We start from the raw sequence: 72,089 nt of genomic DNA, 5'->3' as shown, positions 1-72,089 counted from the left end.
GCAAATATTCATTTGCTTTTCTAACACATCTGGGTGGACTGCGAGCGCAATGCTCTGCGCTCCAAGTCCACCTTTATTGAAGCCTATTAGAGGCTATGATTTTAATCACGTGCTTCAAAAAACACGCCTCGCCACTGGAATTCAGGTGCATCCGAAAAGGGGCCAGATGCCTGTATAGGGGTGGGGGCTGGAGCCACGTTACCTGGTTGGCGGAGAGGCGGTTCAGTGTTAGAAAAGCAAATATTCATTTGCTTTTCTAACACATCTGGGTGGACTGCGAGCGCAATGCTCTGCGCTCCAAGTCCACCTTTCTTGAAGCCTATTAGAGGCTATGATTTTAATCACATGCTTCAAAAAACACGCCTCGCCACTGGAATTCAGGTGCGTCCGAAAAGGGGCCAGATGCCTGTATAGGGGTGGCAGGGCGGCCATTGATAGATTCATGCTATGCATGAATCTATCCATTAGTTATGGGGGGGGGGGGGGGGGCTGGAGAGCAGTGTAAATTGTGACAGCAAATTTCGATTTAGTTTTAGTCTTATGCCGCGTACACATGATCGGACTTTCGGCCAACAAAACCGTGGATTTTTGTTTGAAGGTTGTTGGCTCAAACTTGTCTTGCATACACACGGTCACGCAAATGTTGGCCAACAATTGCGAACGTGGGAACGTGGTGACGTACAACACGTACGACGAGCCGATAAAAAGGAAGTTCAATAGCCAGTGCGTCACCCTTTGGGCTCCTTCTGCTAATCTTGTGTTTATCTCGTGTTAGTAGAAGTTTGGTGAGAGACGATTCACGCTTTTCAGTTCGTTTCTGCTTTTCAGTTTGTGCTTGTCAGTTTATATCTGTTCTTCAGTGCATGTTGTCAGTTCGTTCCTGTTTTTCAGTGTGTACTATTTATAGTTTGCTTCTGTTTTTCAGTGCGATCTTGTCCACTCATTTCTGATTTTCAGCTCATTCTTGTCAGGCCCTTTCTGATTTTCAGTGTGTTCTGTCAGTTCGTTCCAAGCAGCCGACGGCTTTCTAGCCTTATTGCGGTTACATACTCGACGTAGAGTTCGTGCTGTTGTTGGGCTGGGTGTGGGGAGTTCCAGTCCATGGGGGAGGAGGAGTTCTTGGACCAAGAATTGGTTACTTAATTGTGAACAATTCTCTCACATGCCTTTTGTTGTGGAAGCTCCAGGATAATAATCCTGATGATTTCAGGAACTATCTCCGGATGACGAACCCCGTCTATCACTGTCTGTTGGCTTTGCTGTCCCCCTATATTACCAAAAAGGACACCTGCATGCGGCAAGCCATCACTCCCGAACAAAGGCTCGTCGCCACCTTGCGGTACTTGGTGACGGGGAGAAGTCTCCAGGATATCAAGTTCACGACTGGGATCTCCTCCCAGGCTTTGGGAATCATTATTCCGAGACCTGTTCTGCTATCATTCAGGTCCTGCAGAAGGACTATATTAAGGTAAGTTTTATCCTTTAACATAACATTCTATGTATTTAATGTTTGCTAATGTATTGTATTTATTTCATCATTCTATAATTACCATGATTGTAATATGCTGTGAATGTCCTCTTTGTCCTCATGCATGCTGTAAGCTTTTAATGCTCCTTTTTTGTCCTTCATACATATTTGCCTTCACTAACCTCCCTAGCATGCTATCCTGGGCCCATACACACCTAGCCTAGTCACTTGACAATGTATTTTGTCAGCTCCATTGTAGTGCTTACCCTAAACACCCCCAAAAATGTGTACAAATGTTATTGGTGTCCTTAAGTTCAGGAATAGTGCAACAGGCTTTTTTTGGGGGCCAAAACTCATTTGCAACTCTCCCTCCCCCCAACCGCTAAGTCAACCGATACCAATACTCTATCTGCTGACTTTTCCAAATCCATACACACTATATCTACCTCTTTTGTGGTCATATTTATGGATACATTCACCAAAGCATGTAGTGCAAGTGCCTGCCTGAATACTTTCAAATGGTACTGTTTAAAGTTTGTTCTCCTATTATCTTTATAGGTAATTGCAGAATGTAAAAATGTGCTTCAATTTGGACAGTGTGTATTCATATTTTTGGATTATGACACTTCTTACCTGTGCAGTGGGCTGCCAATAGTGTAACTAGGGGGCTTTGTTGCAGATGAGGCCTTTGCACTGGGGGAGCATTTGATGAGGCCATTCCCCATGAGGACCCTGACCCTGGAGCAGAGGGTTTTTAACTACCGGCTGGCCAGAGCCAGAAGAGTGATCGAGAATGCCTTTGGCATAATGGCCAGCCGGTTCCGGCTTTTCCAAATGGCCATAGACATGGCCGAATACAAACTGAACCACATAATTTTAAGCTGCTGCATTCTACATAATTTTCTGTGCAAGAATGCAGCCAACTATCTGGCCTCAGTTGGGACTGAGGCCAACTTTTCACCCGCAGAAACAATGACGGTGCTTGAAACTGGCCGCCCTGGCTTGCCCCCAAAGCGCCCACGAAGTACGGCAAAGCTATGTGGAGTACTTCGTGGATAGGGGGGCAATTGATATACCAGAGAATCTGGAATCTCTTTAAAATACATTATTTTTAAACTAAACTCATATTTCATTCGATTTATTGCTTGTGTTTCTTATCTGCCTCCTAGGTTCTCCAATGGCCTTTTATTTTTGGCCATTTTCTTCAATAGTGTAAACGTAACTTATTTGATACATGAGATGACAATCTCTTCTTCAGCTAACTATTATGCTGTGCTGTGGGTCTGCTACACACACACACACAATGTTTTTGTAGTTAATGTATGTAATGCATTAATGATAAGAATATTCATCCTTTTCAACTCCATGAATTAATTGCTTGGAGTCCCTAAAATGGCCTGATTTTGGCAAATTTTACAGCACAGTGGGGGTTATTTACTAAAGGCAAATCCACAAATCCACTTTGAAAGTACACTTGTAGTGCAAAGTGGATTTGCCGTTAGTAAATAACCCACATTGTCACTGTAACTACACCAACTTACTAAAAAACTGGTATTGAGCATCAGAAGAAGAAGCCACACATTGTTGGGTATAAAACATTTTACTCCAAGCACATTCATGTTATAAAAGGGTTTTTTAACAAACCAACATCTTTGGTGTATAACATGTATGTTTGATAGTATATAGCCTTTTTTGTGGCTAAACAGGCATGTTTAAAACCATAACATACACATCCCCAACTCAGGAACTTACAAAGTTCAACTTTGATAAAGTGAAGGCCATATGAGACATTAGTATGTCAAAACTGTGTTGATTTTGCCTTCATCAGATGGGGTGATCTCACTCCTGTAAAAGCCAAATTTTGAAGATGTGCACAAATTGGGACAAAATGTGGATTTCCCTCATGATCCCATGCCTAAAATGTGTGTCTTTTCCCTACATTTATTTTTCTAAAGCCACAAAACACACAGTGTGTCAACATGTGCTATCTGCCATCATGGGATATCAATGTGAGCTAGCACAAGTTGACACACTGGACCTTTTTTTAGAAAGGACAATCCACTTTGCCCTACAAGTGCACTTTCAAGTGCACTTGCATTGCACTTGTAGTGCAAAGTGGTTTTGCTTTTTTGAAATAAGCCACAGTGTGTCAACATGTGCTAGCTCCCATCATGGGGGATCAATGGACGTGTTTCGGGAGTGCAACTTCTTCCTCTCACCTACTTTATTTTCGAGGAAGGGGTGGCACCCTTAAAACGCGTACATTAATATCCCATGATGGCAGATAGCACATGTTGACACACTGTGTGCATCTTCAAAATTTGGCTTTGCAATTACTTTAAAACTTTTAAAAAGGGTACAACAATAACAACAAAATTTTCATTTTTTCTGGTTAGAGTTTGCATAAAACATCAATGATGTTGCTCAGTCTTTTTTGAACATCATTGATATTTTGCTTCAGCTTTTCTAAATCCCGATTGCACACCATGATCTCACTGATGAGGACTTGTGCACTTGCACTGCTGAAGTGAGTTTCTTCTTCCACAACATCCACATCACCTAAAAATAAAAAAAACACACCATGTATTATAAATATGTAGGCATCCATCTTTTACCTGAAGCTGTGGTTTCAGACACTGACCTGTTGTGGACACCATTTCAACCACTTCCTGAACCTCTGCATCCACATCCTCAGGTTCTGCATCCACATCCTTAGGTTGTGTGCTGAGTTCCCCTTCTTCAGGAGTGCGGGGTACCTTGTGTCCTCAGATGTCCCGATTCTTTTCTCCCCTATGTGAATACAAAAAAGGTATACTTAGCAGACAGATATTTGAGGCGAGAAATAGTAATATCAAACATTGCTTGGAAGTGTCGTCCAATTGTCTGTTTTGGCAGAGTTCCAAGCTGAAGACATTATTTTTTCCCTTTCCAAAGCTGGAATACTTACCTGTTTTGTCCAGGTTTCACACATGGAGAGACCCCTAGTATCCACTGGAACACCTGCGTTGAACACCTTAAAAAGGTTGTTATGGTGTCCCACACTAGTGCTTCTGCATCCAGATGTGTAAACAGCTGCTGAGTGTCCTCTCCTTACACTGAATCAAGTTGGCATTTCAGTATAGTTTCAAACACATCTAGACAACAATGTAATAAACTTCTTTTAATCCAAATAGGCATGAACAAATGTAGTTAACCTGCATCTGCCAAAAACGTTGTATTAGTGGTTGAACGAACAATGTTTAATACGAACGATTACTGTGCCCACGAACCTCAAACTTGGCATTTTAAACTGTACAACATTAAAGATAAGCACATGTACCAGCATGAAAGTAATAAAAGGAACATACGACAAATACTTTTTTGCAGCACTTTCCTGATTCTTCTATACTAATCCTGCTCCCTCAATTTCAGGTCTGACCAGTGTTTCCTCAATTGCTCCTTGGATCATCATACCCCAAAAGTCCTGTGCAGACTTCTCACAACTTTAGTCATGATCTTGGCCTTTCTCACATTTGGGTTTCTGTACGGTCCATACTTCCCATCATAGTCTGCCCTCTTCAGGATGTCCACCATCTCCACCATCTCTTCAAAGGACATATTTGAGGCCTTATATCTCCTGCTGGATCTGGAACTGCCTTGCTCCGGGCTTTCCTCATCGTTGCTGATAACAGCACACACCTGCTGTGTCTCTGCCATGTGCTCTCCCACTGCCCCAAAAGAGAAGAGGCGGGGAATACACTAGAAAGAAGAACAGGGGTGGAGTTTGATGCATGCACAGTGTATATAAAGCATAACAAACGGGCGTCATACGTACAATCTGTGAGCGGAGGACGGAGGATCATAAGCGCTGATTGTGCAAACGAAGGTACAATTGTAACTTGGGGCATCAGTGGTTAGTGGCCTATACTGCTTATAGATTGAGGCCTATATTGGGACAAGATTAGGAGAGTTTAGCCTGACATTAGGGTTTGTCTTGTGTTGTGTCTTGCAGCTAAAATAGTGGATAAATTCCCATCCCAGACTTCCTGCCCAAATTCCTAGACATGTACAGGGAGCTGCCACGTTTCTGGCAAGTCTAAGGTAGGGACTACTCGAACAAGCAAAAGAGGAAGGCAGCGCTGGATAAACTGTTGGGATTGGTGAAGCCGGTGTATCCCACAGCAGACATCAACTATTTGAATGCAGCCTAAGGAGCACATATAATATGGAGCGCAAGAAGGTCCAGGATTCCATGAGATTCGGAGCAGCACCAGATGACGTATATGTACCCAGGCTGTGGTACTACAACAGACTGTGTTTTTTGTCAGACCAGATGGAACCCAGGCCATCACTATCTACACTTCCTTCAACACTTCCTTCCACATCAGCTGACGCTCCTAAAGTCCAACCTGGGCCTTCCACCCAGGAAGATGTGGAGGAGCCTAGCTTGACCCAGGTATAGCATTGTTGAGCATATTTCTTGTCGAAAATTGAATGATGTTAACTAGATGTTAGTGATCACTAATTTCTGATTTAACAATGTGGTTTACATATCAATAGACAGTAGTAGCAGTAGGTATGTACCATTTTCATACACAGGAAAGTCTCAGCCAGGAGGTGGCCGTGGCAAGCAGCCTGACGGAATCCCAGGTTCCTCCCCTCCGCCCTCCAGCCAAAAGGACCAGGAAGGCGAGGAACCTGGAGGAGTCCACAACTGTTTTCCTTCGCCAGGCTACTGCAGCACTTAACACGACCCCTGGTGGTCACGAGGCATTTGGCTGTGTCACAGTAAGCAAGCTTAAACACATGGAGGAGGGCTAATGCACGATCTGTGAGGAAATCATTCTGAGGGCCCTAAACAAGGGGACGAGGGGCGAACTAACAACTCAAACCCACCTGCGTGAATTGGACCATACTCCTCCACCACCTCCAGCAACATCACCAACACCACATCCACCCAACCCACCACAGCATTATGGAAGGAAGCATGGAAGAAAGTGTTGAGAGTGATGGCCTGGGTTTGGTGTGGTCTGGCAAAAAACACAGGCTTTTGTAAGACCACAGCCTCGGGACATATATGTCATCTGCTGCTCCCGATCCCTCTGAGTTCTGGACCGTATTGTGCTCCCTATTAAATGGACTCCTCAGCTTACCAGTTTTGACAGTTAAATAATTGATGTCTGCCCTGGAGTACAAAGGCTTCACCAATTCCAACTGTTTCTCCAGCATTGCCTTCCTCTTTATTTTGTTATGACCCCTATTAAATTTCTAATTTTTTTTTTTGACAAATACTTGGCTACCTGTTTCCCCGAAAATAAGACCTAGCATGATTGTCAGTGATGGCTGCAATATAAGCCCGACCCCCCAAATAAGCCCTACCCTGTTTCCCTGAAAATAAGCCCTACAAGGACTTTAACTAGGGCTTATTTGGGGGGTAGGGCTTTTATTGCAGCCATCACCGACAATCACGCTAGGTCTTATTTTCGGGGAAACAGGGTATGTGTTTTACTTCAAAAAGGACAGTTTGTTTGTGAGTAGGCAGGTACATTTTAAAAATACAATGTCAAATTAACAAGGGACACCAACATAGTTGTATCTTTTACCGGAGCGTTGGCGGTAAAACAACGCTATTTTTAGTGGCGCTTTACCATTGTTTTTGCGGCACTAGTCGGCCACTAGCGGGGTGCTTTTAACCCCCGCTAGCGGCCGAAAAAGAGTTAAAACCGCCTGCAAAGCGCTGCTACAGCGGCGCTTTGCGGGCGGTTCAGCGGCGCTGCCCATTGATTTCAATGGGCAGGGGCACTTTAGGAGTGGTGAGTTCACCGCTCCTAATGCGCTCCAAAGAAGCTGCTGGCAGGACTTTTTCTGACACCCTGCCAGCGCACCGCTCCTGTGTGAAAGCCCTCGGGCTTTCACACTGGAGTGAATGGAGCCGCTGTTTCAGGGTGCTTTGCAGGTGCTATTTTTAACACTATAGCGCCTGCAAAGCGCCTCAGTGTGAAAGGGGTCATATTGCTGGACTGAAAAATCAAATGTTATTTATGGTATTGAGGTATGAACATGTACTACAGACCAGTGTTAATTTTGACGTCAAATTTAGTTTTAGTCTTTTGACTAAAATGGCATTTTAGTTTTAGTCCCATTTTAGTCTTTTGACTAAAAAGCCATTTTAGTTTTAGTCGTATTTTAGTCATCTCAAGTGTTTTAGTTTTAGTCGTACTTTAGTCGACTAAAATGGTATTAAGTTAGTCGACTAAAATGTTTTCGTCGACAAAATTAACACTGCTGGAGAGAGGGGGCGGCGCCGTGTGCCCTTAATAGACGGGCTGCCCCTGCCGAATAGGTAATTATCAATTACAATGTTGGCCTTATTTTATGTAGCTCTGTGGTGATAGGGTCACTTTAATGTATATCTACATTTTTTTTGGGTAGGGTAGGGTTAGCAAACCTATCAAGTTTTTAATGTCTCTGCCCCCACTGCGGAGATTCTAGCTCTCTGTTTCCCCTAGTAACCTTTGTCGCCGGAACTGATATTTAGCTGAAAACCAAAATGTTGAATTCTGACCAAATAAGGTATTTATTTATTACTTTATGGACCTTGTTTGTGCACTAGTGTGCAGTCATGTTAGAACTGGAAGGGACCATCCCCAAACTGTTCCCATAAATTTGGGAGCATGAAAACGTCCAAAATGTCATGGTATGCTGGAGCCTTAAGAGTTCCCTTCACTAGAACTAAGGGGCCAAACCCAATGCCTGAAGACATAAAGACATGGGGGAGCGAGTTTTGGGTGGAGGAACTTGACTGGCCTGACCACACAGTCTTGACCTTAAACCGATGGAACACCCTCACAAATGCTCTTCTGGAAGAATGAAAAAACCTTCCCATAGACATACTCCTAAACCTTGTGGACAGCCTTCCCAGAAGAGTTGAAGCTGTTATAGCTGCAATATATTATAATATTGAACCCTACAGACTAAGAGTGAAATGTTAATAAAGTTGTGCGTGTAAAGGCAGCTGTCCCAAAAATTTTGGTAATTACATTTGGTAATTTGGTAGTATATTTTTGAAAGCAGCTACCAGTTGCAGGTTGTGTGTAATATGTATAACATTTCAGCAAATTTTCATTATGTAGATTCAGGGGAAACTCCAAGGAAAGATATTCTGGTCTGTCCACATGCAATAGTTGGATATTGTATAATGGGTGCTGCAGCAACTGGATGGACAGTGCCATCCAACAACATCAGAAACTAACATAAGTGGTCAGGACATGCCAAGCTCATTTTATTGGTTACAGACTAGTTACCATTTCCACAGCAGTCACAATAATGAATAAGTAATCTTTGTAATAAAAATCACTCGAAGGTGAAAGATAAAAGTCTTCCCGCAACATACATCAACATATTAATTCAATGAGACGTCCAGATTAAGTTATATTTTGACCTATTTATGTCTTTTGGGCTAAGGTCCACCTTAAGGCTAATTCACACCAGTGGACAATTATTATAATGTGCTTTGGGAAGCATGATTACAGCACGTCGCAATGTTTACCCTTTAGAAGTTAAAAACGTCTTTCAAGCACAATAGCACAATGCAACTCACTGCCATGCATTGTAACACATTTTTGTACATTGCATGGCAGAAAAATGCAGCAGACGTGCTTCATTTTTATGAAATGCAAACCAAGGCAATTGGTCGTACAAGACTTTTGTTTTCTCAGTGTCCTTATATTGGGTTTTTATTAATCAACATGTGTGAATGACACCTAAAAGTCCCAAAGTTCTTGCATTGAGTACTTACTCCTATGAATCCTGCTGCATCTTTTCTCATTGTATCAAGGCTCATACATAAAGACTTAACAGCTTTCTAATGTCCCTCCAGTGCCCCCAGGTGACAGGTTGGAAGATTTACTCAGCTCAGCTTAAATATAGCTGTGTTTAGTGTGTGCAGCGTCTCATTGCACCAAACCAAATTGCTGTAGACTATATAAACAAAAAATGCACCTTTTATTAAGACTCATGTGGTGGGACCTGATAGTGTTCAGACCATTGTTCTCTTGTATACCTAGGCCCATAAAATGGACCCTTACTCATTAAAAGAACATTTTCTCTCCTGTTCTCCCCCTCCCTCTTACACAACAACAAAACGTTTCATTATTTTCAGAAACATTCTGTAGCTTTTTTTGTTCTGCAGCACAACACATCCTGCTTCTTTTAGGTAATAACTACTTAGGGACCCCTGCTGCCTCCTGGAATGTGTGAAGTGGACATCCCAGAAGGCAGCAGAGGTCCTTACGTCAACTAGGCAAGGAGACACTGTTTTAGCGAGGGGTGCATGTGTGTCACAATATCTGCTCAATGTGCAGACATAATGCTAGCCTCTGGTATTTGGGAACTTGCAGCATGTCCACATGGTCACATTATAGTTCTAGATGGAAGAGGAGTGACAGGAGAGGATTTGTGTACAGGTGAAATTCCTCTTTAATCACTTACAGACGGGAAGATTTGCCCCCTTAATGACAGGCCATTTTTTGCGATACGGCACTGCACCACTTTAACTGACAATTGCGCGGTCGTTCGATGCTGTATCCAAACAAAATTGATATCCTTTTTTCCCCATAAATAGAGCTTTCTTTTGGTGGTATTTATACACTTCTGCAGTTTTTATTTTTTGCGCATTAAACAAAAACAAAACGCCAATTAGGAGAAAAAAATTATATTTTTAACTTCTTGCTATAGAAAATATCCCCAAAAAAACTGTAAAAAAACAAATTTCTTCATCAGTTTAGGCCAATATGTATTCTTCTACATATGTTTGGTAAAAAAAAATCGCAATAAGCATATATTGATTGGTTTGCGCAAAAGTTATAGCATCTACAAAATAGGGGACATATTTATGGCATTTTTATTATTTATTTATTTTTTTACTAGTAATGGCGGTGATCTGCAATTTTTAGCGGGACTGCGACATTGCGGCGGACAGATTGGACACTTTTGACTTTTTTTGGGACCATTGACATTTATACAGCGATCAAATACCCACTGATTACTGTATAAATGTCACTGGCAGGGAAAGGGTTAACACTAGGGGGCGATCAAGGAGTTAAGTGTCTTCCCTGTAAGTGTTTCTAAGTGTATGGGGGCTGGGCTGACCAGAGGAGGAGAAAGATCGCTGTTCCTAATCACTAGGAACAGCAGACCTGTTTCTAACTCCGCTGTCAGAACGGGGATCTGTCCGTTTACATGGACAGATCCCTGTTCTGGCTCTCCTGCCTGCAATCGCAGATGGCCAGCCGACATTGGGTCCCCTGCCATACAGCGGGCGCGCGCCTGCTACGGCTCCTTAAAGGAGCCGACGTACACCTACGGCGATTTGCGGGAAGGGGCCGATACAGCTTACCCTTCGGTCACACCGATACGACTTCAGGTAGGACAAGTGATTTACAAATCATACCTGAAGTAGCATCTAATGTGTTTCTAGGGCAGTGTCTTAATAAGTATGATTTCAAGTAATACAATTTAAGAAGTAGTTCATGTATTACTTTTTCAGGACTTCAGCACGATTTCACTGCCATAGACTATAATGTAAATCGTGCTGCAATTCGTACCTGTGTCTATATCAGCATTACTTGAGCCCTGAAAGAAGTTAAATATTAACCCTTTGCTAGTTAAACTTTTGTTAATAACATCACTGTTACTCGTGACATGGACAGCCACTCTCACTGAAGTAACACTGAAGTCGTATCAAATTGTTACAAATCTCACAGAAGTAGTGTTGAAGCCAGGCTTTAAATCGCATTACTTTAAATTGTACCCGGTGTGACCGCTAGCTTAGTCTCATCACTTACCAATAATGAAGTATGCCCTACCTTGTGCAAGCACCTGGATCTTAGAGAAATCTTCAGATACAGGAAGAGGATTGGCATCCCATCCACAGCGCTGCAGTGGTTAACAGCTTAGGTTTTTAGACAACGGCAGTACAGAATGTCCAACAGGGACACGCCCCCTCCCTCCTCGTTCAATTAGAAAAATTATTTAATTGACTACCATGCCTGTAATACTACCTGTGAATGAGGGAGCGAATCTTTGTACTGGTCATCTGCTATTTACAGATATGTTACAGTTACAAGCAGTGTAATCAATGATATAACTTTTATCAGTGGAGAAGATGGAAGGAAGGGACCATTTGTACTGCCAGTGGCAACTCTAGAACAATACATAGGGGGAGCACATAAGATACCACAGTCAAAACTGGGGGGGGGGGGGGGGGGGGGGGCAATAATAATTTTCATCACTAAACCATACCACTGAAATGATGAAATAAGTATATATAAATTTAGCGCTACCCCCGGAGGAGCCGCTTACGTATATTTGGTTCCAGTGTTGGCTGGTGCTCAAAATTTTTCAGGAGACGGCACAAACCAACATCCAAGCAGGAGACGGATGGTGGATGCCTTACCTTATGGAGGCAGGGGGAAGGAAGGGCCGGGGCCGCTCTAACCGATTCTGCCAGGGATCACACAGAGAGATATTCTCCTCCCGGTTGCACAAGAACAGGAAGTGTGTCCTGAGACACAATTGGCCAGGACTCCCTGGCCAATAGGGGCTTCCTTATTGGCCGGGAGGAGAATGAGGAAGACTCTTAGAACCTCTGGCTCTAATCACGTTCTTCAAAAAAATAAATAAACCCCATTTGAATCCATGCGTCTGGTGCTCCACATGTAGATTAGGGGGCCAGACGCATGGATGGGGGAAAGCGTCCCTGTGCCCCTAATGGATTTCCTTCAGGAACTATCCGTACAGGTAGAAGTGTTAGTGCAACGAGGAGCTCTGAGTGCAGGTAGAGGTGTCAATGTAATCCGGCACTGTCAGTGCAGATACATGGTGTGATGCTGGAGACAACAAGACTAACAAGTGGACAGTGATCAGGGTTTGGGCTCTCACCTGCAGGGCCCGCTGCTGCTGCCCTGCCCAGCAGCCTAATTTAGCATATGGAGGGCAAGAAATAACCTAGGGGGGACACCATTGTGTACTGCTGTTCTGGCTGAAGACCCAAAGCTGTTAAGCAGCAGCGCAGGAAGTTCAGAGACAGGAAGAGAACAAGGTATCCCTGCAGTGAAGATTTCTCCAGGATCCAGCTGCCTACATGCCTCTATGCAAACTTTATGTGGAACTAAGTATGGTTTGTACTTCTTCCACCAATGACAGATTTATAATTATGTTCTCCTTGTTGCATTCTTAAAAATTGCAAATAATATACTCATTTCTGCCATTAGATCGTTTACAGCTTTAAATAATAATATTTTTTTATTCATTAAGACAGTTCATAGATTTGTATTATGTTTGTTAGATTAGATTTAATTAGCCTATTAGTCAATATATTCTATTCTCCGAGTCTGTAATTTCTCAGAATCTTTCTTGTTAGCGTCTGCCAAATGTGTTTCCTCATCTTTTATCTCCTCTTTTATAATGTCTCCATCTTTATCTTTTTCCTCTGGGTTGTAAACATCCAGAAGTGGACTTAATTCATTCTCCAAGCTAACCTTTGGTGTTTCCTCTGTGGCTTTTTTTCTGATAATAGTTTCTGGTGTTCTGTCTTCTGATAATGTGAGGTTACGTTTTTCCTCTCCATCACTTTGTGTTACGTTGATTTGCTCTCCGCTTATTGCCAGTTTACTTGAATTAGCCAGCTGTAAACGTAGATTTTTCAGTGAGTTTCTTTTAATTTCACTGACACGTTTATAATAACTGACATCTCTAAACGGATTTCGGAGACCTGTTTCTGAATCTGAAAGTACTTTTTCTTTGGTCCTTTGTCGCCTGGTGGAGTTTTCATTCACATCATTTTTTAAGAGTGTCTCATTAAGATTTCCTTTTGGAAAGTTGTCATTTTGTTGGGTAAGCAGCATCTTCTCAGTTTTATTGGTCTTTTTCTCCTGTGTTGTTACATTTAGATAGCGTCCTTGTAGTGTGTTTTTAGGGGCCAATGCATTATATTGGTCTTTCTTCGAGCTTGTGGTATTTTCTGGTTCAGAACTTACATTATTCACTCCAGGACCAACAGTCAAATGCCTTTGCTTGCCATCTAAAATGATATAACATAATTCAAGGTTAGAACAAGGTAATGTTTTCTGAAATACCGAGTAATTGCAGTAATATAGTTACAGTAATATGAGTCATTGGGCCTACGTAACTGTGTTGGTGCTAATACCTGATATTTCCCATATTCCTGGGATGAGATTGAGAAATTCTGAGATTTACTGTCAGTTTCTAGGGCATGTATGAACCTGAACAATGACAATTATCAGCAATAACACTCTTGGGGGGGGGGGGGGGGTGTCATTTACTAAAACTAGAGATTGCAAAATCTGATGCAGCTCTGCATAGAAACCAGTCAGCTTCCAGTTTTTTTTTTTTTTTTTCCAGAGCTTAAATGGCCAAGCTGGAGTTAGGATCTGATTGGTTACCATGCACTGCTGCACCAGTTTTAGCAATCCTCAGCCTTTGATCCAAGAGGGTCAATATTACTATTAAAGTGATACTAAAGTCTGTTTTTTTTTTCTTAAAAGTAACAAACATGTTATACTTAGCTGCTTTGTGCAGTGGTTCTGCACAGAGCAGCCCAGATCCTCCTCTTCTCGGGTCCCTTGCCGGCGCCGCTCCTGGCCCGTCCCTCCTCCCAAGTGCCCCCATACCAAGCAGCTTGCTATGGGAGCACCTGAGCTGCTGCTCTGTGAGTCCATTCAGACACGGAGCTGCGGTTCAGCCCCGCCCCTTCTCTCTCCTCATTGGCCAACTGAATTTGATTGACAGCAAGAGCCAATGGTGCCGCGCTGCTGTCTCAGCCATGAGGAGGGGAGTCCCAGGCATCCGAGACATCCCCAGATCGAGATGGGTTCAGGTAAGTATTAGAGGGGCTGTTGCACACTGAAGGTTTTTAATCTTAATCTTCTATGCGTTAGGATAAAAAGCCTTCTGACTTTCAACCACTTTAAGAAGGAAAAAAAATGAAATAAAACATGCATTGTGGATACCTATCACGCATTACAACATTTTAAAATAATGAAGGAGAGGAAGGTTTATTTAGACCATCTGTCACCAACCGATGGTCCATGGACCACTGATGGTCCTTGAGAAAATGTTGGTGGTCCCCAGGGGTTCTGCTGCAAATCAACATTGTGGCAGATGTATACCACCCATGTTGTTTCCAGCGTTGTTCTCAATGTGCGTTGACAGTCAATGCTGTCAGAGCGCATTGATACCTGATGCCTCCTCTGTAGTTTCAGGCCCTGTGAACTCAGAGGGAGGATCCAGGAGTAGTGCAGAGAGCGGGAGGTGAAGGAGGAGAATGCCAATGGCAGCGATGATAGCAGACTATGGGATGGGGGACAGTGCTTGAGCACATGGCTGGATAAGGATTTGAGAACCAATGATGAATCTGTGTGTAAGGCAGCAGTGTGGTTCAGAGTGTGTGTGTGTGTGTGTGGGGGGGGGGGGGGGCAGAATGCTGGTGCATTGTGTGTATAAGGCATGTGAAATTTATGTTAGTGGTCTGCAGGATTCAAAATTGAGAGTTTGGTGGGCTGTGAGAACTGAAAGGTTGGCGCCCACTGATTTAGACAACCCAATCACAATCTTTGAAGGTGAATTCTAGGTATGGACGATGTAGCATAGTTATATACAGTGCTGTGAAAAGTATTTGCCCCGTCCTGATTTTTATTTTTGCTTATTTCTCACATTATTCAGATCACCAAACAAATTTTAATATTACACACAGATAACCCGAGTAAATCCAAGATGCAGTTTTTAAATTATTATCTCATTTATTAAGGGAAAAAGCTGTTCAAACCTGCCTGGCCCTATGTGAAAAAGTAAATGCCCCCTCCCATGCTGAATCATGAATTGTGATTAACCACAATATTTTGGAAAGCTGAGTTAAATTTCACTTGCCATGCCCAGGCCTGATCACTGCCAGACCTGTTGCATCAAGAAATTACATAAATAGAAGCTGTCTGACAAAGTGAAGCATGCTAACAGATCACAAAAAAAGCCACACATCATGCCACAATCTGAAGAAAAAAAATCAAGAACAGATTAGAAACAAACATGTATCGGTCTGGGAAGGGTCTCAAAGCCATTTCTAAGGCTTTGGAACACCAGTGAACCACGGGGAGAGCCATTATCCACAAATGGAGATAACTTGCAACAGCGGTGAACCTTCCCAGGAGTGGCCAGCCTACAAAAATTACTCCAAGAGCATGATGACGACTCAACCAGGAGGTCATAAAAGAACCCATCTAAAGAAAAAAAACATCTAAAGAACTGCAGGCCTCACTTGCCTCAGGTAAGATCATTGTTCATGATTCAACAATAAGAAAGAGACTGGGCAAAAATGGCATCCATGGGAGAGTTCTAAGGCCAAAGCCACTGCTGACCAAAAAGAAAACAAAGGCTCATCTCACATTTACCAAAAAACATCTTGATTATCCCCAAGACTTTTTGGCAAATATTCTGTGGACTGACGATACAAAAATGTAACTTTTTGGAAGGTGTGCATCCCGTTACAACTGGCATAAAACTAATACATCATTTCATAACAAGAAGATCATACCAACAGCCAGACATAGTAGTGGTAGCGTGATGGTCTGGGGCTGCTTTTGAATTCTGAGCTCTGCCAGAAAATCCTAAAGGAGAATGTCCAGCCATTAGTTTGTGACCTCAAGCTCAAGTGCACTTGGGTTATGCAGCAGGACAAGGATCCAAAACAAAACAGCAGGTCCATCTCCAAATGGTTCAAACAAAGCAAAATTTTGGTTTTGGAGTGGCCTAGTCAAAACCCACACTTAAATCCAATTGAGATGCTGTATCATGACCTTACACAGGCCGTTCATGCTGGAAAATCCTCCAATGTGACTGAATTAAAACAATTCTGCAAAAAAGAGTGGGCCAAAATGGCTCCACAGCAATGTGAAAAAACTCATTGCCAGTTATCGCAAACGCTTGATTGCAGTTGTTGCAGCCAAGGGTGGCAAAATCAGTTATTAGGTTTAGGGGGCAATTACTTTTTCACATAAAACCAAGCAGGTTTGGACAGCTAATTAACCCATAAGTTAAAAACAGCATTTTGTATTTACTTGGGTTATCTTTGTGTAATGATAAAATTTGTTTGATGAGTCATTTAAGTGACAAATATGCAAAAAATAAAAAATCTGAAAGGGGGCAAATACTTTTTCACAGTATTGTATGTGCCATACCTAGACTATCCCCGTGGAATCTGGAATCCTTGTAGTAGGCATTGCTACTAATGTGATTACCACTGGCTTCTGTGTCCCGGCTGTTCTGCTACTTAGGGAACACAGGAGGTCACGCGTGTGGCACATGCACATTCAGAGAACACTTTGCATCCCCCCCTCCCTTGCATTGCTATATATATATATATATATATATATATATATATATATATATATATATATATATATATATATATATATATATATATATATATATATATATATATATATATATATATGTATATGTATCGCACTACCCCCATAGGAGCGTAGGAGCTGCTATTTTTGTGTAATATCTGTAAATCACATTCACCACCAAGCACATGGGAGCCCATAGAAATAGAACAGTCCATATTGTACTTTTTCTCTTGCTTTTATTTACATAACTTGAACTGGGACAGGGAAAGGGTTTTCTGAGATGCTCTTTTTACTTCTTCATAATCTTTCCTTTGCCTTCCCATGCAAATACTTAGAACAAATGTGGATAATGAACAGTCCTTCTGAATAATTTCTCATAGGAAAACTTTTTAGAACAATCTGTATCTCTATGCTCGGAGCTCTACCTCCGCGCTTTGACCACTACTTCCTGTCTGTACAGTACTTCCAAGTTTGGCTAAAGAAGACATTACTCTGAATAATTCCTCCCGCCTGACCGATTGGATTCCCAGGGCATTGTTGAACCAAAAGTCACAGGCCATTGTCACCTGTCTCACTGACTTGTGTACCAACATCCCTCAGCCTCTGGTAGTACTGCTCCCCTGGGCTTTCACTCACTTGATCAACAGTCCATGTGCCACTCACAAACGGTCGATCGCCCAGTCTTCTTCCGCTTAGTTGCTACTTCTTCCTGATGGTTCCTCCATCCCTCCTCTCCGGTCTGGCATGCTCCCCTCCCCGCAGGGGGCGCCCAGCGACACCAGCAACAACATGCTGTGCGGTGTCTCTAACTCCTCTCCTCCGCGTGGCCTGGTCCCCCCCCTTCCCCATATAGGGGGCTCCGCTTCGCACCCTCCCCGCAGGGGGGCTCTTTCTCTGATCTCTCTCTCTGGAACTCCCTAACCAGCATGTGACCCCAGCTTATATGGGAGTCCCGCCTTCTGCCAAACAAATTAATGATTGGCCGAACAAATTAATGATTGGCCAGTGTTTAGCTGAAGCCATTTATTATCAATCAACTGTGTTTACTCTTTTTAAATCATAATGACAACAGAAACTACCCAAATGATCCTGATCAAAAGTTTACATACCCCAGTTCTTAATACCATGTATTTGCCCCCTTTAACATCAATGAGAGCTTGAAGTCTTTTGTGGTATTTGTGGATGAGGCTCTTTGTCTTCTCAGATGGTAAAGCTACCCATTCCTCTTGGCAAAAAGCCTCCAGTACCTGTAAATTCTTGGGCTGTCTTGCATGAACTGCACGTTTGAGATCTCCCCAGAATGGCAGATGATGCCCAAGAAAGCCTGCAGTTTACTCAAGACAAGCAGACTAAGGACATGGATTACTGGAACCATGTCCTGTGATCTGAGACCAAGATAAACTTATTTGGTTCAGATGGTGTCAAGCATGTGTGGCAGCAACCAGCTGAGGGGTACAAAGACAAGTGTGTCTTGCCTACAGTCAAGCATGGTGGTGGGATTGTCATAGTCTGGGGCTGCATGAGTGCTGCCAGCACTGGGGAGCTACAGTTCATTGAGGGAACCATGAATGCCAACATGTACTGTGACATACTGAAGCAGAGCATGATCCCCTCCCACCGGAGACTGGGCCGCAGGGCAGTATTCTAACATGATAACGACCCCAAACACAACTCCAAGACAACCACTGGCTTGCTAAAGAAGCTGAGGGTATAGGTGATGGACTGGCCAAGCATGTCTCCAGACCTAAACCCTATTGAGCATCTGTGGGGCATCCTCAAACCAAAGGTGGAGGGGCGCAAGGTCTCGAACATCCACCAGCTCCGTGATGTCGTCATGGAGGAGTAGAAGAGGACTCCAGTGGCAACCTGTGAAACTCTGGTATACTCCACGCCCAAGAAGGTTAAGGCAGTGCTGGAAAATAATGGTGGCCACACAAAATATTGACACTTTGGGCCCAAATTGGACATTTTCACTTAGGGGTGTACTCACTTTTGTTGCCAGCAGTTTAGACATTGATGGCTGTGTGTTGAGTTATTTTGAGGGGACAGTAAATTTACACTGTTATACAAGCTGTACACTCACTACTTTACATTGTAACAAAGTGTCATTTCTTCAGTGTTGTCACATGAAAAGATATAATAAAATATTTACAAAAATGTGAGGGGTGTACTGACTTTTGTGAGATACTGTGTGTGTATATATACTGTATATTGTAGGGTGCATTCATATTTGTATGTTATACCTATGTACACACAATAGACACTTTTGGCGATAATATTAAACCAGACATATAGAGGGTTAATCTCTCTAATGGGGGAACAGACAGCAATAAAAAGTGACAGGTGTTCTAATATCTCTACACTGTATCCAAAACTGAAAAAAAAAGACCTGACTACAAAAACATAGCTCTCACCTGATGATGATAAGGAGATGTCTGTTATAGCTTGCTTCAGAGGCGTCTGAGCTTTTGTGAAGCCAACTTCTGGACTTGGTGCCTCTGAAATGTTTTTAAGTTTGTTTGTTACAGCGGGTGATTGGCTGGTGATTACAGTCATGAAAGTATTTTTTTCTTTGATAAATGGTAGTATTTTTTGTATATTGTTTTTACCCATACTACATAATTTACCCATCATACCAATGACATTCATGCACTGAGTCCTGCAAAGGAAAAAAAAACAACATTAACATTCTGGTAAATTGCTGAAGCGCACATCAAAATGTCTACACCACACACAAAAGTAATATGCTACCTGTATAGCATCACAAATGCTCACAAAGCTAATGTGCAGCTAAATAAGCATTAATTGACCTATTCATTTTGTCCACACATTCCATTTTATGATGTGTAGTGACCTAAGCTGAGGCTATAGACTGGCCTGGATGAGGTCTCGCTAAGAGGGTGTAGGGTTTCATCTGGTTGGACTTCAAAAGCTAAGAAGATGAGTTGTATTTTCTTTTATTTGTATAAAGTTGATGGGACATCCTTGTATAAATATGGGACCACCAGATCAAGGAGGGGTTCCCTTTACTCTGATAATCTGTCCAGCTAAGTGACATGTGACATCTAGGTGCCTGCTATAAAACTCCAGCATTTCTTTGTATTCTACAAACTTACTCCAGGTTTATGTTAAAATTCCCTATCAGAGATAGTTATGGCTTTTATATTAAAAACAAAATGGATATTCTTCAACAATGTAATCATAACTGAAAACAAATGAAAACAAAAGAAACCCAAATCAGTGCTTACAAAAGGAGACCTAGAATTAAAAAAAAACAACAACAAGAGTTGTGTGTAGCCGGGTGCTGCTGCTGGCTGTGTGTGAAGAGTGGGCTGTGTGAGACTTGGCTTCCTTCTTCTGTTTCTCTCTTCCTCCCCGGCTGGGCTGTCATATAAACGGATTGGCGGGCTTTCCTCTCACCCCTCACTTCCCTGCTGTGTGAAATCCCCCACCGTCCTGGCAACAGCAGCTTTGAGTCAATCAGGAGGAAGGAGAATTTGCTATGCAATCACTGGGATGTCTAGTCCTTGAAGGAGCACTGCACACAATGAGTAAATGGATGCCATTGGGCTGAGGACTTCACTACCCAGTATTCACTATGCAACAGAGGAGGAAAGACAGAACTTTTCCTGGGCAATTCTGGTGAGAGCTGAGCCTTTTGCTGGAGAAAGCCAAGCCATACAGACCTGTGGCCTTGGATGGGACTGTATAGAGTGCCCACTTGTTACCTTACTTGAGCCTGATCAGCGATCCGATGCCCTTGCTGTGTCCGTAAGAGGACTGATCTGCAGAGGGATTGATTGCTGAGCTGGAAACAGAGCTGGAAGGAATGTCTGCGGGAGGGAGAGGAGGGTTAAGCCAGTGTTTCTCAACTCCAGTCCTCAAGGCGCCCCAACAGGTCATGTTTTCAGGCTCTCTTTTATTTTGCACAGGTGGTTTGATCAGTTTCAATGCCTTAGTAATTACCACAGCCGTTTCATCTGAGGGAAATCCTGAAACCATGACCTGTTGGGGCGCCTTGAGGACTGGAGTTGAGAAACACTGGGTTAAGCAGCTGCATGGAGGGATCGGTTCCTATCCAGGTGTACAGGGGGGCCACACGGGACACCAGAAGCAGGGGGGCAGGTCACAATGGTGACCCCCATTTAATTTTGGAGTGAATATACTTTCCTGAACAAAAACAGCATTCACTGTTAGAAAATTCATTTGTTTGAGAAAAAAATTCTATACTGCTCCTTCAAATTTTCTCATCACTATAGTTCAAAACTAATGCCAATTTGACCCCACTAACTAATACAAAATCAAAGGAATGTTCTTAAAATATTTTCTAACAAATTTCTACTAGTGTATGGCCAGCTTAAAGCTTTTTTCCACTGCAAAGTAAAAGCATAATGGGCTAGTATGCATCGCATACTAGCCCATTATGTGACATTTACCTGCAAACGAAGCCTGCGATGTCCCCGCATCCATCTTCTCCCGGTCTTCCTTCCGGGTCCGCGGCTCTGGCTCTGTGACTGGCTGGAGCTGCGTGACGTCACTCCCGCTGCTGCGTGCAGGAGCCGTCAGTCACGGCACTTGTGAGTGAAGAAACGGCACAGATGTCCGTTTCTTCACAGCGCATGCACCGATGACATCATTGGCGCACTGCAAGGTAAATATCCCCTAAACGGCGCACGTTTAGGAGATATTTCCACTACATATAGGTAAACCTTATCCTAGGCTTACCTGTATGTAAAATTGGCAATCAAAGGTTTACAATCACTTTAAGAGACACAGTGACATTTCAAACAGTTCATGCCGGCTTGTTTGTAAACAATGGTACCCCAATATTGTGCACTACAGTACATTGTGGTGACGTGTCAGAAAAAATACTGCAGGTCCTTTATTCGGCAGTTTTGCAAACCTGAAGCATTGTTTTGAGGAGTGTTTTAAAGTGAAGGTAAACAAAGACTTGGGGGGGCACACCCTAAAAATACATTACATTAAAGATGGTGCTGCTATAAGACCATACAAACAGAACAAAAGATTACAGCGCACACATACAAAAATGACACTTAAATCCTGCAAGGCTATTTAAAACAACTGAACATATTCAAAAATCTGGGGATTTGGTCACACCATACTCACCTTATAGGAGGAGTCCTTTATTTCTTCCATAAAGAGGAGTGTATTTCTCCCATGGTTGAGAAGTGGGATCTTTCATTCTATGAAATATTGTAGGACCCACTGATAATGAGGTACTTAAGCACTAAATAGCCATATGGTGCGACCAAATCCCTATATTTTTGAATATGTTCAGGTGTTTTAAATAGCCTTGCAGGATTTAAATGTCATTTTTGTATGTGTGCGCTATAATATTTTGTTCCGTTTTTAAAGTGAAGGTAAACTCCACTTTTGAACTTATACCTGCAGGTAAGACTATAATAAGGCTTACACATAGGCACAGTGAATATCTCCTAAACTTTCACTGTTTAGGAGATATTCACAAGGGATGCTGCCAGTGTTGTCATCCCCGATGGCATCCCCCTGCCGTACCTTCAGAGCTCTGTGCCGGAGCCGTGGGCTCCTACATGCATGCGTAGGAGTGAAGTCACCGCGACCCCGGCCATTCATACAGCCAGAGCCTGCGAACTTGGAAGAAAGACTGGGTGAAGATGGCAGCACCGGAGATCCATGACAGCGCTGTGTGAGAGGGATCTGCTTCATGAGTAAGTCTGTCATAATGGGCTAGTATGTCGTGCATACTAGTACATTATGACTTAAAGTGTTACTAAACCCAGGACCCTGCATTCACTATATCTACCACAATACACAGAACATGGAAGTGCAATTAGTTTAGTAAATATAAACTGCTGAATACCTTTTCTCATCAGCAGTATATAGCAGTCTTGTGACTTCTATCAGTGTCTGGTTAAAGCTTGTAGGAGGAGTTTTCATTCTCCTCCAACTGTCCTATGAGGCAGCAGGATCCCTGATCCTCTGTCTGGACAGTGCTGATTGGCCCTGTGCTAATCACATGCACCCCCCCCAAATAAAAAAAAAAAAAAAACTCTAGCAATACACACCAAACTGAGCATGTGCAGAGTGCTCCCAAGGCTCTGTTCTATCAGCAAATGGATTGGGGACAGTAAAAGAAGGGGAGGATCAGAGAAGACAGCATCAAACAGCCTTTTTACACAATGCAGAGGATTAATCCCTTATGCCGCGTACACACGACCGGACTTTACGGCATTCTTTGCCCGGCGGACTTTGACGGACTTTACGACGGACTTTCCAAATGAACGGACTTGCCTACACACGATCAACCAAAGTCCGACGGATTCGTACGTGATGACGTACGACCAGACTAAAACAAGGAAGTTCATAGCCAGTAGCCAATAGCTGCCCTAGCGTCGGTTTTTGTCCGTCGGACTAGCATAAAGACGAGCGGACTTTTCGACCGGACTCGAGTCCGTCGGATAGATTTGAAACATGTTTCAAATCTAAGTCCGTCAAACTTTTGAGAAAACAAAGTCCGCTGGAGCCCACACAAGATCGAATTGTCCGACGAAATCCGGTACGCCGGACCAAGTATGCCGTAAAGTCCGATTGTGTGTACGCGGCATTAGATTCCACAGTGAGTATAACAAGTATGCTTTATTGCATATACTACAGACTGATCTTACTGTTGTGGGTTTAGTAACACTTTAACCCCGAGGGGGGGGGGGCACTTTATTTTTATTTTAGTGGTGGTTTACTAATGCTTAACCACTTCAGGACCAGCCGCCGCAGTTGTACTGTGGCAGGTTGGCTCCCCTGGGCGAACCACCGTAACTCTACATCGACCCTTTAAGACACTGTAGGAGGCGCACGCGTGCCCGCAGCGTGAGCCCCGAGCTGATGCGAGTGCCTGGCAGGCGCAATGACCGCCGGGCACCCGCGATCGCTCGTGACAGAGTGAGAACCGGGATCTGTGTGTGTAAACACACAAATCCCGGTTCTCTCAGGGGAGAGGAGAGAGATTGTGTGTTCATACTAAGTATGAACACCGATCTCTCTCCTCCCCTAGTCAGTCCCATCCCCCCTACAGTTATAACACATCTAGGGAACACAGTTAACCCCTTGATCGCCCCTAGTGTTAACCCCTTCCCTGCCAGTGACATTTATACAGTAATCAGTGCATTTTTACAGCACTGATTGTTGTATAATTGTCAATGGTCTCAAAAATGTGTCAAAATTGTCCAATTTTTCTGCCGCAATATCGCAGTCCCGATAAAAAACGCAGATCACCGACATTACAAGTAGAAAAAAATTATAATAATAAAAATGCCATAAATCTATGTGCTATTTTGTAGACACTATAACTTTTGCGCAAACCAATCAATATACGCTTTTTGCAATTTTTTTTACCAAAAATATGTAGAAGAATACTGAGGAAAAAAATTGTTTTTGTTTTTTTTTAATTTGGGATATTTATTATAGCAAAAAGAAAAAAATATTGTGTTTTTTTCTAAATTGATGCTGTCCTTTTGTTTATAGCGCAAAAAATAAAAACTGCAGAGATGATCAAATACCACCAAAAGAAAGCTCTGTTTGTGGGAAAAAAAGGATGTCAATTTTGTTTGGGTACAGCGTCGCACGACCGCGCAATTGTCAGCGACGCAGTGCTGTATCGCAAAAAATGGCCTGGTAATTGAGCAGCCAAATCTTCCGGGGCTGAAGTGGTTAAATAAAGATGGTGGGTGGGAAGGAATTAAAGGACAGTTTAAGTTCAGTTGTCCTGTAAGGGAAAAAAATTGAACTTTCAAAGATAACTGATGACTATAATTTTAAACTGTGAAAATCATTTGTATCAAATGCAGTTCTATTGTTCGATTGTAACTTCACCATCTCCAGGAGCTATTTTAGGAGGTCAGTTTAAACTTACGACTGGGTGGCAAATTTTTCCAGAAGTCTTGACTGATTTTTTTCAACTTGTTCCATTACTGAGTGAAGATTGTCAAAACGTAATTTCAGGCTTTCATATTTATCTGTAGTAATAAAAAGGAGAACATGATTTTTATTTTAGAAACCAAAGAATGAAATGCAATTTACAGAGCTTATAACACAAGGATAAGGATCTATATTTTAGCCTTGTGACTGAGTTTCAAATCTCATTTGTGTTTCAGCTTCCTGAATTAAGCCTATAGTATTACATTTCTACTGAGAACTTTTCTACTGTTTATTGGCCTTAAAATCTTCTACACACTAAAGCAGCCTTTTTCAACCAGGGTGCCTTGAAGTTTCTTCAGGGGTGCCTTGGCAAAATGCCTAAAAATTGCCCAAAAATTGTATACACGCCGGCGTGTGGCTGAAGCCTTCCTTTTAGTTGCACTTAAGCCTCAGGTTTTCTGACGGGAATTGTGTGATGACAGGCTGTTGGCGGAAAATCTGACCGTTTGTACGCTCCATTGGACAATTGTTGTCGGATTTTGCGTGGACAAATGTTGGATAGCAGGCTTTAAAATTTTCCGCGGACAAATGTCTGTTGTCGGATTTTCCAAGCATGTGTACACAAGTGCGTCGGACAAAAGTCCAAAGTACAAACACGCATGCTCGGAAGCAAGGACGAGCCAGAAACGCTCGGTTCATGACGTGGCAAATTATGAAATCTCCAAATGCAGCACACAATTCTCTTCTTCTTTAATGGGATAATAATGAAGCTGCTTTGCTGGTGATACTGATGGAGTTATTGCAAACAAATTTTTAAAGGCTTTTATTTCTAGTGATATTAAGAATAATATTATTATGCTTTTTTTTTTTTTGGTACACCATTATCTCATAGTTTTTAAGATCAAAGATACAACTACGTTGGTGTCCCTTGTCCATTTTACATTGTATTTTTTTTATTGTGCATTAAAAAAAGAAAATAAATAAAATTAGACATGCTATCTGCCAATAGAACTCAACCAAAAAGTGCATTCTATGCATCCAAAAAAATATAGAAAATATAACAAATCAAATCATTATTATTCAACCAAAAAATAAAATAAAAGCCTCACGCATGTGTCCTCCTTCTTAATATAGGGGGTCAACAATGCCAGGAGTTGGTGAAAGCAGGGGTCCATCATCCTGAGATAATTCCGAACGCATCTGGATTATTCTCCGGGAGCTCCCGCAGCAAAGGCATATGACATATTTGGTCACGATTAATAAAGCAACCAATTTTTGGTCCAAGAACTCCTCCTGTTCCTGAATTGGACTTGGGTCAAAGCAATAACTCCAAGGCCAATAATAAATAACATATTATCCCCTCTGATTCCGCAACATGTCTGGTTGACAAACGGCCATTCAGAAATGAACTGAAAAGCACGTAATGAAAAGCGCAAACTGAAAAGCGCTAAATGAAAAGGGCGAAATGAAAAGTGTGAATCAACACTCACCAAACTTCTACTAACACGAAATTAGCAGAAGGAGCCCAAAGGGTGGCGCTAAAGAACTGAAAAACCACGTAGTACATCACTGCATTCGTGTTTGTTAGCCGACAATTCCTTGCCGTTTGTATGCAAGACAAAATCCAGGCACATGCCTTCAGACAAAAGTTAGAGGTTTTGTCTGCGGAAAATCCGATCGTGTGTACAAGGCTTTAGACTGGGAAAACACAGCACAATGCTTTAGTCACAGGTTTTTATTGTGCACCATTACATCTTCTAGCTGCTGCCGTCCTAACAATCAATGACATGATCAGCTGATAAGGAGGATGTCCGTCGTCTGCATATCCTTATTTGACCCTCTTTTCCTTCTCTCCATCAGCCATGGGGTAGCAGAATGATGGAGAAACATTGGAACACTAGTCACTACCCATTTACAAAAGTGTGTTTGCTTTGGAAGAATAAATCACCTCTAATGCTGGGTGTCCTACTTGGACTTGTGGATGTTACTGCATTATGTAACACTATTAAAATAGTTATTACATTTTAGAATGGGGTGCCTCAAGACTGTCCATAATTTTCAAGGGGTGCCTTGAGATTGTCCATAATTTTTAAAAGGAGGCTTGACTGAAAAAAGGTTAAACACTGGACTAAAGGTCACACACAGTGGATAATTTGACCACATAAATTTGTTCCCAATGTCTGTTGCATTGTTTGTACTGAGCGGCACTCATAAGTATAATTTGCAACATAAAAGTTTCATTTTACACATCTGTTCACTATGTTGACTGCTCACAAAACAAATGTGATATAATATAAATGTTGAGACTGCAAACAGTATAAAACAGTTTACAACAGTTTTATTGTGAGCACATCAGACCAATTTTTGGAAAACATAGATACACTAAGAATTGATTCGCAAGGGTGACAGGATCTAGGTTAGAGCTATTTTACATGCATTCAGGAGGTGGTACTGCAATCTCCTGCACTTCTGTTTATCAATCACCAGGGGGATTCTCTTTTTGTATCCCAACGGGGATACATTGAACTAACTCTCTACAACTTCCATAGCGTGTTTGGCACGCAGTTGTAGCATGATCTGATTGAATTATTTGCCCCAATGTAAATAGACTAGACATGTGTAGCACGAAAAAATTTGTTTCGTTTCGATTCGTTATTTACATAAATTCATTTAGTTAAATAAGTTTCATTCGTTAATTAGTTTTCGGGATTCATTTCGTTTATTTGTTTTCAAATTGATTCGAAAAGTTTTCAAATCAATTTCGAATAGTTTTCAAATTCAAATAGTTTTCCAATTTCCAAAAAGATCAAAATAGAATAGAAAAAAAAATATTTTTTCTATTCTATTCCTTTATTTTATTCTCTTTGGAAATTGGAAAACTATTCGAATTTCATAAGGTTTTTGAATTTGAAAACTATTTGAAAATCATTTGAAAACTATTCGAAAACTATTTGAATTTCGTTCGAATTAGAATTTTGTTACTTCAGATTCATTTAAATTCGGTACTATTTTAATTCGGAAATTCGGATACATCCAAATTTCCAAATAACGAAAATTCGTCCGAATTTTCATTTGGAACGAAACGAACTGCACATGTCTAACACCGACCCAAGCAGTCACCGTGTCACATTGCACGTGGGTGGTAAGTTAGCATTAAAAATCTGTACATTTCCAATGTTAGAGCCATCCACCTGAGCAGCATTGGAATGGTTTTAAAGGGATATTGGTGATTTTATTCACTTTTTACTCACTATTCACATGTTTTTTTCTTTATTTTCCTAAAAACAAGTACCTCAGTGAGCACTATGTCAGTTTTTGTATCATTTTGAGCAGTAATCCATACTTTATTATCTGAGCTGAGAGGATTGCTGGATTTACTGAGTGAGAGTTCTGGGGAGGATTGCTTGAGCCTTGGGAGAGTCCAGCTGGGCTTATGGAGTCCTATTGATTTGATTAAAGGTGCTATAAGACCTTTGTATTGAGGGTCAATCTATAGGGGAATGTGTGCCCAAAAGGGGCTTAGTGGAGGTGTCTGCTATTATACAATCTGATCTCACTGAATTGAACTGTCTCTATGGACTTGATCACGATTGGTGGATTGTATCACAGTTTTAGTCACTGATGAATATATGAAGGACTGGTATGCGGTGATGTTGGGTTCAATTTACACATATATCTATAGTTAGCACAATTATGATTTATGTTCATTTTGTATTTTATGTTAATAGTTTTTTGGTCAGAGCAGTGTAATTTTATTACTCAATTCAGCATACTTCATTATAAGTCATAAGACCATTGCAGCATCAGGACTCATCAGCAGATGCAAAGCAATGAAAGGGTAAAGTCGAATTTATGAAGGGGGGGTTGATTTGTTCTAGAGGTTGTATTTTCATAGGGGTGTGGGGGGATTGTTTTTGGAGGAGGAGTTAATTATGCTTAATCCTGAACCCTGCACTCTCTACATTACTTACTTGTGACCCCTGCACTCTGTGCTTTACTTACTCCTGACCCCTTTACTCGATGCATTACTTACTCCTGACCCCTGCACTCTGTGTGTTATGCACTCATAAACTCTGCTCTTTATGAGTTACACATTGCTGACCTCTGCACACTTTTGCACTCTTTTCTTGATCCAGAGCAGGCCCAGGTTTTATTTAACAATACTTCTTGAAGCCTCTTCCACTGTGCAATTTCTCCACACCAGCTATTCACAGTGGCTCACTATGCGCTGCTTCATTTCTCTTCTCATAATGTCCAAGGATGCTCCAGGTCTTTGGCAACCATATGAATCCTCCACCATCTTGCACTGGTGGGTAGCCATGTTAGTGATGAAACTAGTAAGAATCACAGGCACCTCCCCCAACATGGTGCTGCTGAAGACAGCTGTGCATGCTTGGCAATCATCTCCTAGGCTGGCTTTCCTTCACACTGCACAGCCAGATTTTTGGTGATTTTTTTTTGGGTGTGGTTACAAATGGGAGTATAGTTTGTGGTTAAAAGTGGGAGTGTCCCAAGATTATATTTTGAAAATCTAGTAACCTTAGTGTAGTTGTCTGAGTGCTGTTACAGCGTTCTACCCATGTATTGTTTATAGGGTTCGCCGAACCCTACAAACAGTGGTCCCACAGTGTAAATGTTCATTTGGCTGTTCCTCTGATAACAGTGCAAAGCATCTTGAAAAGAACGTGTCCTTTTGAGGAACCATATGCTGCCCTTGGAAAAAAGTAACTGTTTTTGCACATTGTGGTGCTGCTTGCTATGGGATTCATCATTCTATATAAGCAGTATGCGGAGTATGGTCTGAGCACTGACAGGCTGACCCCTCACCCCTTCAACCTCGCAGCAATGCTGGCAGCACTCATACGTCTATTTCCCAAAGGCAACCTCTGGATATGATGCTGATTCAATCTATTTATGGGCTAAAAAGCACAACTAAAGCAGCTGTGTAAATATAGAGATGGGTCGGTCAGACGTAGTAATTTAATAGACATAATTTGCGCTCAAGCATAAATATAGTTACTAGAATAGAAACAAGCGGCCATCATGAAAACAACCTTTGCTGCTTAGCTGATTTACTTCTCACAATGGAACTATAGCTATGATGTATTTGACTTGTACGACCATTATAGACTGCTAATGGCATTTTTAATGTTTTTAATAATTTGATACATGAGCACTTTGCTATCCTCTGTAATTACTGACAATGTCCATATGCCACAAAAGTGACAATGCAGGCAAGATGAACTAAAATGAATAGTTGGCGGCTTTGGATTAATGGGAAATATATGGCTGACTGTACAATTGACTAAATACATGTCATATGGTATTATTATATGATTATATGTTTAAACCTGGTTTTCTTAGTCTTTTTACCTCAAAGGGAACATTTAAATTATTTTAAGGTCTCAACCCTTACAAAAAAAACAATTATTTGGGATCAACTTAGAAAAATATCCCTTATCTTGGGTCACCATGAAGAATGGAACCCTTACAATAGTGGTCAGAATGCCACCCTCACAAACAGCTAAAAAGATCATTGGTGTTATGCCACTAGCTCTGCCAAGTGGCATTGGACCTGGAACTATGAAGGCACCATCAAGTGGGGGTCAATCAGCCTTGGCTCAATGAACCCCTAGCAACCACTGGAGGAATCCTACAGTTCCCTGGAACTCTAGTTGAGAATGGCTTGTTTAGACCAACAGAGTGGCTAAAGGCCTGCTGTACTTTTGGAGGTTTTCAAAAACTGGTTCTGCTATAGGCACTGATCTTTAGAAGGCTCATCATGAACAGAAATACTGTATGTGACAACACTCATAGGGGTTGGTTTAATAAAACTGGAGAGTACAAAATCTGGTGAAACTGCATAGAAACCAATCAGCTTCCAGTTTTTGTTTTTTAGCTTAATTGAACAATCTGAAATTAGAAGCTGATTGACTACCATGCACAGCTGCACCAGATTTTGCACTTTCCAGTTTTAAATCAACCCCAAAGTCGATTATGCATAATCCAGGGTCAGTTTAAGAAAAAGATTAAAAAATAAGAACGTTTAAATGCCTTGTGATGGCTCAAGCTTAAAGTGGTTGTAAACCCACAAAAAAAAAAAAAACCTGCAAGACAAAGGCATAATGAGCTAGTATGCACAGCATACTAGCTCATTATGAAATACTCATCTTAGATGGAAGCCCCCGTAGCTGTCCCCGTACACTGCTCCAGCCGGCAACATCACTCCCGGAGTTATTTCTAGGTACCATGGGCTCCGGCGCTGTGATACGCCGGAGCCGTGATGACGTCACTCCTGCGCATGCATGCGGGAGCCGCCGGTAACAGCAAACTAGCTGAAGCAATGGCACGAACGTGCCATTGCTTCAGTGCACGTGTGCCAATGACATCAGCACATGCGGATATCCGGGGTAGCTACAGGTAAGCCTTGTTATAGGCTTACCTGTAGTAAAAAGTGGTCTGTAAGGGTTTACAATCATTTTAAATGTGTTTGAGAAAATGAGAAATGCGTAGAAAATATATTACAGGTGGAAATGGTATGAAGGGTAACTACACATTAAATGGCCCTTTCACTATAGGATCGAAAGTGGAAAAAGTACATCCAAAATAAGAAGAAGCTATATAGTCACCTTTCCAGTGGCCTGTGTGTTTAAATGCCACAGCCTTGCTGCTCCTTGGCAGGTATTTCTCACTTTCAGGTGCAAGATTATTCGCTCCCCTGCCACACACTTTGGTTCATCCCACCACCTCATATGTGACTATAGGAAATGCTAGCCATCAGGTAGAACCACTGTATGCAGTGGAGAGAACTTGTATTTACACACCCGAAAATGTTAATTGGACTCAAACGATTTAGCTGGCTCTGGGTTAAATATGAACATGAGCAGATTAACTCACTCATCTGTTTTTGGTGTCTTCCTCTACAATGTCCTTATATTTTGTAATATGCGTATTATTTTCTTACCTAATTCAATAAAATTATGGTCCTATCTCACAAAATCACCACTTGTTGAACAAGCTGGAAGAATTTAACTTTGATTTTCCACACTGTAAATATTTTTTCTAATTTTTTTATCAACATCTTTTTTTAACCTACAGATGTTGATATAAGCCTGCTTTTTGTTCCAGAGGAGGTCAAGAAAATACTGACCCCACCAGTTTCTTGTCTGCTCCTTCTACAGCCCACAGCTCACAGTCATAACATTCATGTGAATAGACTGTAGTAATAGGGTCCCAGGGGTAAAGAGCTTCAGGAGCCACACTGTCATGTCACAGTAGTGGTGATAGATAGATAGATAGATAGATAGATAGATAGATAGATAGATAGATAGATAGATAGACTGACTTAAAACGATATTAACCACTTGCCGATCGCTGCACGCTGAGATACGTCGGCACAATGGCAGCGGTGAGCAAATGGGCATACCTATACATCACCTTTAAGAGGCAGGGATAGCAGGCGCAGGCGCACCCGCCGCATACAGTGTGACCGTGCCGGCGGCAAGTCTGCTGGTTATCGTGTCATGGAGCCACAGCCGGCGATAGCTAGGCAACAGGGACGCTGCCAGGGCTGGGGCCACTGATGTCATGGAAACGTATGACGTCAGGAGGCCCCCCCACCTAGGCAGATTACATACATTCAAAAAACTAAGGGGAGTGAAGGAGGAGTTTAAGTACACAGAGAAAAGTGAAGCTATCAGATCAGAAGTGCATACAAGAAAAGGAGACACGGAAGGAAAACAGGTAAACAAGAAAAGGCAGACCAAGGAGTAATGGAGGACACAGGAAAGTATAAATAGATAAAGATGAATGGCGGCAAAAAGGAGATAAGGGAGGGGGAAGGAGGGAAGAAGAACGTATAGAAAAAAAGGGGGATATATAAATAGAAAAGACGAGAAAGAGAGAAAAAAGAAACAAGAAAAAGAGAGACAAAGGAGAGGAAATTAAACATTTACTTACTGGGCACTTAAACCCCCTTCCTGCCCAGACCAATTTTCATCTTTCAGCGCTGTCACTCTTTGAATGACAATTGCGCGGTCATGCTACAGTTTGCCCAAATGAAATTTTTATACATTTTTTCACACAGATAGAGCTTTCTTTTGGTGGTATTTAATTGCTGCTGGGTTTTTTATTTTTTGCTAAATAAAACAAAAAGAGACCGAAATTTTGAAAAAAACAAAACAAAACTCATAGTTTGGTATAAAATTTTGAAAACAGGTAATTTTTCTCCTTCACCGATGTGCGCTGATGAGGCTGCGCTGATGGGCACTGATAGGTGGCACTGACGGGCACTGATGGGCAGCACTGATGGGCACTGATAAGGCAGCACTAATGGGCACTGATAGGTAGCACTGGTAAGCACTGATGAGGCGGCACTGATGGGTGGCACTGATGGTTGGCACTGATGGGTGGCACTGAAGGGCCCTGATAGGTGGCACTGAAGGACACTGATAGGTGGCACTGATAGGTGGCACTGATGGGCACTGGTAGGTGACATTGGTAGGCAGCATTGATCTGTGGCACTGATTATTAGACAATGATGGCCATTGATTGGCAGCACTGGTGGGCACTGATGGGTGGCACTGTGGGCACTGGTAGGTGGTACTGTGGGCACTGGGGGGGTAGCACTGTGGGTACTGGTAGGTGGCACTGGTAGGTGGCACAGTGGGCACTGATAAGTGAAATTGGTGGGCACAGCCGCGGCTTTCTGAGTGAGGGACTGATGTCCCTCTGACAGAAGCCGGTGATCGTTTTTTTCCCCATCACGCTGACAGCGTGAGGAAAAAAATAATGATTACCGAGCTTCTGTTTACATCACATGATCAGACGTCATTGGCTGACAGCTGATCACGTGGTAAGGGGCCAGGATCGACCCCTTACTCAGATCTGTGATCGGCCGAGTCTCGTAGGAGGACGTCCAGGGACACCCTCCCGGCAATTAAGGCCCGCACCGCAGCCATCTTTAGGTTAAGAGAAAAATACAAGTGAAAAATAAAAAAAGGATAAAGACTACTCTGCTGTTAGGATGACATTGTTGGAAGGGTGGTAGAGCCAGTAGAGGACACACCGGCTGAATCCTGCCTCTGCCCTGCCAAAGGTGGGACTGTACCACCTTTGCAGAGAGTAAAAGGGGCCACTGTGATTACAGAGAGAAAGGAGGGGGGCATGACTGCAAGGGGCACTGTAATGGGAGGCTCTGATTGGTAGGGGCACTGTGATGAAAAGGGAACTGCACTGTAAAGGGGGACTGTAATCATTACAGTTTCCTTTACAGTGCAGTCCCCTTTATATCACAGTGCCCCATTACATTACAATGCGGAGGACCAACTCCATGATTATCCCATCACCAACCGCCCTCACGAACGGGCGGTTGCTGGAAAATTGTCTAATTTGCCTCTGCCTATTTTTGACCCAGTCCGGGCCCGATTACTGGAACCATGTCCTGTGGTCTGAGGAGACCAAGATAAACCTATTTGGTTCAGATGGTGTCAAGCATGTGTGGTGAAAACCAGGTGAGGAGTACAAAGACAAGTGTGTCTTACCTACAGTCAAGCATAGTGGTGGGAGTATCATGGTCTGGGGCTGCATGAGCGCTGCTGGCACTGGGGAGCTACAGTTCATTGAGGTAACCATGAATACCAACATGTACTGTGACATACTGAAGCAGAGCAACATGATAACGACCCCAAACACACTTTCAAGACGACCACTGCCTTGTTAAAGAAGCTAAGGGTAAAGGTGATGGACTGGCCAAGCATGTCTCCAGACCTAAACTCTATTGAGCATCTGTGGGGCATCCTGAAACGGAAGGTGGAGGAGTGCAAGGTCTCTAACATCCACCAGCTCTGTGATGTCGTTATGGAGGAGTGGAAGAGGACTCCAGTGGCAACCTGTGAAGCTCTGGTGAACTCCATGCCCAAGAGGGTTAAAGTAGTCCTGGAAAATAATGGTGGCCACACAAAATATTGACACTATGGGCCCAATTTGGACATTTTCACTTAGGGGTGTACTCACTTTTGTTGCCAGCGGTTTAGACATTAATGGCTGTGTGTTGAGTTATTTTGAGGGGACAGCAGATTTACACTGAAGGAGCTCTTTCACATGTGCGCACCGTTCAGATCTGCCTGTCAGTTTTTTCAGCAGATCTGAACGGCCGCTCCATACATCTCTGTGGAGCGACGGATGTCAGCGGTGACATGTCCGCTGACATCCGATCAGCCCCGATCCGATAAATCCAGATGGATGGAAACCCTATTTTCCATCGGACTGGATGAAAACGGACAGCCGGTCTGTAATCATCCAATCCCCCCATAGAGGAGAACGGAGATCTGACAGGTCCATCCCTGCACGGTGTGCAGAGACGGACTTGTCATCCGCTGGCTCAGCGGGGATCAATGGAGCGATACCTGCTGAGCAAGCGGATGGCTAAATACGGATCCGCACATGTGAAAGGGGCCTCATACAAGCTGTACACTCACTACTTTACATTGTAGCAAAGTGTCATTTCTTCAGTGTTGTCACATGAAAAGATATAATAAAATATTTATAAAAATGTGAGGGGTGTACTCACTTTTGTGAGATACTGTATATTGGTATACCAATTTAGAACAGTTTATTGATATTATTTATTTATGTTTACTCTATATTCCTAAGGCTGTTTTTTTGTTTGTTTTTTTTATATCTGACCAGCAGCAGAGGACTAGAAGCTCATCCTGCTTATGTTTTCCTACAGACAGGCTGGGAAAGATTTTGGGTCATGTGACAACTGTACATGGAAAACGATACTTAGATGTTTTGAGAAATGAAAGCTTACATAGATATTAGACAATAATCAGTTTTTACTTTGTGTACCCTTCGGTTTTAAAGGGTAACTCCACTTTTGTGGGGAAAAGAAATAGCAACGACACAAGTCATATTGTAATTGAATGTTATAAAAAAATTACATTTCCTTTTCAATCTGCAGCCGCTGTAATTTTCTGAAAATGCAGTGCAATATGGCTACTTGGAGGTGTTCTGTACACAGAATATGTACAGAACGCCCCCCAGAAATATCATTTCCTGCTTGTGTAATTGGCTCACTGATTTTCCCAGAAGTCTACACTAAGATACAAGTCAGATTTCAGGCATCCCCTGCAACAAAATTTTTTATTTTTGGCGATATACTCCCAATAGGAACACGTCTAAGGGGATGCAGGCCTAGCAGATTTCCTCATTAGAGCTTTGCAGGTGCACAGCTGATTGATAATTATGAAACCACTCTCATTAGACTCACTTTCCCACATGGGCACAGACAAGCACACAGGAATTTCTTCAGAATAACAAAAGCTAGGAATCTGCAACAAAGTTTGTTATAATCCTTGCAATGTACATAGATCACCCAGAGGGGAATGTTTTTTTCTCAACAAAAGTGGAGTTATGCTTTAAACTTTACAGTATATAACCACTTCTGGACCAGCTCATGACAATATACATCGACACTTTAAAGAGGGTTATCGTTGTTATGGCAGCAGCTAGCTGCCATAAACCCGGTATCTTCTTCTTCAGTGAGTGGTCCGGTTTCAGATAAAAGTAGTCTTAGCGGCAGGTTGGCTGCAAGATCACTTTTATTGGTGGCGGGAGAGGGCCCCCCACTGCCGCTCTCCGGTGCCTTCCGCCGCTTACCGGAGCTGCTGGCAGCGGCAGAGGCGATCGGATCCTTCTCGCTGTTAGGTATGGAGATGAGTGAGGGGAAAGATGGCCCCCACCCGTCTCCATATCATTGCAGGGAGGAAGCGATGTCAAAACGTCACTTCCGCCCATAGCTCTTAAAGGGATATTTTTTTTTTCAAACGACAACTTTTTTTTATTTTTATTTTTTATTGCATTTTAGTGTAAATATGAGATCTGAGGACTTTTTGACCCCAGATCTCATATTTAGGAGGTCCTGTCATCAGTGTTAATTTCGTCGACTAAAATGACTAAAACATTTTAGTCGACTAAATGAATACTATTTTAGTCAACTAAAATACGACTAAAACAATTGAGATGACTAAAGTACGACTAAAACTAAAATGGCATTTTAGTCAAAAGACTAAGACTAAAACTAAATTGAAATTTGACTTCAAAATTAACACTGGCCTTTAGTACATGGTCATACCTCAATACCTTAAATAATAACATATGAGAATTTTCACTCCAGCAGTATATAATGAGTTTGGAATTTTTTTGAGAAATGTTAACTAATGCATTACAATTTAATTACACCCATTCGATTTTAGACGACTAAAATGAGTTTTAGTCGACTAAAATGTACTGGAGATTTTAGTTGACTAAAAGGTAGGACATTTTAGTCGACTAAAATGTACTGGAGATATAGTCGACTAAATACGACTAAAACTAAAAAAATTGCAGAAGACTAAAATGGAACTAAAACTAAAATGCCATTTTAGTCCTAAGACTGAAACTAAATCGAAATTTGCTGCCAAAATTAACACTGCCTCTCATGCTTTTTTTCTATTACATTACATCTATTTTTTTTTTTAAAGAACAGTGCAAAAGTAAAAAATAAAAAGTAAAATAAAATGAGGAAAAAAAAATACATTTTTAACGCGCCTCGTCCCGCCGAGCTCGCGTGCAGAATCGAATGCATACGTAAGTAGCGCCTACATATGAAAACGGTGTTCAAACCACACATGTGAGGTATCACTACGATCAGTAGGGCGAGAGCAATAATTCTAGCCCTAGACCTCCTCTGTAACTCAATACATGCAACCTGTAGAATTTTTTAAACGTCGCCTATGGAGATTTTTAAGGGTAAAAGTTTGTCGTCATTTCACGAGCGGGCGCAATTTTGAAGTGTGACATCTTAGGTATCAATTTACTCGGCGTAACATTTTCTTTCACAATATAAAAAAAATTGGGCTAACTTTACTGTTGTCTTTTTTTAATGCAAAAAAGTGTATTTTTTCCCAAAAAAGTGCGATTGTAAGACCGCTGCGCAATACGGTGTGACAGAAAATATTGCAATGACCGCCATTTTATTCTCTAGGGTGTTAGAAAAACAAAATATAATGTTTGGGGGGTTCTAAGTAATTTTCTAGCAAAAAAAAAAAATGATTTTAACTTGTAATCACCAAATCTCAGAAAGAGGCTCGGTCCTTATGTGGATAAACATGACTGAAGCAAAAATAAAATAAAATGTAAGACAGGTTACTCAGTAATATCTGATGTCAAGGCCCACTGCCCCATGTGTGTAAAATGGTCACGTCCTCCCCAATACATTCAACAGAATTCAGCGCATCAAGATTGTAAGAAATTCTTCATATCACATCTTTATTAAGGGTTCATAAATATAAAATCATTGTGGCTATTATTTTATTTCCTTATATCTTTAATACAGATGATTGATTGTTTAGTCATTTTGTACTCTCCCAATGCACGCAATTATTTTGGATATAAATATGCAAATTACTCATATAGCAGGAATGTAGTTATTCTGGCTTCCAATCTATTTATGGTACTTGGATGGATAAGAATGCTAATATGTATGTTGCGCATTCAGAGCAAAACAATAGATCTGTTGTATTCCTCTCATTCTCAGCAGCTTGTACTTACCTTTCCTTTTAATACCATATACTCTGTTTAGCACTGGCAGCCAAAGGAAATGTCCAGTAATCTCAGGTATGGAGAACTCCATATAACTGCATTATCAGTCAATCAGAACTGTCACCTGAGTCTAAGGCTGGGTTCACCCTTCTGCAATCACAGACATTGCATGTCATTCGCATTGCATTGCTGTGCAGATCACATGTGATGTCTGTGCGATGCAAATTCAGCCTGAATTGCTGAAATCGCATCGCATTCGCACCGAAATGGTGCAGGACCCTTTTTTTGGACCGCACTGGAATTGGATTGCATGGGTGTTCACACCTATGCGATCCGATTCCTGCACCATTTTACAGTTTGCACTGCGATCTGCGAACTGATCTGGGGGTGTCACTAACTTTACATTGACACCCACAGCTGATGTCAGTGTGAACCGCCGGCAATTCAGGTGCGATGCAATTGCCTTGGCCAATTGTTAGGAGGTCAATTGATTTCACCCCAATTCTGGAATTGCTACACTTCTCTCTTCTGTCACTAGATGGCCGGGTATCTGGTGACATTAGATAAGACAAGGGCATTGCAAGGACAGATTAGGAATGAATGGGGTGTCTCAGCCAATGTGCAAGGATTTTCTTTGGTCCCTTGGCCTGCTGGATGAACCTATTTATTTGGGTGGAGTCAGGTGATCAGAGTTCTGTGCCACCTGGACAGCTGTCTGGGTGGACTTGTGTCGTATTGCCCCGGGCTACTAGTTCAGAAACCTAAAGCCTATACCGGGGACATCTGGCTGCTTGGCTATCTGAGAGCCTATCCAGAAGAAGTGCAGGGTTGGGACTGCGGGCTTGTAGTCCAACCAGAAGTAACGGTTCCGCCAGCTGGGGAACCAGTCGTGGTCAGAGGTGGACCACCAAGGGACCACAAAGGGACCATCATGTTACCAGAGACCACAGTGAGTGAGCTGATGCCAGTACCAGAGCAGACCTCTCGCCAGCCGGGGATGGTGAAGAAGTGGGAAAGCCTCAGCAAGTTCCAAGTCAGGGACCCAGTGGGACATCAGAGGTGACGCTTGTGGAGTGTCAGGGACCTAACGTGTCAGCAGGAGTGAAGCTTGAGGAGTATTTGTGGGTGGACCCAGCAGGGAAGCGGGGGTGACGCTTGAGGAAGATACTGAGTGCTACAGTGAAAGAGCTTAGGGGATCCAGTGGCTAGTAGATCTGAAATCTAGTGAGAGAGACTGAGAGCTCATTGAGTGAAGACCCACAGTGAGTGTGGGGTAAAGAGAACTGTTCGTGCTGCAGATAGTTGAAAACCTTTACCGTTAGTAACAGCTACAAGATTGTTGTCATAGGATGCAGTGGTCCTACCTATACAGAAGTGGTGTCCGGCTGGAGGCCTTGACCTGTATAGCTGTCTACCTATAGAAGTCTCGGAGTCTGACAATTAACATTGCATCTACCTCCTAAGGGTGTCCTGGCCCTAATCCTCTCCCCCACAGTTCTTTTTAAGAAACAGAGAACAGGGTTCCCCCTTATGGGATTTTAAAGGCCCTAGTGGTGATATAACACCTACAAGCAAAAATGTGCATTATATATTAAAATAGAAATTTATTATACTGTAAAGGATTTTAGAAAAATACATGACATGTTACAATACAATACATGTTTTACCATCAACATGTAAGTCTGTCCTTGGACTTGGTTTCCATAAATAGACAAATGCTATTATGTTTATGCCTTGATACGCTGTATTTGTTTAAACTTTATCTATTTGCATTTATAGTATGAATGCCTGCATCTTTTGATACATCCCTGAAGAAGGAAGTAATTTCTGAAACGCGTTGGGTGTGAAGCCTGCATTCTATATTGCGCTGTCTCCCGGGACCCTTACAACAACTAGTCATTATGTCATGTTGTCATGTTATTGTATTAGCCACGCTTTTCGCAGCAAGTATTTGTATGTTATGTATTTTTTTAAATCCTTTATAGTATAATAAATTTATATTTTTATATATAATACACATTTTTGCTTGTAGGTGTTATATCACCACTAGGGCCTTTAAAATCCCATAAGGGGGAACCCTGTTCTCTGTTTCATGTACACAGCAATATTGGCCCATCTTTAGTCCTCTCTATCTCAGCTCTCTCTGTACAGTTCTGTTTAAGAGACAATAAATCTCTTTGCATTCAAAAAAGTGTCTGGCGCCCACCATTTCATCTTGCATTACACCCACCGTGCCTTGTAACCCACTCTACACTGAAGGATGTCAGCTGTCCTCAACTCTGGAGGTCACTATTGGGCTTCAGGGGCCCCGGGACTTTGCTATATATTTATAATTAAAAAAAATACAGTACACAGGTGAATATCATATTCATACTCAATGCAGATTTCAGTTACTTCTTATTCATGTATTTATTTATTTTCCTAAGGATTTTTAAGTAATAGGTTATGTTGCTATGGGTTTCTGTGTGTAGCTTAGAAAAGAATCCCCAAAGCAAAATAAAAGGTAGGTATTTATGACCTTTGGAAACGTTTTTTTTCAGTATAATACACTGGGGTAGATTTACTAAAACTGCAGAGTGCAAAATCTGGTGCAGCTCTGCAGAGAAACCAATCAGCTTCCAGCTTTTGTGGTCAAATCTTAATTGAACAAGCTGAAGTTTGAAGTTGATTGGCTACCATGCACAGCTGTACCAGATTTTGCACTCTCCAGTTTTAGGAAATCAACCCCACTAACTTATTTATTAACAATTTATTTATAAACAGCAAATTCAGAAACTAAAAGCAATAGTTAGAGTTAATTTTTAACTGATTTGGCTTAAGCAAATTGACACTTAATTTGGTTTCTTTCGACTGTTGACATTGCCACATTAAAATATGTACCTTTTTAATTAAATAAACCTCTTAAGTACACGTGAAATAAAAAAAAATGTATATTATAATATATATATATATATATATATATATATATATATATATATATATATATATATATATATATATATATATATTTTTTTTTTTTTTTTTAATCTTACCTTTTAGTTCTGCTATTTTCTCCTCTTTTAAGGATATAGTCTCTAGAAGGTCCTTCTACATGAAAAATAAATGTACATGTATTAAACTAAATATTCCTTTATATCATGATTTTTACTATTAAAAATACAAACTGATACCTGCTTTTAATTCATAAGGCTATAACAATGAATTGAACATGCATAATAAAAAATAAAATGTTACAAATATTTTAGAGTGCACAGTTTTCTTACAACCAGCAGGTGTCAATGTTTTAATTGTTATATGGATAGTTGCTAGTGCCCTGCATATCAAGTAATATTTTGTTTTGACAATTTCATTTATATTTAAAGTGTAAAGTGTGTATGTAAGTTCTAAAAATAAAATTCTCCAATTTCCTCCCTTTTGGTCTGTTAAATATATTATTGAAAGGCTTTTATTATATCTGTTCGATAAGTGCAAACAAAAAACATAGCTGTTAATCCTGCTAGAAATTTTGCTCTCTGCCTCAGAACTGCAATCAGTTAACACTGTACCCTGCTATCTCTGTGGACTGCAAAACATCTCCCTTTATTATAGAGAAGAGAGGGAGGTGTTATGTGGTTGTAGCATTGTAGTAGGAACACATTCCCTGTCCTAGGGTGACCACACTCCTCAGTATGATTGTCATTAGGGTTACACTGATACCAGATTTTTATTGGTGAAGACGAGTACCGATACTTTCACTCAAGTACTCGCTGATACCAAATACCGATACTTTGCGATTTGCTTCAATACAAAAAAATTTGGCGCAAATCGCACTGCAAAGAGTCGCATGCAATTTGAACAGGAATGCAGTGCAATTCTTTTCCAAATCGCATGCGATTTTCCTCACTGCTCGTGTGTGTATAAAAAGGGAAAAGCCCCATTTAGTGGGCAGTTTAAAAAATGTTAGAACTCACAATACATCTGGCCACATGTAATCTACATACTGTAGGTGTCCCAGGCCACCAATGGTAGCAGATCAGGGCTGCTGGAGGTGCTCACATGACTGGAGGAAAACTTCCGGAATCCAGTGGATATAGGGCAGAAGTGATGTCAGTTTGGGGGGTGGACCACCTCTCCTCCAGCCATGTGAACACCTACAGTGGCCTGTGCATGCAGGCTCTATGTACTGTGAGTTCTAACATTTTTGGAACTGCCCACTAGATGGTGCTTTAATCCCTTTCTATACACAGACACACACACAGGAGCGGTGGGAGAAATTGCATGCAATTCGGTCAGGAATCGCACCACCTTCCTGTTCAAATAGCATGCGATTTTTTGCAGTGCGATTTGCTCCCATACATTTTGTATTGAACAGTAATACAAAAATATATATAAACAACTTTGCTTGAATTCAGTGCCTTTGGTCTTACAGCACAAAAAAAGATCTCCTCCCACACACCGCTAATAGGATATAGAAAGCGAAGAATGAAAACTGACTAATCAAAAGAAACGATGCCAGCAAATTGTAAATTTATCATAACTCATTTTTAACACGTATTGCTCATTCAAGCCATAATATGTGAGTGTTATTGTGTTTGTGTTGACGTGCATTGCGCTAAGACATTCCATTAGGATTTGGTGACCTTCAGTGCACCAAAAATGGCATTTGCTATATTTGTGCCAATACAGGGTACTGCAATAAACTCGGCGATCACGTCTATATATTTATTTTTATTGCATATGTGCACTAGAGTACAAATAAGAATAAAATGACAAAGCACCACAATATATATATATACAGTACACACTATATGTGGGGCTGTTATTGCTGACCCACAAGCGCCAAAACGTTCTGGTCAACTGACTGACAACAAGTATGCTGTTCAGAAGTTACAGAACAGCCCATATCTGCATACCCGAAGATGTCATTGACTGGAACTATTAAAGCAAAACAATCACCATGAAAACCAGACAGCTAGCATTTTCACGAGCAATAGCCATGGAATCCTTTATGTCCCATTATTACAGATTTATTTAAAGCTGATCTCAATCACATAGCTAACAAGACCCCAAATATTTACCTTTACCCTTTCAAAATTTGTATCTTGCTGCTGCGATTGAAATTCATGCATATCTTCTAACCTCTTCCTTTCTTGGATGGCACCTTCTAGTTTCAACTCTAATTGGGCTGCCTTATGTTGAATAATTGATTTCTCTGATATAGAATGTTGTGTTTGTCTTTCCACAATGGCCAAGTCTGTCTGAAAAAGAGAAAATAAAGTAATGATAAAAGAAAAAAAAAGTGTTCCAAAACACAGAAACACTGTGTAGTACTTTTACTGAGATAATAAAACTGTTAAAATGCACTCACAAGTCCTGGCTGCCATGGACGGCTTATACTTGCATTTCACAGTACCTAGACCCAATACCTGGAATCACCAACACTGGGTGAATTACCTAAACCAACTGGCTGGGATCTAATGCTTGCTATTACTATATAAAAAAATTCATATCTGATGATCCCCCCTTATTTTTGTACTTCCATCCCAGTTGCCTTTTTTTTTTTTTCTTTCTTCCTGCCCTGCCTCTACATGCCATGTTTTATGGTTTTGTAGCTAAAACATTTTTCACTTAATATTGGGACCCATGTCCCCTGAATTTTCTCCTGTTCCCCTCTTCATTCCACATACACTAGGGAATGAGACCTATTATATGATTAAAAAACGCAAGCATTGTGCGGAACATGATACTTACCTTCTTCAAGCTCCAAGTCAGACAGCATTATCCCAATTCCAGTAACTTCATGGAGGATTTGCTATACCTTCTTAGAACTATGTGGTATACTGCAGACTGATGTTCTTTTTTTACATTGTACATTTATTTTTATTGACAGTACGATGTATTTTAGATGTACTGATGTAGCCTGTATTTACAGACAGAGAAAATCCTCGCACAATGCTTAAAGCACATATGTCAAACACAAGGCCCAAAGGGTCCTGTCATGTGGCCCTCGAACCATTGCACCCGGAATGATCTTCAGAGAGAGAGAGAATGATCTCCCTGCAAGGTGAGGCAGAGCTGCCTACACAGGGAGGAATTAGAGACGAGCCACGTAGGAGAGAGTAGGGCTGTGAAGAAGCGCTGGGGGTGGGGGGTTGAAGCTGGGGTTGCGCACTGTGCATAGCACATCCCTAAACTTTGTACTCTGTAAACAGTGCACCCCTGAACTCTGCACTCTGTACATAGTGTACTCCTGCACTCTTCACCCTGTACATAAGGCACCCCTGCACTCTGTAGCGTACTCCTAACCTCTGCAGGTATCTCACTCCTGACCCCTGCCCTCTGTATGTAGTGTACTCCTGAAGTCTGCACGCATCTCACTCTTGAAAAGTACCTTTAAGTGGTTGTAAAGGCTCAAGATTTTTTACACATGAAGGTAAAAATCCTTCTGTGTGCAGCAGCCCCCCCCCCCCCCCCCAGCCACTACTAATACTTACCTGAGCCCCATCGCAATTCAATGATGTGCACGGTAACCTCGAGGTCCCCTCCTCATTGGTTCCCGCTGCTGTCTCAGCCATTGGCTCCCGCTGCTGTCAATCACAGCTAGTGAGCCAATGAGGAAAGAGGGGGCAGGGCCAAGCCATGGCTCTGTGTGTCAATGGACACACAGAGCAGCAGTTCAGAAAGGATGACTGCTTGGGTGCCCCCATAGCAAGGTGTTTGCTCTGGGGGCACTTGGCAGGAGGGAGGGGTCGAGTGCTGGCGGGGGACCCGAGAAGAGGAGGATCATATGCTCCTTGTTGTGAAGGCCAGTTATAGGTTGGGGCAGTGGCCAGTTGTTTGTTACTCATGCAATATTGGTGAGGGGACACACTGGACACCTTTGCTGCCATTGTGCTATGTGCTGGGTGTCCAGTGCACCCCTGTGCTTTTAAGGGGGGCTGGGCTACCTCCAGGCCCACCTGCCCTCTATCTATCCATTAGAATGCATGTGCTTCCATTGTAGAGGATCTCATACATTTACAAGAGTTAGGACTGCGGAAACATTGGGGTTCCTTGGAGCGGCTCTGCAGCTGACGCATGTACTTGCAAATGTGTGCTAACTAAACCCCTATCTTTAATGCAAACTGTTAGACAGGATAATATGTTTAGTAGCAGATTGGCTGGCAAGTTGAGCTGGAAATTCTCTGGTTTTGTTTTGCAAAGAAATTTACACCTAGCAGTTCAATTTCCTGCTTTACCCCTCGAACAGTACCTTAAAATGGTTGTAAAAGCTCAAGGTTTTTTACACATGAAGGTAAAAAGCCTTCTGCGTACAGCAGCCCCCCCCCCCCCTCAGCCACTCCTAATACTTACCTAAGCCCCATCACGATCCAATGATGTGCATGGTAACCTCAGCTCCCACTCCTCATTGACTGAGACAGCAGCAGGAACAATTGTCTCCTGCTGCTGTCAATCACAGCCAGTGAGCCAATGAGGAAAGAGAGGGGGCAGGACCGAGCCACGGCTCTGTGTGTAAATGGCCACACAGAGCAGCAGCTCGGAAAGGGCTACTGCTTGGGTGCCCCCATAGCAAGCTATTTGCTCTGGGGGCACTTGGCAGGAGGGAAGGACCAGGAGTGCTGGCAGGGGACTGAGAAGAGAAGGGTCTGGGCTGCTCTGTGCAAACCACTACACAGAGCATGTTAGTAAAATATGTAAACATATGTAAAAACAAAACAAAAATAATATGCCTTTGATTTCACTTTAATGCAAAAATATGTGATATGGGTTTCCCCCCTCAACCCCCCTCCTTGTTTTTTCTTTTTTATGTGTTGATTGTATGTGTTTGTGTATATTCTTGCAGTATGTAGCTTAGACAATGTTAGTGGGAACTTATGCAAAGTTTTTATTCCTGTCCATATTAGAAAAATGAAGCATCACATTTTAGAGTTGCCAAATGTAAACTAGGCTGCTGTAGCATGATTGTCCATGCAAGAGTAATTATTGCAACTAAAAAAAATATAGATAAATGTAGATGGTAAATGAATTCCCTGAATCGGCTAGACGATCTCTCTGTTAATGTAAAAAGTTCAGACACTCTACAGCTATATAATGTGTACAAGACAGAGGTTATTATAACTGTAGCCTCACTTTAGCTTGGTGGATAATACATGTAAGGGTCAAGCCTCTAAACACATTTCTTTGAGTGCTGGTGATCTTTGTATAATTGCTTCACCTTTACTAGTGACCTTTATATGTCTGTACTGATGCCTGAGTCCCCCATGGACTTGCACTGAAATATCATGTTTTAACAAGGAGGATGTTCCTCTGTACATGTGAGCTAGGAAATAGGCCATAGGCAAGAAGATGTGCCAAAACACTCGTAGACTTTCTTTTGAAAATGTTTAAAATGTTAGTTTGATTTCTGTATAGTTAACGGGGACAAATTGATGTTCAGTTGCAATTGCATGGACAAGAACATTTGAAGGCTCGGGATGGAAAATGTTTGTTGTTTCTTATCTGAATGAACAAAATTCTAAAGCCTCGTACACATGATCGGATTGTTGGCCAACAAAACCGTGGAATTTTGTCTGAAGGGCGTTGGCCCAAACTTGTCTTGCATACACACGGCCACACAATTGTTGGACAACAATTACGAACATAGTGATGTACTATACGTACTACATGGTTTTTCAGCTCTTTAGCGCCACCCTTTTGGCTCCTTCTGCTAATTTCGTGTTAGTAGAAGTTTGGTGAGTGTTGATTTGCACTTTTCATTTTGCGCTTTTCATTTAGAGCTTTTCAGTTTCTGAATGGCTGTTTGTCAACCAGACATGTTGCGGAATCGGAGGAGATCACATGTTGTTTATTATTGGCCTTGGAGTTATTGCTTTGACATTATTTTTTTGGTTGAATAATGATTTGATTTGGTATATTTTCTATATTTTTGGATGCATAGAATGCACTTTTTGGTTAAGTTCTATTGGCAGATAGCATGTCTAATTTTATTTGTTTTCTTTTTTAATGCACAATAAAAAAATTGTGGCGAATAATACTTGGCTATGTGTTTTACTTCAAATGACAGTTTAGGAGTAGGCTTAGGTTACATTTAAAAAAATACAATGTAAAATTGACAAGGGACACCAACATAGTTGTATCTTTGATCTTAAAAACTATGGGATTTGTTGTGGGTGTTGTGGTATTTTGGAAGTGAAAACAATAAGTGTAGCGCTAGAAGTAATAACTACCTATATGCATCCAAGCCGTCTCAATCAGGTAGGCGGGATGGGTGCAATAGGAAACAGTGATAATATAGAGTAGTAAACCTCAAAAAATATGTAAATAAGCTAATACGAAAATGGGAGAAATGTCCACAAATAAAATGTCCAAATAGTGGGAGGACTAGCTCAAGTAGGGTCAGCACCTCCTGCTTCCCACATTGCCATTGTATGTACTTTTGTGATCACTTTTTATACGCTATTTCATCTTCAGTAAACCTACCTTGGTTGACCTACACCACGTGGAGCCCCTTTTTTTTTGTTTCCCAATGCCAGAGTTCTGATGACCACCTTTGGACCACCTTCATTGCTGGACCTGTTTGGTGGCTGTTCAATCTTTGGGAACCTTCGTTTTCAACTTACACCCAACACTGTTCAGATTTGAGTTTGAGGCCTACAGGAGACCATCCAGTTTGGCATCACCACTGGGGATCTAATATCCCAAAGCCTTATAGACACACTGCTGTACGGTAGGTACGTCCAACAGATCCAGTAACAGTACCCATTCTTCTACCTGAATGTTCATTCGTGCTCACCTTGCTCTTTGGTGCATCTCCCATTTTGGTTGAAGATTGAGGAGATAGTCCTCACACTATTTGGACATTTTATTTGTGGACATTTCTCCCATTTTCATATTAGCTTATTTACATATTTTGTGAGGTTCACTACCCTATATTATCACTGTTTCCTATTGCACCCATCCTGCCTACCTGATTGAGACGGTTTGGATGCATACAGGTAGTTATTACTTTTAGAGCTACACTTATTGTTTCACTTCCACTTTGACTTGGTTTGCCTGTGTGTTAGCAGCTTTTTGTTTATATTTTATTGGGTATAGCGCAGTATTTTCACCCTTTTCACACACACCTTATGTTGTGGTATTTTGCCCCCCCCCCCCCCCCCCAAAAAAAAAGCATAATGTTATTCTTTATATCACTTGAAAAAAAAAGCCTTTGAAAATTTGTTTGCAATAACTCCATTAGTATCACCAGCAAAGCAGCTTCATTATTATCCCATTAAAGAAGAAGAGAATCGTGCGCTGCATTTGGACTTTTCATAATTTGCCACATCACAAATGTTTATTCTCCCTTACCAACGCTAGTTTACAAGACCAACCGCTTCTGGCTCATCCTTGCTTCCGAATGCATGTTTGTACTTTGGATTTTTGTCCAATGGACTTGTGTACACACGCTTAGAAAATCCGACAACACACATTTGTCCGTGGAAAATTTTAAAACCTGCTAGCCAATATTTGTCCGCGGAAAATCTGACAATTGTCCGATGGAGCATAAACACGGTCGAATTTACCGCCAACAGCCTGACATCCAACATTCCCCGTCGGAAAGTCCGATCGTGTGTACGCGGCTTAAGAGTTAACATGGTCCTCTGTCAGGAAAAATTGTTGGTATTATAATTGTATACTATTGTAAGGGATCCAAAATCAAACATTGAAATTCTATACAAATTCATTGAAGTTGAATGAAAATTCTTTGGGGTTGGTTCACTAAAACTGGAGAGTGCAAACTCTGGTTCAGCTCTGCATAGAAACCAATTGGCTTCCAGGTTTTATTGTTAAAACATAATTGAATAAACTTAAATTAGAAGCCAATTGGCTACCATGCACAGCTGCACCAAATCTTGCACTCTCCAGTTTCAGTAAATCAACCCCTCTGTGTCTATGGGGTGTATTTTGTAAAGGCAAATAGCCTGTTCACTTTCGAAGGGAAGTTGTACTTTGGAAGGGAATTTTCCCCCAAAAAAAGCAAATGCTTGCATATGATTGGATATTGGAAGTCAGCAGAGCTTCACCTCATTCACCAAGCTCTAGGATATTTTCCTTGCAAAGTGCAACTTCCCTTGCAAAATGATCAGTTGATTTGCCTTTAGTAGACCAACCCCAATGATAGGCACATGAAATACTCTGTTGAACAAACTTTCATAAACAATCATTTGAAAATCTATAGTGTATGGCTAGCCTAAGGTTCTTTTTGACCAGAGCAGAGCATCAAATCTAAAGTAAGGAGCAGTAAGATGTTGTTAGCAACACAGCCAAGGTTAAAGCAGGTGTCCAGGAAATCAAAGGCCGTAACGAACGGGATCAGAGAGATCATGCTTAGAAATCTTACAAGGATCAGTCAGATGGTAGACAGGAAACAAAAGTCAGATACAGATACTGTAGTAGGAGAGCAATACAAGAACATGGGAGTAGCAACTTGGCAATGACAGGGTAAGCTGAACAGGACAGCAAAAAGAGCAGGATAACAGAGATCACATAGAAGCACACCCTCATGATAGCAATCTGACTCTGTGCTCTTTTTTGGAACAGACAGGATGTTGACAACCAAACCTGGAAGCTGATTGGTTTCTACGCAGAGCTATACCAGATTTTGCACTCCCAAGTTTTAGTAAACCAACCCCAGTGACCTGAATTTAAAACCCAGCAAACACCTAACACTCAACAAATGGGGGAGCAAGTTGCAGATGCCAATAGTAGTAAATGATGGAACCTAGCATGCCACAAACAAAGTCTATTTTGCTGCTCTCATCTTCTGTTTTTAATCAAAGAAAGGTCTTCATACCCCCAAATAATAAGGCACAAGTGGTACTAAATCTGTGAGCTTACTGGCTTTTCACCCCATTTCTCCTAAATATAGGTTTCCACTGAGCTTTGTCCCTCTGACAATCACACCTGTTAAAGCGGTATTAAATCCAAATGCAAAAATGAATTATATTGCAGCTTACCAATTCTTAGATGTGATAGCTGCACTTGTTCTCTTTTTTAGGCTCCCTTTCCCTAATTTTCATCAGGTTAGTAAGTCTGTTTTTTCAAAAGAACAAGCTCTCTTGCAGATATACCAGTTACAGGGGTGATACAAACTATTTACTGCTGTCAAGGTTGCTTACAATGATTAGTTTTATTTATTTGTATAAAATCTTTATCTAAAAAGGAAAAATAATGTTTGTTGTAGCTGCTTATAAAGTATTGGTTGAAGTTCAGCGTCCATTTTTTAGTGTATTTAAATCTACAAGTCCATCTACCACCCCCACCCCCCCTTACAATGCTGCTGTCCAAATGTGCCCCTTGTGCTCCTTTATCCAGAGTGGGGGCACTCTAATACAGTAGGTGTGTTACTGGCCATATCACCTGGTGAAAACAAGGGGAAAAAGCCTAAAAAAGAGAAAACGAATGCAGCCACCACATCTAATGATTGGTAAGCTGCAATATATTACATTTTTGGTTTTGGGTTTAATATCACTTTAAATTCTCAGATATTATAGTGACAGGAGTTTTTGGTAAGATGCCTTACACATGCACCAATCTTTTTACAGCCCCGATAGGGATTGAAGTATGCTTTGACACAGGGTCAGTGCTGCCCATTTTATAATGGTAGTACTAACCCTTGATCTTGCCAGTGCTTTTGTGCGGATACCACTTGCTTTCTGGGATGCATTGCTCACCCTGACTGTCAAAGTACAGTAAATTATCCACTTAAAATGCACTGCTTACATAAATACTCTTGTAGCACCCTGATGTTTAGGAAAGGTTGCTAGTAAATTTACCTGCCAGGTATAGTTGCCTTGGCCGATTGATAGGCGATCAATTGATTTCACCCAAATTCTGGAATTGCTGCACTTCTCTCTTCTGTCACTAGATGGCCAGGTATCAGGTGGCATTAGATAAGACAGGGGCATTGCAAGGACAGATTAGGAATAGATGGGATGGATCTTTTTTGGGTGAGGTCGGGTGATCGGGGTTCTGTACCACCTGGATGGCTGTCTGGGTGGACATGTGTTGTGCTGTCCAGGGCTGCTAGGCCAGAGCCTGAGGCCTATCCCGGGGACATCTGGCTGGTAGGCTGTCTGAGGGCCTATCCAGAAGCAAGAGAGCAGCGTTGGGTAGGAACTGCGGCATGCAGTCCAACCAGAAGTGACAGTTTTGCCGGCCGGAGAACCTGTCATGGTCAGAGGTAGAGGGGAAGCTGTCGCCATCCACCTTGTTACCAGGGACCACTGTGAGTAGCTGAAGAAAGTACCAGAGCAGTATTCTCACCAACCGGGAATGGTGAAAAATTGTGAAACTTCAGCAGGAGTCAAGCCAGGGACCCAGCCAGCGGAGGTGATGCTTGCAGAGCAGCCTTGTGTGTCAAGCTAGGGACTGAGCAGGCCAGTGGGGTGACGCTTGAGGAGTATCTTGGATGCCAAGCTAGGGACACAGCAGTAATGCTTGAGCAAGATACAGAGTGAGAAGGTTGGAAGAGCTCAGGAGATCCAGTGGCAGTGGATAAGCAAGTCTAGTGAGAGAGACTGGGAGTTCAGTTGTGTGAAGATCTACAATAGGAGATTGTAGAGGAAGTGAAGGAGTTCATTGTAACCTTTGTTAGAAACTGTTCAAGATTGTTGCCATAGGAGGCAGCGTGTTTACATATGCAGATGTGGGGTCCGACACTTTTTTTGTGAAATGGTAGGGGTACTTGTACCCTGTTACCATTTCACACAGGGGGGAAGCCGGTATCTGGGGGTCCCCTTGTTAAAGGGGGCTTCCAGATTCTGGTAAGCCCCCTGCCTGCAGACCCCCATAACCACCGGGCAAGGGTTGTGGGGATTAGGTCCTTGTCTCCATCAACATGGGGACAAGGTGCTTTGGGGGGGGCTACCCCAAAGCTCCCTCCCCATGTTGAGAGCATGTGGCCTGGTACGGTTCAGGAGGGGGGGTGCTCTCTCGTCCCCCCCTCTTTTCCTGCGGCCTGCCAGGTTGTGTTCCTCTTAAAATCCATACCAGACCTGAAGGATTTGGGGGGGCCCTACGTCTTTTTTTAAAATTTGTTGCAGGGTTCCCCTTAATTTCCATATCATGGATTTTAGGGGGACCCTCACGCAATTTTTTTTTTAAATTTTGGTTTGGGGTTCCCCTTAATATTCATACCAGACCGAAAGGGCCTGGTAATGGACTGGGGGGGGGAATCCCATGCACTTTTTTTCAATGAGTTTTACCTATATTGCCGAGACCCGACAAATTCATTACAGCCGCGATCAGTTTTAAATGACAATTTTTCCTTTAGAAATGTCATTTTGCTGTGGTACTGTTCTAAACATGGGAAAAATGTGCCACTTTACAGGCATGATATTTAAAGGAATATTTCATTTTTATTGGTTTCACTTTAAGCATTAAAAAAAATCACTGCTCCCGAAAAAACGGGCGTTTTAAAAAAGATTTTGCATTGATACATGTCCCCTGGGGCAGGACCCAGGTCCCCAAACACTTTTTACGACAGTAACTTGCATATAAGCCTTTAAAATTAGCACTTTTGATTTTTCATGTTAGTGTCCCATAGACTTTAACGGTGTTCCGGCGGCTTTTGAATTTGCCGCAAACACTGCATATTGTTCGCTGTTCGGAACATCGGGCTCATCCCTACTGTTTATAAAAGTAAAAACAAATTCTGCAGCATGCTACTAACTTTCATTCCATTGTAACAAAGCTATGTATACATTCTTTTAACTAAACATAGCATTTAAAAATTATTTCTTAATAGGTTTGTGGACTTTGGTGTTGAGAAGTATGTTACATGCAACACACCATATAAAGTGTAGATGCCAGGATGCCTTCATAAGAACTCTCAGAGCAAGGGTTTTTGGCAGTCAGTTGTGAGTGCTTCCTCATTTGTGAGAGCAGACTAATTCACAAGGACATGCTAATTTATGAGAGCATGCAAATTCTCAAGTGCAGGTCCACAGGCACGCACACGTCTAATTCTAGTCTTGGCGCCAATTTAAGGAACCACTTAAAGGGGTTGTAAAGGCATAAGTTTTTTTATCTTAATGCATTCACACAGGAGGTAAAAAACCTTCTGTGTGTAGCAGCCTCCCCAGCACCCCCTAATTACTTACCTGAGCCTCATCTCTCTCCAGCGATGTCCACGAGTGCCTTAGCTGTCCGGGACTTTCCTCCTGATATAGCAGCAGCGCCATTGTCTCCTGTGGCTGTCAAAGTCAGTTAGCCAATCAGAAGAGAGAGGGGGCGGGGCCAGGTCGGGGCTCCGTGTCTGAATGGACACACGGAGCTGTGATTCAGCTCGGGTGCCCCCGCAGCAAGCTTCTGGTTGTGGGGGCACTCAACAGGAGGGAGGGGCCAGAAGCACAGAAGAGGGACCGGAGAAGAGGAGGATCCAGGCTGCTCTGTGCAAATCCACTGCAACAGGGCAGGTAAGTATACCATGTTTGTTTTTTAAAAGGAGACTCTACAATCACTATAACTAGTAAGTTGCTGGATGGTCTTCAGCTCTTTCCCTGTGGTCCAAACCTGCACCTAACCATTACTTACTCAGCTTGCATCTGGACTTGTTTTTGCACTCTCCTTCTGTTGTGACCCAGCTTGATCCTGAGCCTGGCTTCAATTGTCTACTCATTGCTGACCTGGCTAGCTTCTAACCATACTGCTAATTTCCCAGTGTGACCTTAGCCTGGTCCTAACCACGATTGTGTTGATTTCCTAGTATGACCTTACCCTGCCTCCTGACCACGATTCTGTTGATTTCTTGGTGTGACCTTGGCTTGCCTTCTGATCACAACTCTACTGATTTCCTGTGACTTCAGCCTGCCTCTTGACTGCCATTCTGTCTCCTGTCCTGCCTGCTATCTGTTTTCCAGACAGCAAACCCTGGTCTATCTTAAAACCTGCTGCCAGCTTGTCTTGGTTTCCGGTACACCTACCAGCTGATATTTTAGTCTGCACGTTGGTGGCACCCTCCCCTGGATCCTTGGTGATCTTGTTGCAGTCTGCTTGAGTACCTCCCTGGCAAGTTATCTACGAGAAGTGAGCACCTCTGTTTAAACTCTTAGCACCCATACCACTCTGTGCCCTTTCATTCACTGTCAACATTCCAAGGGTGTTTAGACTAGACGTGTAAGGGAAACATCTTTTCACTTCCACCTCTAACCAGGTAGGAGTAAGGGTCAGAAATATGTACTGTAAAGTACAGCACAGAATACAGAGTGCAACTGCCTGAGTGCTCCTTACATTGGTGGTCAGTGGTAGGAAAAAAATGTCCCAGCAGCAGTGATCAGGGGGAGGAAGAAAGCCCCAGAGTTATGGTTAGCAAGAGAAAAAAAATGCCCTAGAGTTAGTGGTCAGCAAGGGAAAGCATGCCATGGTGTTGGTAGTTAGTTGGAAAAAGAGAACCTGGTATTAGTGTCAGCCAGGTGAAGACTTCCCCACTATTACTGGTAAGTGAGTGGAAGAATGGCTGTTACCTCAAGTGCTGGAGACACAGTTTCATAACTATATAATGTATATATTAAGCAAATAATCATTATGTACATTTAAGAAACATTACAAAAAACAACCAGTTTCCCTTTACAACTGCATAGTCTGCTACGCCCCTCAGTAATATGCTGTATGTTCTTGAATTTTTATTTAACTTCCTGTTTTTTTTTTCCTGGTTAAACTTTGAACTTCTTTGTTTACACTAGGTCTTAACAATATGAGAAGTGGTGAAAGTTTGCAGTCTGGTTATTCCGCTTAACCAAGCCCTTTGAAACAACTGCCAGCAAAACTAAGCAGCATGATTGTTTATCTGATTAGTCCTAAGGAAGATCATGTCCTTCAAACTATTTTTTTTTTTTATTCAGACTTTACTGTAATGAACCATCTAATATATATGAATTCACCTATAATCTTACATTCATCAATAAATGTTTTCTTTCAGTTTTCATAATCCTAAATCCTAACAAGATTCTGCAATTTTTTAATTTTTTTTTAACAATCAGGAGTGCTTTATTGAAGGAAAAAAAATACATTACAATAAAATATGCAGTTATCTTATATAACAGACATGGTATATTACAGCAGATTAATACATCGTATATTGCATAGTCATTGCACCTTGCGCCTTTGAGAACGTCTGAGGACGAAACGTGTAAGGTGGGGCTATGCTTTCACGTCATATCCGATACAGAAATAGGAAGCTTGGAATGCAGGTGGAACGCACGCCGCGGACCAGCTCTTCCTACCTACCTAAGAGTGTAGTTTGTAGCATTCCCACACCTGTTGGTGGGAAGCTTTTGTTTTTAAAATAGTTTTAATAAATCTACCTTTAATTACTACACTATGGGAGCCCTTTTTTCCTTCATATGAGGATCGAACTGTGGAGCGCTCTTTTGGGCATATGCTGACCAAAGTGCTTTACCCCTGACTGTGTGGAGACAGATGCGGAAGCCTGACTGTGTGGAGCCAGCTGCGGAAGCCTAATAGACCATCAGATGGGACACCGAGAGAGCTGAGGAGAAGCTCCACCCAAAGTTACCCACTTATGCCCTTTACCCCTGCAGGGGTTACTACATTTGGTGAGTGGGGATGTGTTGGGGGGAGCACTATCAGTCACCTGATTTGCCAATGACTGAAGTCACCTCAAGCAACATTACTGGCTGTTTAAGAATTATACTTTCATCATCCTAACTTGGGACTTGCACTTTGATTTTGATTTTCAATAAGATTTTTTATTTTTTATTTTTAAGTCCTGGTTTGTTTGGACAGTTGGTTAGTTACATTTTTGTAACATGTATATGCCTTAGGTCATATATATATATATATATATATATATATATATATATATATATATGTATGTGTGTGTGTGTATTTCTTGACCTGATGGACACATTTATACATACATAATTTCTGAATAATATTTGGTGTGTATGTTACTTGTTGATCGATCACTCATACTACTTGTTTGCAATTGCCTTTTATGCACTGATATCTGTTTAACTACATCTGTGCATGTACGGTTACATCCATCACTGGAAGGCACACATATACACACTTAGTCCTCACAGGAGAGGCACACATATATATTATGTATTTATTTCATATAGGTTAAGTACCCCTTGTTTCTTTTGTAAACAGGCCACTCACTTACCACTTTCCTGTGCATTTATCTTGTTGAATAGGGTAGCGCCAATCACCCCACTTCATACCTCTACTTACCGTAAGTTCCCTTTGGAACCTAATAGGGGGGGCTGCAACCCGTTATCATCCTGAGCGTGGAGCACATCACATATTTAGTTGTCCAATCAACATTAGGAACAATGAAGCAGTAAAAATATTGTGCAATGAGAACATACCATATTCAGGGGTTAGGCCCAGGTGAAGGGAGGGGTGAAAGGGGGAGGGAGGAGAGAGGGAGTAGGTACAACAACATCAAATCAATGCTCTTTTGTAAGACAGGAAAAATGAGTATGCAGAGTGGCCATGACAGCCTTAATAAGTTGTCCAAGGCAACCACACCTTATCAAACTTCCAGGGACAGCCACGACTAATGTACGTTAACTTGTAGAGGGGCAGAGCATCATTGACTTTGCTTTCCCAGGATGACAGAGTAGGAGGAGCAGGGGAAGACCATTTACAGAGGATTTCTTTTTTGGCATAGAAAAGAAGATATGAGATCAAAAGTTTGCTATGGTGAGGTCTTTGTTCATCCTCGTGAATACCCAACAGGGCTAGTTAGGTGTCATAGGGACAGACAGTTCAAGCCAGACATTTAGTTGTTCAAATATCCCAGACCAGAAGGTCGATAAAGCGGGGCAGTCCCAAAACATGTGTAGATAGGTATCTAAGTGTGTCCGACACCGGGGACAGTGTGGGTCCCTATCTGTATATATATTCTAGACAGATGCACCCTGGTAAAATAGACCCTATGAAGAAACTTTATTTGTATTAATTTGTCCCCTGCAGAGATTACCAGTTTGGAACTTTGTTCTAAGCAGTCCACCCAATCCTCCTTATCCAAGGCAGGAATATTTATTTTCCACATATCCCACAACTTATCCAAGATTCTGCAATCTTATAAAGCTTTTTATACAGTGGGGACAGAAAGTATTCAGACCCCCTTAAATGTTTCACTCTTTGTTATATTGCAGCCATTTGCTAAAATCATTTAGGTTCATTTTTTTTCCTCATTAATGTACACACAGCACCCCATATTGACAGAAAAACACATAATTGTTGACATTTTTGCAGATTTATTAAAAAAGAAAAAAAAAATCACATGGTCTGTATACTTTCCGTCGTCCCCACTGTATATGACGCTCCATTAGTTAAAAGGTAACGTGTGTCATAAACAATAAGTAATGTATGTAACTTGATTAGGTCTCATTTTAAGGTAAACCCGTGATTTGTCCATGTAGGGGAAAGGAACAAATACATGACTAGGGTAGCTAAGAGCTAACCACCCTATAATGATTTTGAGATCCTTGACGGTACCAATATACCCATACCATTTATTGCATCAGAGGCACCAGCTAGCTGAGTTGCCACCCCAGCCGCGACCTATTGACTCAGGGCCTAAACCCAGCTGACCTCAGCCACCCAGGGTTCTTAACGCTACCCGGTCACTACGCAGTGAACCATTCCCACTCGAAGATATTATACCTGAGATGGTTCCCCACCATTTACCCAGTGAACAGAATTATACCGCCATCAAGGACCCCAAAAACGACACAGCGCCTTACACTTGAGCGCCCCACCACACACGAAAGGCCCTCTGCAATCCATCCTCCAACCTCAGAAACCACAGGTCAGTGCCCACTGCGTTGAGGTGAACTCCGTCGCCCCTCAGAAGTTGCCAAGTGTCAGACTCCAACTCCAAGTGTCTGATGACCAGGCCCCCATGCCTAACAAAAAACTTCCCCACCTCCTTATTGACTCGGGCTTTGTTAATCTTTTCCACTTATCTGGCCTCCCGCCATGCCGTTTGGGCCACAATATCCGACCAAAGTATGATGGTGCCTGGGAAATCACTACGAAGCCTGAGAAATTCAAAACGAATATCTCGGATAAGCTCTCTGGAGGATATGATACCTAAACATTGCTCCCTGCATGTATAAATAAGTACATCCGGGGCTCTGTCCAGTCTGGCAAAACGATTAACCTCGGGGACCACCTGACTCCACAGCATGCCCCGAACCCCGATCCCATCTGACGCTTCCTAACTCCCAGGGGAGGCCTAGCTGCCTGGCCTCAGGCCTAACCTCTGCCCTTCTGGTGCCCCAGTACATGCAGGGATGCACCAGGATCCATACGAGGCATCTCTGACCTGTAACTAAACAAAAAAGAACCACAATACCACCCACCAGCCTGCCAACACATTGATACACAACATAAACAAAAGGAAGACAGAGTGGAAAAGGGGAGATTGCAACAAAAAAGAACCCCAAGCACCTACAATAAATGAGGCCTAACATACAGCCTGAACCTGTTGGACTCCCACCTGCTGGTCCGCTTGACCGCATTGTCGTTCAACCCCCACCGAGATGCCTCGGTGGCCACACCGATGTGGAAAGAGTGAGACCCATACTGCATGGGATCCATGCCCGCCTACCCCAACATAGTACGTTCATAAGCTAAAGAACAGATAGAAAGCAGGCGCTCTAATACAACCCGTAATATGGAGATAGATACTGGACGCCGGGAGTCCCTGGTACGGCGACCCCTGCAATACCCCTTCATAATTTGCCTGAAGACAAAGGATTTTGTGGCATCCCCACTACCCTATAACTTAAACCAGAAGGCTAGGCTGACGCAGAAGCCCCGCGAATAAAATTACATACCACGAAATACAGAACTAAGGAGGACACCTCCACCCCGGGCACCAGCCCCCTAAATCCAACAGCAAAGAATTCCATTCCCGCCATGCCCTGGAATACGCTTCCCACGTCACTCAGGGAATCCCGCATTAAACCAGCGGCGACTCCAATGCGATCGTCCACAACCGCCGCGGACAAGGTGTCCCATGCTGCTACACCTCCGGTGCCAACCCGCGAAACTCGTCCCACTGCAAACGAGACAAGGCATCCGCTATCTTGCTACATACCCTAGGAATGTGCACAGTGTAAATGAAAGCATTCAGTTGTAGGCGGAGCAATACTAAATGGCGTAAATAGCGCACCACATACGGGGAGGAGGCGAGGCTGAGATGTTAATTATAGCCGTCACCACCCCCATATTGTCACAGTGGAAGTGTACCTTCTTATTTCGAAATGCACCCCCCCTCCCCCAAATTTCAACCTCCCGCACAATCGGAAACAATTCCAACAGTACCAGGTTTTTTAACCAACCTACTGAATTCTATTCCTCTGGCCACCGTCCCGTGCTCCATTTACCCTGAAAGAATGCCCCATAACCTACCGACCCAGCCACATCCGTAAACAGGGCCAAGTCAGTGTTGCTGACCTGGCCCCGACATCCACAGGGATCGCCCATTGTAGGACTCCAAAAAAAGTGTCCCAAATCTTAAGGTTGACCCTTAGATCCTTAGTCAAACGAATGTAGTGCCGTGGGGGTGGGGCGCTGAAGCTCGCCATAGCCAAGGAAAGTTGGCGGCAAAAAATGCTGCCCATAGGAATGATCCTACAGGCAAAGTTCAATTTCCCAAGCAACTCCCTCAACTGTACCTTGCGCCTTCTTGCCGTGCCTCCCAATTCCCTCCACAGGGCCACCAGTTTGTCCTTGGGCAAACAAAACTCCATGGCCACTGAATCAATCGTTATGCCCACAAAAAACAGAAATGATGTATTAAACGGTACTTGCATGGCTCTTTTTTGGGAACAACCCCCAGGGGGAACACGACAAGGCCCTGAAACAGAGGAGAGGAAAAAGGTCTGCTCATTCTACCCAGGGAAACTTCCTTCGAAATTTTCTCTGACTCCACCTCCGGGAACTGGAGTGCCGAATGTAAATTAGTGGCCAAAAGGTGGAACCCCCGCCAATGTGCATGGTATACGAAAACCCTCTAAAACCCTCCCCAAGGAGTCAGGCAGACTCCCAATCCAGGTATCTACTTAGAAAAGGAACCATCCTCTCCACCCTCACTGGAGTTCTCCCTTTTTCCAGACGCATCACCCACCCGACCTTTTCCTGCCTTGAAGCAGCGTGCAAGAGAATGGCCGCTGCCACACCCCGAATACTCGTGTTTAAAATGGGTAAAAGCAGGAACTGTCGTTAAACTGCCAGTATACCCCTTTCTTCCTAGAGGCCGACGTACCTGAGGTGGTGCCAGCCCCTCCTGGAAAAAACTGGTTCCCCACTCTGGCCGCGGTCATCAGTTTCATCCAGAGACCGATATACTTATGGTCCCAGCGAATAGCAGGCCGGACGGCCTTCCGCTGCCAGAACTGCTCATCTTACCGGAGCCATGCCACGCCACCATAAACCCTATTAGCCTCCCCAATAGCATCCAAATAATGACATAGGGCCAAACAACTCTCCGGATCACACTTGACAATACCGCAAATGCTTGCAACAAATTGGCAAACGTGCGAGGGAAGAGGCGATACCTACGCTTTTCCTCATCATCCTTCTTCCTTTCCTCAGGTTTTACTCGGTCCAGGTTACATTTTTCAAGAGGGAGTAGGGAAAAAATTTCCACATACCCCCCTTCCAAATCTTGTCCCTTACCTCAGGCTTGAGGTGAGCCCCCAGGGGCCCCTCGAAGCAAACGTATACCTCACATTTAGCCGAGTCTGCCAATCTCACCTTGTCCGTTTCCTCGTCCCCCCAACTTCTCTACTCCTGCAGCTACACTGTCCGTCACCTGATGTATCCCTGTCCCCAATCCCACTTGCACTGGGGAAGGGGGGGATTCCAGGCGCCAACTCCTCCAGTGCCCTCGCTGGGTCCCGCAACGTGTCTGTCGTCCCCACCGTAACGCACCCCCCTCCAGTTTCTGCAAGAGCTCCCTCAAGCCAGCCAGAACATCCCGGGCAAGCACATCTGACCCTTGCACAGTAGCCCTATCTTGTGCCTCCCGTCCCTTGACCCCGCTCATCTTTCAGTGTGGGGGGAATAACACGATCCAACAATGATGTTCTTCCACTCCTTCAAATTCTCTAACTGTTGAGGCCCCACCCTGCAGCTAATATCTCTAAGATCCCCCAGATCCCTTTCATCCACAGCCAATGGGGTAAACTCCTAGTTTAAACACCACTACCTATGTTAACCCTTCGTTGCTTGGATACCCTTACCGCCCTGTCATGTCCCCCCTCCGCTGACTGCATTCCTGCTCAGCTACGGTCCTTTCTTATCCCCTGCAGATACTTATTTTAGCTTTTTTTTGCCCTCCTCCTAACATGTTCACTTGGAGATGCATGTCATACTTAATACTTTTGGGTATGGGAGGAGATGTGCTCCAATTCTTCCCACATAATAGCGTTGATACTTGGTGATTGATGCTGAGGCACTCAATGCTGTCAAATGGGGGTGGGGAGAGAGTCCTAAGACAGCCCATAGTGAATTAATTTTTTTTTTTCGATGTGGATTATCATTATTATACAGGATTTATATAGCGCCAACAGTTTGCACAGCGCTTTACAACATGAGAGCAGACAGTACAGTTACAATACAATTCATTACAAGAGGAATCAGAGGGCCCTGCTCGGGGAAGTCCTCCCACTGCCAGCATTGATCAAAGCTGGCAGCTATAGCTAGCGGCGCAGATTGAGCAGCAATAATCCAACAGCGCAATTGTACAGAAATCAATCGGTAGATCGACTTCTGTACAACCAGCCAGCCCATATATGGTTTAAAATTCGTCCAATTCCTGCTGAACTGAATTTCGACTCATGTATGGCTGGCTTTAGTTTTGTGCACATCAAACTGTGATTTGGAACTTACACAGGGGGTCTTTTCTTTGTTCCTGCGAGTGAAAAGAGTGGCAGGGGAGCAAAAGAAAGGAAGGAAAGGTGCTTATTGGCAGGGATGTTTGGATTAGACAGTTATCTGAACCAAATTGCATATTTTTTTTTGTCAGGTTAGACATCCCCACTCTTAACCACTTCAGCATCGGACCATTTGGCTGGCCAAAGACCAGAGCACTTTTTGCGATTCGGCACTGCGTCACTTTAACTGACAATTGCACGGCCGTGCGACGTGGCTCCCAAACAAAATTGACGTCCTTTTTTCCCCACAAATAGAGATTTCTTTTAGTGGTATTTGAACACCTCTGCTGTTTTTATTTTTTGTGCTATAAACAGAAAAAGAGCGACAATTTTGAAAAAAATTCAATATTTTTTACTTTTTGCTATAATAAATATCCCCAAAAAATATATAAAAAACATTTTTTTCCTCAGTTTAGGATGATACATATTCTTCTACATATTTTTGGTAAAAAAAAAAAAAAATCTCAATAAGCGTTCATTGATTGGTTTGCACAAAAGTTATAGCGTCTACAAAATAGGGGATAGTTTTATAGCATTTTTATTAATAATTTTTTTTTTACTAGTAATGGCAGTGATCAGCGACTTTTATCGTGACTGTGACATTATGGCAGACAGATCGGACACTTTTGGTGCTATTTTGGGACCATTCACATTTATACAGAGATCAGTGGGATTAAAAATGCATTGATTACTGTGTAAATGTGACTGGCAGTGAAGGGGTTAACCAGGAGGGGGCGCTGAAGGGGTTAAGTGTGTCCTAGGGATGTGTTCTAACTGTGGGGGGGATGGGCTATGTGTGTCACGACACTGATCACTGCTCCCAGACACAGGGAGTTGTGATCAGTGTCCTGTCACTAGGCAGAATGGGGAAATGCTTGTTTACATCAGCATTTTCCCGTTCTTCCTCTCCGTGAGACGATCACGGGTATCCCCGCAGACATCGAGTCCGTGGGACCCGCAATCACACTCTGGAGCTCGCGTAGAGTTGCCACCTCAACCCTTTAAAACTGAACACATATTCATTACACAGGTTCTGTGGTTAATTAGGGTAGTGATTAAACTCACTTGGTGCCTTATCTGCATTAAACTAGCCTCAGAATCTGTGTAATTCATATGTGTTTGGGTTTAAAGGGATGAGGTGGCAACCCTAAGCTTACGGCGCACGCATGCATGCGTCCACAATGCCGCGTCTTAAAGGGCTACGTACAGGTACATTAATATGCCTGTACGTGGCATTCTGCCGACGTATATCAGTCGGTAAGTGGTTAAGCCTCGTACACACGATCGGATTTTCCGCAGACAAAGTGTCAGACTTTTGTCTGAAGGGCGTTGGCCATGAACTTGTCTTGCATACAAATGGCACACAATTGTCGGTCAAAAAACACGAACGTAGTGATGTACTACATGGCTTTTCAGCTCTTTAGCGCCACCCTTTGGGCACCTTCTGCTAATGTTGTGTTTGGTGAGCATTGATTCCGAGCATGCATACTTTAGACTTTTGTCTGACGGACTTGTATACACACGATCGGTGTCCGCGGAAAATTTATAAGCCTGCCATCCAACATTTGTCCGTGGAATTGTCTGATGGAGCGTACAAACGGTCAGATTTTAGGCCAACAGTCTGCCAACACACAATTCCCGTAGGAAAATCGAATCGTGTATACGAGACTTTACATATTTCAACTGTGAATTTAATTGTTTGCATTCACTTCCATTTTAATGGAGAATTCCACCTGTTGCAAAGAATTAGAAAATGCAATCATTTTGCAAAAAGAAAAAATGTGTGTTAATTATTTTTTTGCATTTGAGGCTGCAAAGCATTGCAACCATGATCAGTGGATCATGGGTGCAATGCTCTGACTTGTGCAGACTATTCCTCTAGTTCAGGTCCATATTGAGGTACCGACCTTTAGTTACGGAGCTGGAGGAAGTATTAATGAACTGCAAAAGTAGTGACGTCACAAATTCAAATTTGAGCTACAAATTCAAATGATAGGAGATAGCAGGGAGAAGACGCCCTTAGATTCTGTAAGTGGGGGGAGCGGTTTGAGGTTGTGGGCTGTGGACTCTAATCCTGTTTCATGTTACACCTTAAATATGGATATACCATGAAACATGATCAGAAAAGTGGAGTTAGCTTTTACATATATTGATATGAATGTGGAGCTTATCCCTACTGCACTAGCACATACAGAGTGACAAGCTCCACAATGGGCTCTAGACAACAGTAAACAACATCTGAGCATCACACGAGGAGCCTGCAGAATGAAACAGGTCTTCTATCATGTCTAATAGAAAAAGAAACTGCTGAAAGGCAAGCAAACCCACACCGAAATGTAAACGATTAAAATTGATTTAAAGACAAATGCATCCTTTTATGATCAAAATATAATCATTTCTATAAAATCATACCTGAAGCTGAATCCTTTGATACATCTCATTCATATAGCCAATGCCCAGTAATATTGAACTGGCTACAAGCAACAAAAGGAGCATATGGCCAGATCTCAGGGTGTTGTCCGTCCCCAACATTGTGATTGTACAAGCAGATGTTCTGAAGGTGAAAACAAACCAGCTTAACAAGATACATAGAACTGCATACTTTTATTACCATCAATATAACATCATTTTATGAGTGCTTAGCACATATCAACTAAAGGGACCCGTACAGTAAAAACTGTAGCAATAGCAATGACAGAATATACATATATCACACTAAATTGATCCTGTATTACAGGGTTCATATAATTCTAACAATATTTTTTTTTTTACAACTGTATCATAAAATGTGAACCACTGACGTAGGTCTACTAAGGTGCAATAATGTCTTATGACCCCCATTTTATTTGCCACTGACACTGTACTGCTCCACTAGGGCAGACAGGATATATATCTAATAAAAACATCAAGGTCTGCAAAATGTTTAGTGGGACAACACTGGAAATCTCTAATGAGTAGCATTGCATATGCTAATGTGCACATTAATGTGATATTCACGTCACTGGTTCCAATGCTGAGTCAGCTGTGAGTCTTATGCTCTTCTGCCTACAACTCCTATTTCACATAATATGCTGCTTCAGGCTGCATTCACACCTGCGCTCTTCCTAAATGCTTGACAAAACACACAGAAATGCATGTTTTGCTGCACGTTTAAAAAACGCACTACACATGTATGTCATGGTTGCGGTGCCATAAATTGTGAATGACACCCTAAACGTAGCTAGTAGTAGAGTTGCCACCTCATCCCTTTAAACCCAAACACCTTTGAATTACACAGGTTCTGAGGCTAATTAAATGCAGATAAGGCACCAAGTGAGTTTAATTACCACCTTAATCAGCCGCAGAACCTGTGTAATTAATAGGTGTTCGGGTTTAAAGGGATGAGGTGGCAACCATAGCTAGTAGACACGTGCTTGTCATATGAAAAATGCACTATAAGTGCACCAAAATGTGCACTGAAAAAACAGGCAGCACTCCATGACCGGAAAGGTTCTAGAGCTACTTTGGGGTTCTTGTCACACCTAGGGCAGACACGTTAATGCACAAAAAAAAAAATGCGAGTGGGAGCGTGTTCCCGCTATGCTCAGGTGTGAATGGGGCCTCAAAGAGGACAATGATATCCACCCAGTGCTCCAAAACTATCAGCCCAATTATGAATTCAGTTAGCTAGGGTTCATTAGGGACTATAATCGACCCAATGAGGATATATTTTGTAGCGGGGTAAAACCACTGTTTGAAGATATACTGCCCCAAAAATAGACAGTTGGTTACTTTAACCAGTGGCTTAGTATCATATACAGAAATATAAACCAAGCGCTTTGCCCCTCGTTGCACAGCTCCTACTCTCTTCGAATGCCCCCTCCCACCCCCACTGTACCAATGTAATAATGACAATAATCATACCTCCCAACTTTTTGAGATGGGAATGAGGGACACCTATCAGCAAAAGTATGCAGGCATAGGACACACCCCTTGTCACGCCCCCTTAAAGGAGAAATTTACAAAAAAATACAAGATTGGTTAAATCCACAAGTGCTTTTTTTTACCATTACTATTCCTTCATATTGGCTTTTGGAATTTACGAATGCAGCAATTTAGAAATCAGATGAAAGGTTTAGTGCTGGGAAACACTTTTTGATAGCTAAAAAGTGCATTTTTTATACATCTATATAGATCGGACCAAAATGAGGGACAAATGAGGAGGAATGAGGGACAGAGGGACATTGCTCCAAATCAGGGACAGTTGGGAGGTATGCAACAATGTATCATTAACCACTTGATTACCCTGAAGATTTTACCCCCTTCACGACCAGGGCATATTTTACTATTCAGCACTGCACTACTTTAACTAGTAATTGCCCAGTCATGCAACACTGTACACAAATGACATTTTTGCATTTTTTTCCACACAAATAAAGCTTTCTGTTGGTGGTATTTGATCACCTCTGGGTTGTTTATTTTTTATCATATAAACAAAAACAGACCGAAAAATTTGAAAATAAACAAAACAATATTTTTTACTTTCTGCTATTAAACATATCCAATAAAAATTTTTAAAAAAATCAAATTTCTTCATAAATTTAGGCCAAAATGTATTCTGTTACATGTCTTTGGTTAAAAAAAATCTCAATAAGTATGTGCATATTGATTGGTTTATGTGACAGTTATAGCATCTACAAATGATGGTATATGTACTGGACTTTTTTTTTATATACTAGTAATGGCGATGATCAGCGACTTATAATGGGACTGTGATAGTGCGGTGGGCAATCTGACACTAACTGACACTGTGTGGGAACTGACATCACTAGTTACACTAATACAGTGATCAGTGCTAATACTATACACTGACACGACTTATGACACTGGCTTTGAAGGGGTTAACATCGAGGGACAATCAAGGGGTTAACTGTGTGCCTAACAATGTGTAATGTGTGTAATCAATGTTGCATTTACTAATCAATGTGGATGATTTTTCTCCCTGCTTTTTTTCCCTCGCTGGAGCAAATTGAATTGCGCTTTATTGTATTTTTTTTTTTTTGGATCAACTGTGGGCATATGATAGTATATATGGAGGTTTTCTATTTGTGTGTGTGTTTTTTTTTTCTGTGTTGGTTGAACTGCATGGATTTTTTTTTTTATTTCGATCAAATTAACTACATTCCGCCCACGTTATAGCCGAAAGATAGCTACAGCATGGGCTTACTTTGCTGGGAGGGCGTACATGGATGTCCTCCTGTGATCACGGGGATCAGACTCAGCTGATCACAGATCAGGGTAAAGGGCCAATCACAGCAGTCCTTTGCCACATGGTCAACTGTTCAATGACAGCTGATCACGCATTTGTAAACACAAGCCGGTTATCGGCTTTTCTTTCCTCATGCTGACAGCATTGGGAGAGAAGAGAGCCAATAACCGGCTTGTGTTAGACCCCTTTCACACTGGGGCCGGGGCCATGGCCGCGTTAGCGCTAAAGTGCCACTCGTTTTAGCGCCGCTTTAGCTGTGCTTTTCGTCCACTAGCGGGACGCTTTTAACCCCCAAAGAAGGGCTTTTCAGGAGCTTTGGAAGCGCTGCCCATTCCAATGGGCTTCTTTAGTGGCTTCTTTAGTTCACACCAGCGCAATGCGGAAACCAGCACGATTCCAGCATCGCATAAAACTGAAAGGCAGTTCACAACCGCTGCGGGTGTCAATAGAAAGTTAATGACGCCCCTGGATCAGTTCACATATCACAGTGCAAACTGTAAATTCGGACAGGAATCAGATTCAGAGTCTGGTGTGGACAAAAAAAAGGGTCCTGCACAATTTTGGTCTGAATGCTATGCAAATTCAGCCATACAATCAGTATTGCTGAATTCGCATCAAACAGACATTGCATGTGATCTGCACAGCAATGCGGTGCGGATCACATGCGGTGTCTGACATTGCACAAGGGTGAACTGACATTTAGCATATCTAATTATCCACCTGGTGTAATTGAGTATTCAATAATTTTGTTTATTAACACTGTTAGCATGGAAGTAGGCAAGCATAAGCAGTGCTGCACTCATGAAGGTTTAATTTATTGGGTTGTAGTGTGGGGAGGACACAATGGAGGAGATTTTCCTTAAACTGGTGCAGCTGTGCAAAATAATCAATCAGCTTCTAACTTCAGCTTGTTCAATTCAGCTTTGATAATAAAACCTGGAAGCTGATTGGTTACTATGTACAGCTGCACTACATTCTTTCTGCTCCACTTTTAGTAAGTGAGTGTTTTACAAAGAAGTCTACAGGGCTGAAATCGCAGGGCACCATTGAAAGCAATGAGATTTGTCCTGTCATGCGATTCTGTGCCCGTTAGAAGTCGCACTAACATAAAGGGGGCAAAATCTCCCCCAATATTGGCAGACAGTTGCTCTATTATTTATTGAGAACAATTAGCAGCACTGCAGGTTTAGGTTTTTTTTTTGTGCACTGTTGTGTCTAACAACCATCTTTTTCTCCTAGTAACCAGCTTTCCATTGGCTAAAACAAAACACATTCAAACCAAAAAAATACAACAACAAAAAAAATCCAAAAGCACAAAAAATGCTCAAGTGTAAAGCCAGACTAAAACTTAAAGAAAAATAAAAAATAAAAAAACTTTGGCTGAAGTCCCGATTTCAAAGAACTATATTGCTGTTTTTGCTGTCATTCCTAAACAATATAACTTAGTTACAAAAAAAAAAAAGGTTACTGAATCAGCTAATGAATCAAGCTATACTTATTTGAGAAACCACTAGATACTTGTCTTCCACTGCAGGATTAGAATATTGTTAACTATTGTAACTATGCTATTATGTGTATGGGTGATATACTAAAACTGGAGTGTGCACAATCTTAAGCAGCTCTGCATAGAAACCAATCAGCTTCTACCTTTTATCGTCAAAGCTTTTATAAACAAGCTGAAATAAGAAGCTGATTGGCTGCCACGCACAGCTGCATCAGATCCTAAATGTTCCAGTTTTAATAAATCTCCCCCAAGGGAAGAAAAATAACATAAAATAATAGAAAATTTTGAGACGTACCACGAAGCTCTACAGCTTGGCTTGTCCTTCTCCAACTAGTCAAGTAAAATGGGTTACAAAAATAGTTATAGTGTACATACCAGTGGAACCTGTTGGAGCATAAAAAACAATATGATAGTAGCAGGTTAAGCAAGTTTGTTTGTCTAGAAAGGCCAGCAGAGACAATAGAAAGGAGGGTTGTAGAATTTTTTTTTCAAAACACAGTCCTTTGTATAGATTTAAGATTGTCACAAAGGTCATATCTTTTTTTCTGCTGTCTTACTTTCTGTTGTTCTGTTGACATTGACAGTAGATTTCAGTTGCCTCTTATTTTTAAACCATATGTTTTTTATATGTAATCCATAATTAGAGCTAATACCACTTGCCGACACGATGCGTATATTTTATATACTTTGTGGGTTGCAAGTGGTTTCCTGGGACAACCATAACCCCGGTGCCGTTTTTTGCATCTGGTGGCCAGCTTTCTCATGAAAGCATTCCCATAGTTGCCAACAGTCCCGATTTTCCCGGGACAATCCCGATTTTGGGACCCTCGTCCCGATCACCACCATACCTGCAGCAACCTCCCCCCATGTCATCACTATACCTGCACCCCCTCCCCCCCCCGTGTCACCACCATACCTGTTTCCCCCCTCCCCCCGTGTCACCACCATACCTGCTTCCCCCTCCTTCCGTGTCACCACCATACCTGTTTCCCCCCCCTCCCCCTGATTTTCCCAGGACAATCCCGATTTTGGGACCCTCCCCCCATATCACCACCATACCTGCAGCCCCCTCCCCCCATATCACCACCATACCTGCAGCCCCCTCCCCCCGTGTCACCACCATAACCTGCAACCCCCTCCCCCCATATCACCACCATACCTGCAGCCCCCTCCCCCCATATCACCACCATACCTGTTCCCCCCATGTCGCCACTATACCTGCACCCCCTCCCCCCATATCACCACCATACCTGCAGCCCCCTCCCCCCATGTCACCACTATACCTGCCCCCCTCCCCCATGTCCTCACCATACCTGTTCCACCCATGTCACCACCATACCTCCACCCCCTCCCCCATGTCAACACCATGCCTGCATCCCCTCCCCGCCTGCCTGCACCCCCTCCCCCAAGTCATCACCATGCTGCACCCCCTCTGGCCTAGTCACCACCATGCCTGCACTCCCTCCGGCCTAGTCACCACCATGCCTGCACCCCCCAGGTCACCATCATGCCTGCACCCCCAAATCACCACCATGCCTCCACCCTTCCCCACGTCAGCCTGTAACACCCCAAGTCACCATGCCTCCACCCACACACCTTTCCCCCCTTATCACTACTCTTGAGGAGATTTAGCTAGACTGCAGCCAACACTTCATATGCAGCCAACACTCCGCTGGGGGCACTGATTTGAGGCACTCCGCTGAGGACACCTGATGTAAGAGGCACTCCGCTGGGGACACCTGATGTAAGAGGCACTCCGCTGGGGACACCTGATGTAAGAGGTACTGTACTGGGGACACCTGATGTAAGAGGCACTCCACTGGGGATACCTGATGTAAGAGGTACTGTCCTGGGGACACCTGATGTAAAGAGGCACACCGCTGGGAATGCCTGATGGAAGGAGGCACTCTGCAGGGGCACCTGATGTAAGGACGGACTCTGCTGGGGGCACCTGATGTAAGGATGGACTCGGCTGGGGGCACCTGATGTAAGGACGGACTCTGCTGGGGGAACCTGATGGCATCTGGTGGCAGGCGACGTGGCAGGTGGCACGCTCAGTAGTCCCACTGAGTCTGTATTATGGTGAGTTGAATGATTTCATTTTATATTACAATGTAATAATAGAAATAATGCACTTCAATCATCCTGACACCATAACAACCATGTGTCGGATGATTGAAGCGCCAACAACAGGTGTTTGGAGTATCTTTATCTGCTGATTGTTAAACTCTGGAATACACATTGCAAATGTGGTGTAGGATCTGGGTCTGCTGTCCCTCCATCCCTCTACCCCCCTTCCCTCTCCCTCCCTCATTCATCTCAGACTCTAACCACACCCCATTTGAGCCACGCCCATGTAAGCCACGCCCACTATTTTGTGTAAACCACACCTATTTTTGCACCTATTTTGTGACTCCACCTACAGCCAAAAAAGTGTCTCGAAATTTTTTTTTACAATGTTACTATGCATTCCAAGCAGCTCATGAGCCCCTGAAATGCTTTCCAAAGCAGCGGGAGGGGATGTGCCCCCCCCCCCCCCCCCCCCCCCCCCCCCCCCCCCCCCCCCCCCCCCCCCCCCCCCCGCCGCTCGCCAGTGTTTCTCGGGCTTACCCTTTCCACTGGATCGCCCAAGAAATGATCTGACGGTGCAGCCAGCTGCTCCCATACGCGATCAAAGAGTAGATACTCCTTGATCGCCTCTATGGCCTTAGAGGACTGGAGCAATGTCATAATGTTACTTCCAGTCCAGGCTGGAAGTAAATAATTTTTTTAAAGCAAAAGATCAAAAATTATGTTTTTTATCTTTTGCTTTTAAAGGTAAAAAAAGAGTTTTGTGGTCTTTTTGATCCCAGATCTCTCCATAAAGAGGACCTGTCATACTTATTTCTATTTAAGGAATGTTTACATTCCTTGTAATAGTAATAAGCGTGATCAGAGTAAAAGTGTAAAAAAAAAAGAAAAGTAAAATAAATAATTTTTTTTTTTTTTAATTGCCCCATCCCTCCGCGCTTGCACACAGAAGTGA

General features: G+C 42.5%; 1 protein-coding gene across 3 annotated transcripts; it reads right to left on the bottom strand.

The window, feature by feature from the left end:
• Positions 1 to 12,724: 12,724 nt before the first annotated feature.
• LOC141131533 (Golgi membrane protein 1-like) lies at positions 12,725 to 69,506 on the bottom strand. 3 transcript variants are annotated; one of them, XM_073618906.1, is made up of 7 exons: positions 69,360 to 69,506; positions 64,725 to 64,866; positions 43,425 to 43,604; positions 41,400 to 41,454; positions 24,779 to 24,881; positions 19,287 to 19,531; positions 12,725 to 13,529 (listed from the first exon to the last, which is right to left on the bottom strand). In XM_073618906.1, the coding sequence occupies exons 2-7, from the start codon at positions 64,842 to 64,844 to the stop codon at positions 12,814 to 12,816; spliced, it is 1,419 nt and encodes a 472-aa protein (XP_073475007.1). In that variant the 5' UTR covers positions 64,845 to 64,866; positions 69,360 to 69,506; the 3' UTR covers positions 12,725 to 12,813. The 3 variants fall into 3 exon arrangements, with proteins under 3 accessions (XP_073475007.1, XP_073475009.1, XP_073475008.1); XM_073618908.1 differs by having other exon boundaries at positions 43,431 to 43,604; XM_073618907.1 differs by having other exon boundaries at positions 64,725 to 64,887; positions 69,360 to 69,449.
• Positions 69,507 to 72,089: the final 2,583 nt, after the last annotated feature.

The sequence above is a fragment of the Aquarana catesbeiana genome, linkage group LG03 (genome assembly GCF_042186555.1).
Source record: "Aquarana catesbeiana isolate 2022-GZ linkage group LG03, ASM4218655v1, whole genome shotgun sequence".
In the NCBI taxonomy this organism is placed as follows: Eukaryota; Metazoa; Chordata; class Amphibia; order Anura; family Ranidae; genus Aquarana; species Aquarana catesbeiana.
Note: the sequence above shows the minus strand (reverse complement) of the source record. Positions and strands in the feature narration are given on the sequence as shown.

What these genes read in the sequence shown, in the direction of transcription:
- LOC141131533 (XM_073618906.1), bottom strand. Translation starts at nt 64,844, where the DNA reads ATGTTGGGGACGGACAACACCCTGAGATCTGGCCATATGCTCCTTTTG. An exon ending in CAAATTTTGAAAGGGTAAAG is followed by an intron (nt 41,455 to 43,424) that starts GTAAATATTTGG and finishes TTTTTCATGTAG; the next exon opens with AAGGACCTTCTAGAGACTAT. An exon ending in CATCTCCTTATCATCATCAG is followed by an intron (nt 13,530 to 19,286) that starts GTGAGAGCTATG and finishes ATATCATTTTAG; the next exon opens with ATGGCAAGCAAAGGCATTTG.